This window comes from Rhipicephalus sanguineus, chromosome 8, assembly GCF_013339695.2.
Source record: "Rhipicephalus sanguineus isolate Rsan-2018 chromosome 8, BIME_Rsan_1.4, whole genome shotgun sequence".
Classification (NCBI taxonomy): domain Eukaryota; kingdom Metazoa; phylum Arthropoda; class Arachnida; order Ixodida; family Ixodidae; genus Rhipicephalus; species Rhipicephalus sanguineus.
Window position 1 is genome coordinate 115,997,919 of NC_051183.1, and position 65,651 is coordinate 116,063,569.

At 44.4% G+C, this 65,651-nt stretch overlaps 2 long non-coding RNA genes across 3 annotated transcripts; one reads left to right on the forward strand and one right to left on the reverse strand.

Moving 5' to 3' along the window:
* Positions 1 to 7,217: 7,217 nt before the first annotated feature.
* LOC125759593 (uncharacterized) lies at positions 7,218 to 49,509 on the forward strand. 2 transcript variants are annotated; one of them, XR_007417216.1, is made up of 3 exons: positions 7,218 to 7,450; positions 29,555 to 29,599; positions 49,285 to 49,509. It is a non-coding gene; the product is annotated as an uncharacterized LOC125759593 (long non-coding RNA). The 2 variants fall into 2 exon arrangements; XR_007417217.1 differs by lacking the exon at positions 7,218 to 7,450 and adding an exon at positions 20,623 to 20,812.
* LOC125759594 (uncharacterized) lies at positions 39,563 to 44,354 on the reverse strand. Its single transcript, XR_007417218.1, has 3 exons — positions 44,187 to 44,354; positions 40,288 to 40,587; positions 39,563 to 39,836 (listed from the first exon to the last, which is right to left on the reverse strand). It is a non-coding gene; the product is annotated as an uncharacterized LOC125759594 (long non-coding RNA).
* Positions 49,510 to 65,651: the final 16,142 nt, after the last annotated feature.

Sequence of the window (65,651 nt, forward strand, 5' to 3'; positions counted from 1 at the left end):
CATTGGAAAAATCCCACTTCTCTTCTTGGAAATGTTCCGAATGGGATGGCCGTAGCAGCGGCACGCTGTCGCGCCATTTGCGGAGGTCACGGCCCCGCACACAATTATGTGATTGCTAGGGTTAAAATGTAGTGAAATCTACACATATTATGACTTAGAAGGATATGTAGAATATAAAAACTCGTTAGGTGAGAAGACATTAAAGGTGGCTTCACCATGAGGATTTCTTCTGAAGTCGTATTTCTCAGTCCATACCTTAAGTAATAGTATCATACCATATTTTAACTCAGACCTCAGTAACCAAACGAAGTTGAGCTAGTCTCATATTTGGAGTGCAGATTCTCACAACATTGTGTGTTATGACAAACAATTACATGTATTTACAATAAATATATTTCATGTCATGTCTTTGCCTGGTTTCTCACCGCAAGATCTTAATATGTGTGACATTTCTTTACACAAAAAATGCTCCAATGAACATACTCGAACACAACAAAAATATATGTTACTGTGTACAAAGGAAAGTACAATCAAAACTGCTATTAATCCACAAGGACAACGACAAAGAGCGGGAGAGAAAGGAAATACAGGGATGTTAACCAGTCTTGAGGGACTTGCATGCTACCCTACACTGGGCTAGGGTAGTGCAACGTCACACACATCATAACATCAGTGCAAGCAATGAGGCTGAACGAACCAAAGTATCTGCCAAATAAAGACCCTAAAAACACGAAATGATGCAATAAATAAACGACAAAATTAAAAAGCAAGCACGTACGAGTATCAAATAACCTTATTCCATAAATTTCTTTTTCAATTAGTGCAAATAAAAGTACTTAATGCTTGTAATCAAAGCCCATGCAAGCGTTAGTATTTCAACTACACTAAGCGTGCCTATGGCAAATGAATTATCATCAAACTAGCTCGAACATGCATGTGAATCTACTAGAATTTAGGAAAGGAACAAACATATGGGCCTAATAAAAGAAATGTCAATCAAATCAAACTTCATTGAAAATGCCGAAACTGGTGAAAAATCCCGTCACAAAAATATGGAGGAAATGATGTAATCAAAATAAGGAATGCGGCAGGCACTCAAGTACTATCTTTTCCATCCAATAATGGCATCCGATTCCATTGACACTTTTCAACTTGCACCTAAAGAAAGAAAAATGAAAAACAATTATTAACAATGAACAGAGAAGCAGTTATCAGCCCCAAGAACATTGCTACCTGCCATACAGTTTTGATAAACATTTTAAGTTAAAGCCAGCTACAATCTGTTTTAATTGTGGTCCATTGTTCTGTGAGCCAATTAATGATTCAAAAGTGAGATAAACTAAACTCCTATTTGTAGCATATTCGTCCAGACATTGCACCAATATTAGAGTAATTTCCCGGAAGCACATTCTATGTACAAGGTAAAACATCCCACAAATTTTGAACAAATTGGAAAAATTAATTCTGGCACTGACTCAGTGAAACACACTTTTATCACCACACAGGTTGTGCAATCCCACTTACTAGAAACGGCAAAGCATCGAGATTTCTGGCACTTGTCGATAAATGGCACAAGAAATTAAGGGCCACCTTGTGAACTGCACAAACAAGAAAGTGAAAGCATTTAGTACTATTGCATGCAATTTAAAGCAATCTTTCAGGCTTCCAGTTTGGTAATGCCTCATCAGTGCTTCTTCCACTGTTTCAATAACGACAGATGTTTTGAAATAGAAATTACCATTGTTTCCGCAGCAAAAAGATGGCAGTCATATAAAAGAGTGGAAATTAGTATCACCGAGAAAAGACACCGCTGTTCAGTCAATGAATTATACGAGCAAAAGGCATTTCAAGCTACATTGTGTGAGAATAGATGCTAGCACACTCTAGTATGCATCATGCATGATATTAGAAAACACTAGGCTTGTGCGAATGTTACAGCACTTTGAAAATTTGAACTTGCTTCGATTCGAATCTAAATTATTGGAAATTTCGACGTATTTGATATGAACGAATAGGTTTATATTAGTCCACATGTAACCTCCCTATAAAGGTGGTTTCACTGCAGCAGAGCGGTGCTATATAGTGAATACACTTTTCCAGGAAAAATTTGCACTGCCGCGAAGCACCGTTTTAAGGTTAAATGGACATACTACCCTCACAACGATTCATCGTTTATTATGCCTGTGTGAACACTCGAGCACTTCAATATTCGAAGGAATATTACAGTATTTGAATTCGTATTGAAATTACAGTATTGAAATTAATGGAAATTTCGAAGTATTCGATGTCAACGAATAGGTGTATATTAGTCCGCATGTAAACCCGCTGTAAAGGTCGCTTCACTGCAGTAGAGGGGCGCTATACCGTGATTGCGCCTACACAAGGATAATCCGCACTGCTGCGAAGCCCCATTTCAAGGTAAATGAACATATTACCCTGACATCGATTCCTCATTTTTTTATGTTTAAAAGATTGTTATACCGCCTTATATGCTCTAAGTATAGTAAATTTTAAAATGTTACATATTTTACAGGTTATCACTTCCATCCTACCGCAAGCCAAATCCTGCTGCTATTCAAAGTTGCCTCCACTTCCATTGAACCAAAAGAAAAATGACAGTTGCAGATGCCTTGTTTCAATTAAAAAGAAATGTTGCAGTGGCTTAGCTCGGCTATGGCAGAATAACGCAGCGTTAATGGTTCAGCTGATTATTCTTAGCTTTCCTGATTGTCTAGGATTAGCTTGATTATGCTTACTGCTGCTCCAATGACACACACACGGTATACGTATTATGTGACACATGTATATTTATTTTGCCACTACTCTGGAAAGCGCAGACCAGCGGCGGCGAAGTGCGCGGGATGTGCCAGCTCCGGTGCGTGACATCACTGATCCTCGCGCATGCGCAGCACGGCTCTTGGGGAGGCACGCGAAACTGGCTTGGTTAGGCCAGTGTAGCTAACGCTACAAAAATATATTGTGCGGGTTAGTTGGGTCAAGCAAATATGCTCATTTTTCTTTATAGTATGTGATATATACTATTCGAATTCGATTCGAATTTGCTTCGAACCTAAAATTTACTATTCGCACAAGCCTAGTAAACACACTTGGAATGAATGCTCCCACTTCCTTTGTCAATATCTTAGCCTGTGCAGTAGTGCGGTGCCTATAATGAAAATAACAATAGTTGCAGAAGCTTTAGTTGCTGGCAATAGGATGTTTATGTGCCATGCCATAGTGCTAGACTCCACATTAACTTTGACCACCTTGGATAATTTATTGCGCACTAAAAGCTAGGCACCTAGATTTTATTGCACTTCACCCCCACTGAAATGTAACAGTCGTGGCTGTGTATTCAATTCGCACCTTCGAGCTTAGCGGCGCGAAATTTTAACTGCGAGTTGCCAAAGCGGGTGCAATGCTTAGGAAGCTTCGATGCAGAGCTTAGGCTTGCACGTTTGCTCATGACCACAGCAGTTGCATTTTGACAGGGGCACGAGGTCTAAAGATTCTCAGGTATATAAACTTGTGCTCATTACAAAGGCCTCAGATCGTGAAAATGAATCCGCAAATGTCCACAGTGGCTTCATAACTACCATGATTTTTAGAAGTAAGCACCCATAATTAGTATTGGCCCACAGCTTGCCATTCATTTCCCATTAAGCAGAGCAGCTCGCTTGTGTTATGGATAAGCTGTCTTCAGATTTATCATAGTGCAAATGTTTTTTCACTCTTTTCAAGCAGAATTCTCTGTCCACAAGAACTACAGTTTATCAAGTGAAAGCTCGCAACCATTCGCTATACACATCATGTCTACAGTACTCTCCAAGCCATAGTTGGACAAATGTAGGGATCAGAAAATCACATTATTCTCAGCAATATGAATAATAAAGTTTGTCATAAGAATTACACTGAATGGCAACAATAAACTAGTGCACTAAAAACCATCACTCAGCTTGCCTTGGAACATTAAACACAATAAAATTGAAATCAATTCACATATTATCACTCTAGTTATTGAAATAGCACGAGCTACCAATGCACGAACACGAAATGGAATTTTATTTAGGGCACTAAAAATATTGGCACAACTTCTTTTGTAATAATATCGTTCAACAGTTGATCACAGCAAACAAGCACTTGTATTAAAGAACACTGTAAGAATACTAGGACGTAGGATAATTAAAAAGCTATAAGAAATGCTTGCATTACAGGATCCAGATGCCGCAAAAACCTCGGATCTCACAAGAAAACAGCAGATTTTAAGGGGGCCCTTTGACACTTTTCAAGCCCGATATTTATGTGCAGGTAATACAGGCTGGCAGTGGGAGATGCCTATAGCACTAGATGAAAACATCAACATCAACATATTTAATACTTTAATCACTCAAAAATATCATAACACTGTAAACCGCCTAAGCGCATAGCAGTGCTCACAAGAAGCATTTCTGGCGGGTGTAACGTCCCCATGTGCTCATCCGTCATTGGTCAAGAACAAAGGTTGCAGATAATCACTTTACTGTCGCAAAACCATGGCCGACACTTGTTTTGTTTCCTTTACTTTTTATGTTAATACACAGAGATAAGGTTCACCATTCGGTCAACACAGTTCATGAATAAGAAACTATCAGTTTGAAAAGTGTTACAGGACTTCCGTTAACGTGCACCAAACAAGACTACTGATGGTGCTAGCCATATCGGTGGACAATATGTAACAGAGGCACGGTGAAAAACAATCGGTAAAATCACGAAGGCCGTAAAATTCAAAGGTATTCGAGGGTCTCAATTACGTTTACACACCTGAAAAATGCACTATGCGAATAATGACAGAAGAGTACAAGAACTGTCGCTTGAATTTTGCAGCATATATATTTCTCAACATACAACACAAGAATGAACAGTACGCCTCAAAACAGACAATTTCTCATAGCTCCGAGACACTCATTCTTCTGAGGGAATCATTTCTTTCGACAAAGGCCACACATCGAAACATTTTGTAATTGCAAACAATATTACTGTAATGTTTACATACAGCCACAGTGTTGCCATGTGCTCCCTTGAAAATAAGAACATAAACGTGAACAGCTTCCAAGGACATGTAAGTGAACCGGTGTAATCTCAAGCTATAAATCAGTCAACACCACAAATGTGTTTCAAAATATTTGTCAGTGAATGAGCTAGAGCCGCAGGAAGTTCGCAGGAGCCTAGGATCAGTCTAGAATCACATATTGAGTGCAAAAAATGAGATTAACTTCTCAAGACAACACAAGCCTACTCTCAAAACTATACCGAATAAGCTGGCGTGAGTGTTACCAAAAAACTTAAGCATGGAAAAAGCATTTACACAATTAAGGTGCACTATGGTTCTGAAATGAGAATACCAAACTTATTTAGCTTTCAACTGCATCTGAACCTTATTAGAATAGCGTAATTTAACTTTAAACAGTACAATACTTTTTTTCCTTAAGGAGACATAGGAGAAACCTTTGGTGAATAAGTGCTATGTAATTGCATGAATGTGTTGCTTGAGAAAAACCATACGTACATGGCAAAATGATATAAACTGGCAGGAGGCACGTACTCCACTAGAAAAATATTTTAAGAGAGGAGTCAAGCAACAAGACAAAAATCTAAATGACATAATGAAACAGGTACGTGCATTTCTTGATCTACACTGTTTATGTTCTTAATAATTATATTTAATTACTGCGGGGGTTTTACGTGCTCAAACAATATGATTATGAGGCACACCTTAGTAGGGACTCCACATTAAACTTTACCACCTGGGTTTTTCTTAAAGGGACACTAAAGGCAAATATTAAGTCGACGTTGATTGTTGAAATAGCGGTCCAGAAACCTCGTAGTGCTACTTTTATGCCAAAGAAGTGCTTATTTTGAAATAAAAGCACGTTTTAGTGGTCCGCATCGCGTTAGCGCACTTCAAATCACCCGCCTGAAATAAGACTTTTATACGTCACTGCTGCCGTGCCCAACGTTGCCCGCCTTTACTGCGCGGCCGCCGACACTAATATCAGCGAGCGAAAGTAGCGGGACCTACAGCACCAACAACGGCCATCGAAGCTTGCCGCCACTTCCTCCGTGATTGCCGCAATCGCCGCAATGGATGTGGACGGAGAACTTGACAACGAGACATTGGATCGCGACGCTGGGCTCCAATTCAACGATTTGAGCCCCGATGAACGCGGTATGCTGCTCAGGGCTCGTAGTGCCGGCGTCGTTGCATGCGGCATTTTGTCGAACTTTCTGTCAGAGCGACTTTCACGATCGCGCAAAACACACGCGGCAGTACGCGATCCTGAAACTACCACTGAGACGCGACCACGTGAGCGAAGCAGGGCGCACGGCGAAGCGCAGTTTGGCGAAAACGGAACCTTTGAACCACGCGCGCCGTTCCCCATGGCAACGCCACAGAGGTTCATTTTTCCATGAATCAAACGGAAACAAACAGCATTTTATTACGTCTTTTCATGTACGGCAGGTTCTTTTTCTATTACTGCTAGTTTGATTACTAGTGATTCATTGTAGGCAGACTCTCATACGTCATCGGGATCACTTCGAAAATGTCCCACTCTTGTCGCTCATCCTGTGATACATTTAGCTTAATTTCTCGGTAAGTAGGACACTGCTGTTGATATTATTGCCGTTTTAGAAGTTGTCATACATTGAGCCTTCACTCTGACATAAATTGTTATTTGTCTTTAGTGTCCCTTTAACATGCATCTAAATCTAAGTACACTCAAGTTCTTGCATTTAGCACCTTTAAAGCTGTGGCTGCTGTGGCCGGCAATCGAACCGGTGTCATCTAGCTTACCAGACCAACACTGGTTGTCCTTCAAACATGTCAATGGTTACATAAGAATGCTGTAAAGAAACACAGGAAAATGGAAACAAATGTAATCATAATATCCGGGGTTGTAAGTGCCAAAACAGACATATGATTATGAGGCACACTGTGACGGAGGGCTCTGTCAATTTCGACTGTCTGGTGTTCTCCAATTTGCACTGACATCGTACAGTACGCAGGCCTTTAGCATTTCACCGCCATTGAAATGTGACCACCATGGCCACGACCGAACCCGTGGCTTTCGGGTCAGCACCGCAACCACTGCACCACTGAGGTGGACTGCAATCAAATGTATTAGATAAATTTTACGTTCTGTAGCACAAACTTTAAGTGGCAATGATGAAGTCGCACTGTCACTAACAGAGTTATGCCTTTGGTTTTCACATAAAACTTAGCACTGTCAGAGTGCTGTAACAGACCCAGTTGAATGTGTCTTTCTAAAAAAAAGAGGAGTTAGCAGAAGTCCCACTGAAATGTTCACTTGTGTTTGTGTGTGTGCAAGTGCCTGTTTAAGTTGCTTTTCCAACCAAACGTCTCAGGACATAAGGGGCACTTATGCGGTTGATCGCATTCGTGCATGTGCAGGTGATCTCTCAACGTGGACCTTCGAGGGAAGCTCTGGGAACACAGGTGGCACTTGTGTGGCCGCTCACGTCTGTGGGCACGTAGGTGAACTATCATATTTACGTGAGAAGCTCTGAGGACACAGGTGACACTGAAATGGCCGCTCGCCTATGTGAACCCTGATGTGCTTTTTCATATGGGACGAATTCTCAGTTGCATATTCACAGAAGTTACAGCGGTGGCGGCGTCCATGATGCGACTTCTCACCATCCTTAGTTGCTGGATGGCTGGACCACCCCAGCGCTGCACAAAGAAAATAACACGGGTAAATTTTCAATCACCTTTCATGGAAGAAAGGTAACAATAATCGAATTAAATCATGCATTACTACAGGCAAAAACAATCGTCCGATTAGGAGGCATGCCATAGTGGAAGCTTCAAAATTATCTTCGATCACTTGAGTTTTCTGTCTTTACCACACACCAAAACCTAAGTATACAAGGATTTCTCTTTTCACGCTTATCAATATGCAGCTGTAATGGCCACATTATTAAAATACAAGAAAAATTATTTAACAGATACTAGTGCTAATAAGACACTTTTTCTTCACTCATAAAAGGGCCCCAGACCACCCAGAGGTCGAAATGTAGTTCTAAGGTTGCAGTTGTGAACGAGTCTTCAAGAACATGTCCCGTGAGAATTTTTGAAATGGTGCCATAATAGCAGAGTTAGAAATGTTTGATGATCGAAAAAAGGCCCTCACTCGTTTCACTCTTTCCTTTGCTATGCTCCGTTCGTCGGTTCATCTCTCCTCCTGGCTGAGTGTTCCTCCTCACCGTGCGAGCCGGAAGAGTGGCGAGTGCGCATACCTGGGAGCGAAGCCCATAGCCAGAAATTTTTTCGGGGGGGGGGGGGGGGGCACATGGTGAAGGCCTTGACTATATAAGAAAAAAAAAAGTCACAGTTTCGCCGCAAGGCCGAAGCAATGAATGCGATAGCAAGAAACTAATGCTATACGAAGTGAGGCTCGCCAATGGATAATCTGATTTTGAACAGCGCTCCTGTTGCAAAGGCGGCCGAAGCAGCGAAGGAAACTAGCGTGCTTCAAGTGTCGAGCTGTGACACTTGATAGTTCGCGCTCATCTTCTGTTTGTTCGTTTAGCGGCGTCCCTTGAGCTCGAGTGACTTTCGTATGCTCCGTAACACGAGCGCGGACATCACGGTGAAAGCTCTAAACATCCCTCTTCCCCTCACCACGAGAAAAGCGCGCAAGCAGTCAGCGGAAGGGCAAGGTTCTCCCTGCTAAATATAAGAAGAAGCGAGCGAGCTCGCCGACGACTTTTAAATCCGCCCGTCCCACTCCTCGCGCCATGTCGCTGGTAATGAAATACGCTTATAAGCGCCTGCCGTCTCCGAGTCCTGCCAGCGGTAAAGGGTCTATATAACGCTCGCCGTTAGCTACCCGAAGGATCTGCGCTTTCTGGCGTATTGGTTAGCGTAATGCGCTGCGGTTTGGGAGGTCACTGGTTCGATTCCGCGCTTCGGAAGCATTTTTCTGAATTATTTTTCTTTGGGAATTTGATAGATATATACACATTTATACATATACGATGCATGACGGCGGCGACGGCGCCGGCAAAATTCAGCCGAGACTGTCCATATAATTGTTATCGCAATAAAACTTATGTTCATTATTCATTTTCAGTAAAACAACCTCCTCCATCAAGATTTCGAGGTCTGGGCCCCTAGGGCATCCGCCCTGGCTATGGGCCTGCTGCGAGCAAGCAAGCAGGTTCTTTTTGTTGCTGAGATGGCCAGACGCGAGTGGTGATGTCACGGCCACCGCTGGCGATACCGAATGTCCCGGAGAGGACAATGGATTGTTTATATTTTTTATTTAATTTTGTTGCGATAGCAATCATACGGACAGTCTAGACGGGTTTTTGCCGTCGCCGTTGCCGTCATGTCCCTGCCGTATGAAGTCCAAATTGATAAGATCCCCCCGCGCATCGTATGTTCTACCGCGGGTAAAAGCGCGCGAGCGCAGGCGACGAATGCGGCCGAAGCAGTGATCAAACGAGTCTGCTCATTTCCGTCGCTCGGAGGGTGCATGCGATAACATTGCCCCGCTCGGGAGGCGTGCCGTCGAAGCAAACAGGAAACGCCACGCCCTTCGTTAACGAGCATGAAAACAAAAGGCGCATGCACCCTCCGTCGCTCGTAGCGGGGAGGGGGGGGTGTTCGCGCGAGCAGCGCAACTTTGAACTTTGAATCTAAGGGCGCGGTCGGGATCGCTGGCGCGCGCGAGCTATCTTGACAGCCATCACAGCGGGCGGCTCGTATACCCTTCTACGTGCTGCGCTCTCAACGCGAAGTGACTATGCGGAGAGCATCTCTCCCTGGAGCGGCCGGATTCTCTTACACCAGCGTTTTGTAGTTACGCGGGATCGGATACAAAACAGTTAGCTGCCAGCCTCACTTCGTATAACACAATCTGTTGCTATCGCATTCATCGCTTCGCCCTTGCGGTGAAACTGTGACATTTTATTGCGTGCGATGCACCTGCAGCTCGTAGAGCTGCCGCTTTGAGCACTGTTGATTGAAACAGCATCCTGAACTCGATGCGCGCGTTTAATTGAAGTGTTAAAAAATTATCAAAGGTGGTTTAGGGCGCTTTAGGTCTTGAGGACAATTTTCAGAAACAAAGCACAGTACGTCAAGTTTGAAGATTTTTCCAGTGCGCAAGTATGGTATTGCCAAGATTTGGGACGTAGTGAAATCTACACATATTATCTGACAAGGTTTTGTAGAATATAAAGATTGATTACGTTAAAAGACATTAAGGGTGGCTGTGTCATGAGCGGCTCCTGTAGCCAAGTTTGTCAACCCATACCTTAAGTAATAATGTCATGGCATACTCTGACCTCAGTACCCAAATGAAGTTGAGCCAGTTTCATAACTGGAGCATACATTCTCAATACATTGCGTGTTGTGATAGAGAACTATATACTGTAAAGAAGAAGAATGGCCTCAGCGGCATTGCTCTGCGCCTCATCGGCATCACCATCGACATGAGCTCGTGGTTGCTGCGCTTGGCCGAACGCTGCTGACCGCTGCTTGTTCTTGCCATATTCTTTGCTAATAAACCTCTTAGCAATACAAGTATTACAATAAAATTATTTCATGTCACGTCTTTTCCTGGTTCCTCACTGCAAGATCTTATTATATGTGACATTTCTTTATACAAACATGCTAGGCTAAAAATACCGGGACACCCAAAGCTTTTGCTTTTGCTCATGCTGTGTACAAAAGGAAGTACAATAAAAACTGTCTTCAATTCTAAATTGCATTCTAAACGATCAGGATAAATCAAGCAGGATCTGTCAGATAAAGATACGAAAAAACACCAAGTGAAGCAAAGAATAAAAGACAAAATTAAAAAAGCAAGTTCCTACCAGTATAAAAGAACCTCGTTCAGTAAACTTTAGTTTAATCAGCTTCACTAACAATACCTAATGCTTATAATCAAAGCATGTGCATGTGTTAGTACTAGAACCACACTAAACATGCCTATATAGCAAATAAATATCAATCAAAATTGCTTGAAGATCCGTGTGAATCTACTAGAACCTAGGAAAAGAACAAACATGTCAGCTTAGTAAAATATCAGTCAAATCAAACTTCATACAAAATGCAGAGACTGCTCAACGAAACAGTCATAAGAATGCAGAGAGAATGACACAACAGAAATAAGGAATGCAGCGGGAGTTCCTAGTATAATCTTTCCCATTCAACAGTGACATCAGATTCCGCTGATGTTTGGCGACTTGCATCTAAAGAGAGAAGAACAATGCATTACTAACAATGGACAAAAAGAGAAGCAGTTATCTACCCCAGGAACATTGCTACATGGAATGCAGTTTTGATACGCAATTTAAGTTTTACTTAGCACCTATATACGGTTATAATTGTGATTCGTTGTTCTATCAGCCGTTTAATCCTTAAGATTGAGTAAACTGAAATTCCTGTTTGTTGCATATTGGCTAGAACATTGCACCATTCATAGAGTGATTTCCAGGAAGCTGATTCTATTGTACATGGTACAACATGCCACAAAGCTTCATCAAACCTGAAGAATCAATGGTGGCATGTGGCAATCGCATTGTTCACGCACATTTTGATATTTTGAACGGACTCGGTGGAATACACTAAGCTTCTTTTTTCACCACACATGTTGTTGATAATCAAATGCACACATAAAAATGTAAAATGAAGAAGATGATGACACCTTCTGAAAGGAGATAAATAATATATGTTGACTTGCAAAGTACGTCACTACAGTCAGTCACTGCGTTTAGTGAGCTCTGGAGAATTTGTCTGAAGGTCCACCATAATACTTAACTGACCATAGCACATGCACGCACGCACAAAAATACAAGACAACAGTCCTGTAAACAATACACTTGGTTGTGCGTGAGGTGTCTGTCCTGGTAATTGATGGTGAACATAATTAGAATTAGAACACAGTGATTATTGAGTGCAGATGCAGATTATTTCTTGAATTTTGATACCACAAATACGTTTGAACATTCCCTTTCGATATCCAAGATAGTGAAGCCCTTCTAATGGGGCACGAAGAATGCAAAGGCTGCAAAGACTTCAACATTGATAACTTCCTCCTGGCTTCGCTATGCAATAGAATGTGCACTGCCACTTTATAGAATACAGCAAAAATTGGGGGACCCTTAAGCTTCGCCTTTAAGAGTTGAACGCAATAGCGAAATCCGGCCCCTAGTGCGCACTTCAACCACTAAGTGCATACTTATTAATGTGTATTGTTACACACACACGCACACAGACAGACACACACGCGCGCGCGCGCGAGAATGGTACATACAGGTTTTTGATCTAAAGGAAGAGTCGCATGACCTCCAAGATACACGCCGCGCGCTTGCCATCTCGGAGGCCATGAAGAGTCTCACAATGCCTCACAGATGGCAGCACATTATCTAGCGTTTGCTGTTTGCTTGATCAACGCCTTCTCTGGAAAGGCGGCATTGGCTTGATATGTTTTCCGCTAGATGGACATAGTTGTCCATTTTTAGAGGTCTTTGAAAGTTCGTGTGTGTTTTTAGCGGCGATGGCTGCACTATCCCGGCCTTTTTAGACGTAGACTGATGGCCTCCCAAATCCGCCTACAAATCGCCGAATGGGCTCGTTTTTGTCGTGACACCTGTTGAACAAAATGCGTTAAGGAGACTCCCTCCGCTACATGGCATTTATGTAGTGTTTGTTTCCATAGCAGCTGCAAGTAACATCGTCGCTTTGTGGTAGAACACCTGCTTGCAACGCGAACGGCCCGGGCTCGATCCTCAATGGGACCGAAAATTTTATTCTTTATTTAATTGCTTCTTTCTCGATATTGCGCTCACGGACGATTTTTCGCTGACAACCAACGGTCCCGACGCCGACGGCGGAATATCTGCGACACGAGCTCTCTACGCTATCGCGTTAAAACTTCGAGGTTTCGGTACTTGTCGATAAATGGCACAAGAAATTCAAGTCTGCCTTCTTAACTGCATGAACAAGGACATGAAAGCATTTAGTCATATTGTGTGCAATTTAGCAGCAAGCTTCTGGGCTTTAAGCTCCATAATGAGTAATCAATTCTTTTTCAACTTTTCCAATAAGGACAGATATTTCTAGGACAGATATTTCTACAACAGAATTTATTGCTGTTTCCCAAGCAAAAAAGATCATGGTCATATGAAACAGTGGAAGTATGCATTACTGAGAAAGGACACCACTGTTCAGCCTATGCTTTATGTCAGCAAAAAACATTTCGAGTAGGAATGTGCGGGAATACGCACTAGTACACTCTTGATATGCATCACATGTGATAATAGTAAACATATTTAGAATGAGCGTTCGCACTCTGCCAGTCGACATCCTAGTGCAGTGTCTATGATAAACCATTTGCAATATGGCATCCTCATTTGGAGACGCGACTTTTGCCATTCCTGTGCACTGCTGGCATGGATAAGACTGCAAACACTGAGCTAATGGTAAATTAAGTATTCTTGGTGCCTAAAGTTCCATTATACAGTGAAACCTCGGTGATACGAATCTCACGGGACCACCAAAAATATTCGTATCATCCGAAATTTGATTCACCACAAAGCATGGAAAATGAGCATGTCACAAAAAGAAAGCTGGCGTACATTTTCATTTATTGTTTTTCAGGGCTGCAGCACCGTCAGGAAAAACCCTGCATGATTGTCAGTTAAGTTTTTAGATGTCGGCAATATACCAGCACTCGTAAGTATACGGCCCGTACGCGCGCATTTAATTAATGAACCAGGTGCATTGCAACCCACGACATCAGTAGCCCCTTCCACATTTTAGTATGCTTTTTTGCATGACACCGGAGTACTGCAGCGAAAGTAACAAAAGAAGCGCTTTGACGCAATGGATCAAGGCCACAACATCCGCCTCTTCCATGTTCCTGTGCTGCCCTCTGCCATTTTAAAAGGGGTTTGGTAGGGGCTGGGAGAATCGGTACTGCCAGAAGCAAGGCCTCCGAGATGAGGAGACGTCTCGCGACTTTTCCGCTGGGGTAGAGCGCATGCGCCAGGCCGTCGTGATAAAGGCGGATTACAGGACCACGGTCCTGTGTTATGATGCTGTTATCGCGGAGGTGTTGATGGTTTTTGGCAGATATACGGCCATGGCCGCACAAGCGCGACCTGGACGGTCGCGCATGTTGACGTTGTAAGGCTTGACTCCTTTGCCAACATCGTCCTCGCCTTCTTTCGTTCCTCGTCCACCTTTCATAGGATGTCTGATGCACGAGGCAGGCACGTGTACACACAATACAACGACAGCAGCCCGCGTAGACGCGTTAGAAAAAAAGAAACACGGCGTTAAAGGGGCCCTGCAACACTTTTCGAGCATGCTCAAAAAGCGCTGCCGATCGGTAGTCGAGGCTCTCGAGAACACGCGAGCCAAATATTATAGCGATGCGCACGGCCTGGAATTTACAATAAATTCTCAAAGTCAACTGAAAATCGCTCCCTCTTCTCTCGACAAATGATGTATTAGTCGCAAAATATGACGCGATTCTCGGCAGTTCCACCATTGGCTGATGTTATAATCACGATAACACCCTCATTATTACTTTCGTTGTTAATTTTGAGTTCAATAAGTAGATAATATGTACGTTTATATTATGTTATCGCGTTAAAAACACCGAACAAACATTAATATTAGCACTTCCGGTCTCACCGACAGCTCGTCTGCTCGTAGTTGCGTGGTTCCGTTTTCTTCGCCATGCGCAGTGCCGAAAACGTGAATATTTCTGTGCTTTTGACCATCGCCGGTTGCCGTTGAGAGTGGCAGCCATTCGAGTGTTGCCTCGTCAGCTGAGAACTGCATCGTCGGCACGTTCTCACGACCGACCGAGGCACGGGCGCAGCGTGTCTCCGATAACAATGCTGGCGTCCGGTAATGGCGGCGCTTCGGGGTCGTCTGCCAGTGCCGTCTTACGAGGCGGTGTATCGGAGTATGGGCCGAAACCGATCTCAGCTGTCATTCGTTCCAAACGAGCGCGCACGTTTGCTTCCATGGTTGGCAGAGTGATGAAAACACTACGGCGTTCGAGGTGCACACCCAACATTACCAAACCGACGCGCAGTTTTCAAGCACGCACGATACACAGCGCGATCGACTCCGCTCGACGAGAACGACGCAAGCCGACCGGAAGTGGCGGCACAGACCACGTGGTTGCGCCGAGACGCCAGAGAGAAAAAAATGAAAAAAATGCCGCCGGCGCTGACGTCGCCTCCTCTCACCTCCGCCCTCCCTCCCTCCCCTCACGCCGCGCGCAGCTTTCCGCGCGCTCGCTGCGTTGAGTTGAGAGAGAAAGCTGCGGAACGTGATCTCTATAATTTGGTAACACCACTTAGACTTGACGGATTCGAAAAATTTTTGCGGCATATGACTCGTGAAGAGTCATACGTCAATAATGAGACTATTCCAATGTAATTAAGAAAGGTGTTGCAGGGCCCCTTTAATGTCCTCTGTAATCTAAACGCGAAGGCGCACGGAGGCACATAAGAGCCTCAAAGATTCGCGCACACAATCTCGGAGGCCGTGACGCGTCTCTGAAAGTTTATTCTGACCGCAAGAAAAGTGTTTTTCTTACACCGTGATTCTGACGATTTGGCGATGCGGCGCTCATGCCCATGCTTGCGTCCCCGCGCTCGCACGTGCTTGGCGCGTCTTCCACGACAGCGCGGACAGCACCTCTTCGTATCTGCAGGCGGTAGCATACGTTCGTATCAAACGTCGCTGGGTGGAAATCGGTTCACAACAACGTACTCCATTACACTGCAGGCCAATGGGCCTTGGCAGGGACCAACAAAAAATTCGTATCAAACCTGAAATTCGTATGACCGGTGATCGTATCACCGAGGTTTCACTGTATTAACTTTTGGTTGAAATATTTTGCTAGACACAATCACTTTGGTGGAGGCAATATAGTGTTTAACGAGACAGTGGACACGGGGTGTTTCAGCAGGAATTTCCAAATAGTTTTTTTTACCTTTTGAGGAATGGTTATTGCGAGCAGATACATATCACATGTAATTTGAGATGGTAGTTGAAATTACTTTGTGAAGAAATATAGCATGACTCACTGTACAATCATTACATAAATATTTATGTAGTACAGTAAAAGCTCCTTAATTCGAACTCGAAGGGGACTACAAAATTGTTCGAATTAAGCGGAGTTCGAATTAGACGGTGGACGCTAGATGAACGGACGTCGCACCACACAGCGCGGGTAGAATCCAAAGAAGCCACCTCTGGACTCGTTATTGCGAACTAGGGGCAACTACACAAGTTTGTGGCAGGCGATTTCACAAATTTAGTTCGTGGAGCTCTAAGAGCAAACAGAATTAATTGATCAGTCAGTGATACGCCAGAAACAAGCACCAACATGCATTCATGTGAGCAGTGAGCCTTAATGTGATATATATGACACTATTTATTTTCCAAACCACGTTTATTAACATGGCAGAGTTAACGCAATCAAAACGAAAAGTAATCAGTAATTTGGATTTGCTTCCGTTCCTTCTGTCGCGACTGCATGAGCATCGTTTGCAGCTTCCCCAACAGCTCCAGCACAGCGTCCGAATTCTGATCTGCTGATAAATGCTGCAGTTTTACATCTCTAGTAAGTTTGGTTTGTTTTGCAACACATTGAGATCACTTTGGATCCACTTCTGTGAGGCGCAATGAAAGCCAGAGATTTCCAGTTCGAATTAACCGCTGTGGATACCGACACATTCGAATTATTGGGAGTTTTCCCCCCTAGAAATACAAAGAGCTGGGCCAGGACCAGGGCGTCAGTTCGAATTAACGAGCTTTTACTGTAATTACAATCAGTTGCAATAAAATACACTATAATTTATTCTAACTCCTCCACTTGCCTTAAATTTGGTCTACAGAACCTTTCCATCAAATTATATAAATTTCACGCATTTATTGACCGTCGATCATAAAGCGTGTCGAAAAGTGTTATTTTTGTTTAGATTTACAGAGTTTCACTCAACAAGCTCAACCAATCAGCCTGGCGGGTTTTTATTTTGATATAAACAAGCTTCTTGATAAAGCTTTCTCCAAATTTGCAATGGTGCAAATATTTTCTCACTCTTAAAGCAGAATTGCCTGTCCACAAGTACTACAAATGATCAAGTGAAAAGCTAGCTACATTTAGCAATACACACCACAACCGCAGTTCTGCCAAAAGCGTTGTGAGACAAACGTGGGGATCAGAAAGGCACATTCTCAGCAATATGACTAAAATTTCCCATGAAATTCCATTCCATGGCAACAATAAATGAGCATACAGAAGCCCTCACTCATCTTCCTTTGGAGCATTCAACACCATAAAATATAAATGGGATCACACACTATCACGGCACATATTGATGTGTCAAGGAACACCAATGCACAATTACAACACGGTATTTTATTTAGGGCGCTAACAACACTTACATAAATTCTGTTGTAACGCTGTGTTTAAACAATCGATTGCAGCAGACAAGCTCTTATATTAAAAACGTTCAAAGGCAACACAATTAAAAGCTCAAACAAATACAAACATTGCAGAACACTTATGCAGTAAGAACCTCAGATCTCACCAGAAAACCAAGCATTTTAAAGGGGCCCTGCAACACTTTTCGAGCATGCTCAAAAAGCGCTGCCGATCGGTAGTCGAGGCTCCCGAGAACACGCGAGCCAAATATTATAGCGATGCGCACGGCCTGGAATTTACAATAAATTCTCAAAGTCAGCTGAAAATCGCTCCCTCTTCTCTCGACAAATGATGTATTAGTCCGCAAAATATGACGCGATTGTCGGCAGTTCCACCATTGGCTGATGTTATAATCACGATAACACCCTCATTATTACTTTCGTTGTTAATTTTGAGTTCAATAAGTAGATAATATGTATGTTTATATTCTGTTATCGCGTTAAAAACACCGAACAAACATTAATAGTAGCACTGCCGGTCTCACCGACAGCTCGTCTACTCGTAGTTGTGTGGTTCCGTTTTCTTCGCCATGCGCAGTGCCGAAAACGTGAATATTTCTGTGCTTTTGACCATCGCCGGTTGCCGTTGAGAGTGGCAGCCGTTCGAGTGTTGCCTCGTCAGCTGGGAACTGCATCGTCGGCACGTTCTCACGACCGACCGAGGCAGCCGTGCAGCATGTCTCCGATAACAATGCTGGCGTCCGGTAATGGCGGCGCTTCGGGGTCGTCTGCCAGTGCCGTCTTACGAGGCGGTGTATCGGAGTATGGGCCGAAACCGATCTCAGCTGTCATTCGTTCCAAACGAGCGCGCAGGTTTGCTTCCATGGTTGGCAAAGCGATGAAAACACTACGGCGTTCGAGGTGCACACCCAACATTACCAAACCGACGCACAGTTTTCAAGCACGCGCGACACACAGTGCGATCGACTCCGCTCGACGAGAACGACGCAAGCCGACCGGAAGTGGCGGCACAGACCACGTGGTTGCGCCCAGACGTCAGAGAGAAAAAAATGAAGAAAAAATTTCCGCCGGCGCTCTTGGGCGGAGCCTCGCTCGTCTGCGCTCCCTCCCTCGAGTCGCTGCCTAGCTCTCCGCGCGCTCGCGGCGTTGAGTTGAGGGAGAAAGCTGCGGAACGTGATCTCTATATTTTGGTAACACCACTTAGACCTGACGGATTCGAAAAATTTTTGCGGCATATGACTCGTGAAGAGTCATACGTCAATAATGAGACTATTCCAATATAACTAAGAAAGGTGTTGCAGGGCCCCTCTAAAGGGGCCCTCTAACACCTTTCTAGCCTGACATTTATTTGCAAGTCATGCAAACTGACAGGCGGACATGCCTTTAGTCTAGGTAAAAACATCGCTGTCAATAAATTTAATATTTTAATCGTAAAAAAATCACAGCACTGCTGACCACCTAAGCGCGTGGCAGTGCTCGCAAGAAGCATTTCTGGGGGACGCAACGTCACCATGCGCTCATCCGTAATTGGTCAAGAAAGAAGGTGGCAGATAATCACTTTACTGTCGCAAAACCTTGCTCGACATTTGTCTTGTGTACTCTATTTTTATATCGACACATACAGATACGGTCGATCTTTATATCGACCCTACAGATATGGTTGCAAAAAAAAGAAGCTTTGCAGCCACAAGACACCGAAGGGACGCTGCCTGCTCTTTAACCTGTGGCTTCGGCGCATAAATCAATCCGCACAGGAGGTTTGTCTCCATGTGAAAGCTTCTTTTCTCACTTATACACTTGTGTACCTTCATAAACAGACATCTGTACTGTACATTCGTGCGTTTAATTAATTTCCTCCAACCATTTTCCTCATGGTGCATAGCCACAGTGCTTGTCACTATGGCAACTGCAGGATTGGCACACTGGATGGAACGAGGAACCATGTCCCACTAGGCAGGTGTTTCAAGCTCTGCCATTAAAGGGACACTAAAGAGAAACAATAAATTGGTTTATATCGATAAACTGTGCTCTGAGAACTCAAATGTCGTTAATTTCGTCATCATAGGTTTATTAATAGAGGAGAAAATCAAGTTCAAAGTTTCATTTTTAAATTTCGCGCCAAAATCTCCCCGCGTGACGTCACGGATTTCAAAGAGTATTTATCGTATTTAGGCGCCATTGGCTCAACAAAATTACTTCAAACTTGGTATGTTACGTCTATGGCCCCCTCAGAGGACAATGTACGTCATTTTTACTGATTAGGAACTACATAGTCCCAGTAGGTGCCGTCAAAACATGTGACATCACGGCGAATGGTGCGGAAACTTCTAGGTAGCGTCGCCACACACATTTTGTTTTTGCGCGTTTTCTCGCTTGCTGAGCCTCTTTCCGCAGTAAAAAAAAACCCGTGCATGCCGCTGCTCACCCGCGTGGTCTGTCGAACCGGAAGCGGCCGCATCCCACAGTTCATTACGATTGCTTATTTGGGGGGAGGGGGTGTAAAATAAAGTCGGAGCCTGTTTACTGGCCCTTTAACAAACATATGAAACATGGAAAAATCATTCAAAAAACATGGCGCAATGTGGTTCTGATAATGAGAAGTCCAAATTTATTTACCTTTTATCCGGTTTGATCCTCAATAGAATTGTGAAGTGCAAGTTTGAAGAGAACAATACTTTTGTTCAATAAGAAGACAAGAAAAGTGTTTGTTGATCAAGTGCTATGTAAGTGCTTTCATGTGTCCCTAGAGAACGACAAAATAATATAAAAGGAAAAAAGGACAAGAAACACCTATTGCACGGAAAATTATTTGAAACACAACAGTTAAGTAAGAAGACAGCAATCCGAATGACATAATGAAATAGGCTCCTGCATTTGTGGTTCCACTCTGTTTAAACAAAGTTCTTCACAATAATATTTAATTAACTGCTGGGGTTCTACATGCTCAAACAATGATGTTATTACGAGGCCGCCTAAATGAGGGACTGCATTAGATTTCACCACCTAGGGTTTTTTTAAAATCTGACCTGAATCTAACTACATGGGCAATGCTCCATTTAGCCCCCCTTGTAATGCAGCTGCCACAGCCAGAATTCGGTCCCGTAGGGTCAATAATAGAGTTATGCCTTAACTGAGCACTGTCAGAGTGCTGTACAATACCCAGTCGGATATGCCTTTATACAAAACGAAGAGGTAGTGCAACACCCATTTAAATGTTCACTTGCGTTTGTGCTCACGCAAGTGCGTACAGAAGTGGCTTTTCCACGCAAACGTCTGAGGTCATAAGGGGCACTTATACGGCTGGTTGCCTATGTGCGTTTTCAGGTGATCTCTCAATGTGTCCCTTCGAGGGAAGCTCTGGGGACACAGGTGGCACTTGTGTGGTCGCTCATGCGTGCGGCCACGCAGGTGAACTACCAAATGGGGTTTTTGTGAAAAGCTCCGAAGACACAGGTGACACTGAAATGGCCGCTCGCCTGTATGAACGCTGATGTGCTTCTTCATATGGGACAAGTTCCCAGTCTCATAGCCACGGTAGTTACAGCGGAGGCGGTGTTGCGTCTTCTCAGCGTACTTAGTTACTGGATGGCTGGACCACCCCATTGCTGCACAAAGAAAATAACAAAGGTAAATTTTGCATCACTTTTAACAGTGGAGCTCCTTGAAATTTTCGTTACGCCAGTTTGCATGACCAGCTCCAAAAATAGCGGGTACGTGCCAAGCAGCTTCTAGCATAGCATAGTCATAGATAGTATAGTTTAGCAAGGCGATGGGAAAAGGAAGTGAAAGTAAGGACAGATGTTAGGGTGAGGAGGAGGGAAAAGAGGAGGTGAGAGGGTAAACCATAGCATAACCATGTGCAGCCGTCAGCACTGCTAACTCGAACACTCCACCACGTGCCCTCAACCGGGCTTCAATTGATACCAGTGCTACCAAGCGTTGGACACAGCATGTTTGCAACCGCTAAGGATACATGGAGCATGGGTCGATTTCCCTGGTAAATTTTGGTTTCTCTTCTGTCTGACCAGCGGGTAGCACACCTTGACATGGTAGGTTCTTAATAATTACGCATTAATAATACGTAATGCTTGTAATTGAAGCATATGCAAGTGTTAGTATTTCAAGCACGGAAAGCAAGCCTATAGCAAATGAATAATCATCAAAACTGCTTACAGATCCACGCGAGTCTACTAGAACCAAGGAAAACAACAAACAGAAGAGTGTAATAAAAAAACCAATGAATCAAATCAAACTTCACACAAAATGCAGACACTAGTGAAAGAACCAATCGCAAGAATGTGGAGAGAATGACACAATGAAAATAAAGAATGCGCAGCACGAGGTCAAGTAGAATCTTTCCCATTCAGCAGTGCCATCAGATTATGTTCATGCTTCGCAACATTAACTTAAAAAGAGAAAAACAACAAATAATTATTAGCAATGAGCTAAAAGAGAAGCAGTTACCAGCCACAAGAGCATACCTACATGGAATGCAGTTTTGATACAATATTTAAGTTTGAGCAAGCTGAATTTTTCATGTATATTCTCTTTCAATTGTGGTTCATTGTGGTATCGCCCAATTTATTATCAAAATTGAGTTAAGCAAAATTACTATTTTTAGCAAACATTCTACCAAATAAATATTTCAATTTATAGCGTGATTTTCTGGAGCAGATTCTAATGTACGTGGTACAACATGCCAGAAAAACCTAAAATACACAGAAAAGATCAATAGTTATGAAAACATTTATGAAATAAACGTTCACGTGTGTCAATCACATTGTTCACATACATTGAACTGACTCAGCAGAACCCTCTAATCCCCTTGTAACACCACACATGTTGCTAATGACTTCATCAAATGCCGTGATAAAAATGTAAAGTGAAAAAGATGATGCCGCAGTCTGACAGGAGCTAGATAATATATCTTGCCTTGCAAGGTACATGGCTACACTCACTGTGTTTAGTCAACTCTAGAGACTTCAAGTGAAAATCTGCCATAGTACGTCACTACCACCATTACATAAGTGCCAAGAAAGGACACCACTGTTCACTCGATGCATAATGTCAAGCAAAATACATCTCGAGCTTGAATGTGCGAGAATGGACACTAGCACAAACTGATATCCATCGCGTGAGAGCAAAATAGTAGACATGCTTAGGACGAGCGTTCGTGTTTTGCCTGTGAACACCTTAATCTTTGCAATAGTGCAGTGCCTATAAGAAAAATAACAATAGTTGATGGTGTTTTACATGCCAACATCATCAAATGGTTATGAGACATGCCTAAGCAAGCGATTCCGGATTATCCTTGACCCCCTTGAATACTTTACCGTGCACGAAAAGCAAAGTGCCTGCATTTTGTTGCCTGTCACCACCACCGAAATGTGACAGTCGTAGCTGGGTATTGAACGCACATCTTTGAGCTTAGCAGCACATTTCACCTGCTGGTTACCATGGCGACTGCGATGCTTAAGAAGCTTTGCCGCTGAGCTTGAAGGGACACTAAAGTGAAACAACGAATTGATTTAGATTGATAAATTACCTCTGAGACCTCTAATGTCGTTGATTACACCATCATACGTGTACATGAGAAGAAATGCAAGGTAAGAGTCTCACTTTTAAATTTCTCGCCGACATCTCCGCAAGTTTCGTTCCGAATTTCAAAGTGTACTTTTCATATTTTGGCAGTATTGGCTTAACAAGATTTCCTGAAACGTGATATGGTAAGTCTCTGGTCCTCTCAGAGGACGATTTACTTCATTTTCACCAATTAGGAACTACTTATGACCCAGTAGATCCCATCAAAATATATGACGTCATGGGGTTTGGCGCTAGAATTTCAAGGTGGCGTCCCCAACCACATTTTCTCTTCGCATGTTTTCTTGCCTGCCAAGCATACTCTCGTGGTAAGAAATTTGTTTTCAGTAGTGTGAAATTGTAATTTATTAACACGCGAAAAATGATTTTTCTCTTAGGCGTCCCTTTAAGGTTACATGTTCTCTCATGGACACAACAGTTGCATTTCAACCGTTCAACCAGGGCACGGGGCGGAAAATACTGATCTAGAATTTCGATTTGTGTGCAATACAAGAACCTCGGGTTGCGAAAATAAATCCCAAGTTGTCCACAGTAGTTTCGTCACAATGAAATTAACATTTTTAAAAGTAAGCACCCATAATTGAACTCGATCTACATCTTATCATTAATTTGCCACACGGCAGAAAACTTATTTGTGTTATTTGATATAAGCAAATTTCTTCATAAAGCTTTCTCCAGATTTATCACTCAACACATATATTTAACACGAAAGTATTTTATGCCGGGGTCCACCAAGACTTCAGTGACGTATTTCCGTCACGGAAATGACGTCGAAAAAATATACGCGATCAGATGGCAAAGAAAAAAAAGGTACCGTCAACGGGAATCGAACGCACGACCGCTCGGTCCGCAACTACAGATGCCGGGCACGCTATCCACTGCGCCACAATCGCAGACTCCGGAGGGTTTACAAACGCGCCTTTTATATCTACCACTCTCCCGGTCAGCTGGGTGGTGTTGGCCTCTGGGAGTGGAAAGGTAAAGTAATTCGTCATTGCTGCGGCCTCCACGACTAGCACCTGCAACGCGTTACGTGTCCGTCCCGTTCGGCGCGTTTTCAATAGAAGTTTAAATTTGTCAATGTCTTAACACACCGCGAGGTGGCGACCTTTGCCCAAGCGTAGTAAAAGCGTCGGCCTCGGTCATAGCATCACCGTAATACAAACCAAAAATAGCTCTGCACGCGCGCCTGCCTCACCTGGCTGTAACACCGCGTTCCACGCTAACGCGCTCGCCCCGAGAAAAATCGTGGCCGGGGTACCGAGGCGGCACGACGCGCTTTGCGTTTCCCTCTAGTACGGCCATGGTGTTCAATCCCATTTTAACATGCCGCGGGATGGCGACCAAGTTCTGCGTCCAATATGCGACGCTCTTCGGGCTATCCCACCTCGTTCTCTGATTACGCTTTCATCGTTAACAGCTACCACAAGGGTTTGTTTAATCATTTAACATGGACGTTAGTCGTCGGGATGGAGATGTACCACCAGTCATCAAAGTGGGTGCAAACACGTTAAACGGTGCCATTAGCTGCCACACATCAATATACATTGAGCAACCTCTCTTATATCAATGTACAGTAAGCATTCAGTTACTTCTGTAAGGGCACCCTTTACTTTCGTGTTATTCCGATTTCTATGACGGAGGGATCAACCATGTTGTTTTTTACTTCTTTAAAGCAGAGCGGCCTGTCCACCACCAAGCGAAAAGCCAGCTGCATTTAGCCACACAAAACCCGTTGGCAGTACTGCCAAAACCATAGTGACACAATGTAGGAATCGCAAGAGCACATTATTCTCAGCAATCTGACTAAAGATTGTCATAACAATTGCATTCAATGGCAACAATAAACGAGCGCACTAAAGCCACCACTCAGCTTTCCTTGGAGCATTTAATGCATTAAATGCGAATGAGTCCACACACTATAACTGCACATATTGAAATATCAAGAATTAGCAATGCATTATCACAACACATCATTTTATTTAGGTGACTAAAACACCTAAACAACTTATTTTGTAGCATCGATGTTAAACAATTCATTGCAGCTAAAAAGCACTTATATTAAAAATACTGGAAGGTAACATAATAAAAGTTAGAAGTACAAACATTACAGAACATGGACGCAGCGAAAATATCAGATCTCACAAGAAAGCAGTACATTTTCTAGGGGCCCTCTAACACTTTCCAAGCCCGAGATTTATTTGCAAGTAATGCAGATGACATGGAGAAATGCCTTTCGCATAGGAGTTATTTTCGGGGGCAGATTCTCCGGCGCAGGTGAACCATGGCTCATCGGCAGACGGTGCCCGATGGAAAGGGGACGGCATTATGAAAAGTGGTGGCTCAGACGGGCCATTAAGCCGTTCAGCCCTGCACGTGCCTTTGTCGCCGAGCTCCACGAACTTTTGTTCACCACTCGTTTCGCTGGTGAATCGCCAAGCGGTCTCACAGAGAGGCAGACTGACAAACAACTTGTCCCTGCCGCGACGCCCCTCCCGACAGGACGATGCGATGGCGTGTAACAATTCTACAGTCGTTGTAAACAGGCAGGGGCACCTTGTCTCAGACAAAACTCGAGACAGGTGATCGGCTCACTAGAATAGGCATGTTGGTCCTGCTGCGGTATATTTCAGTCGTACCTTGACACAATGGCTGATTGCTTCTTTAGCTGATTTCCTGCATGATAAGGGCAGCAAAGTGTGAGAATGTGGAGGCGGAGACACCGTCTCTGCGAGGGTGAAAGGTCTTCGCTTCATTGGTGGAGCACAGAAAGGGGTCGGTCCCGCAAGGTGGTCTCAGAGCAGACAGGAGATATTTAAAGGAGAAAACAGGGGAGGAGAGGAGCTTGGAGCCCAAGGGAGAGATGTGGAAGAGTGGACAGAGGTCGTGTTTGGCACCGCCTCTGATCGAGGGATCAGAAAAGACTGCGAGAACTGAGTGTTGATTTACGTAGAGAGAAAACTCTTAGGGGTTTGGAAGGAAACGTCTAGTGCGGATCCAGCCCAATTGTCGTTGGTGCGAGGTCTGTTTAGTAGCCGCCCCGGCCTTTGTTTGTAAGCAAGTGTCAGTGTGCGTAAATAAACGAAAGTTTGCCAGAAACGGAGCAATCAGGCCTGTCCAATCTTTCAATCTGTTACCGCAATCATCCAAATCATCGGGATCACCTCCATCACCCAATCTTAACTATAGGTAAAAACATCGCTGCGAAAATATTTAATATTTTATACACTCAAAAAATCATACAGCTTCCGACCACTTAAGCGTGTTACATTGCGCGAAAGAAGCATTTCTGGTTGATCCAACATCACCACGTGGCCATTCTAATTGGTCAAGAACAAAAGTTTCAAATAATCACTTTGCTGCCACAAAAACCTTGCTCGACATTTGTTTTGTTTCTATTTTTTGTATAGGTGTATACAGATACGGTCACAAAAAAGAAAAAAGAAGTTCTGCAACTACAAGGCACAGAAGGGAACTTCTAGCTTCGGCGCATAGATCAATCAGCACACGTGGTTTGTCTTCGTGCGAAAGCTTCTCTTCTCGCATGTGTACCCTCGTGAACAACCTCATTATATACGTGCTCTACATTCGTGACTTTAATTGATGACGTGAATGTTTCTCACCTTGGCTAACTGCTTTCCTCTCACCCTTTTCCTTGAGGTGCAGAGCCACAATGCTTGTAACTATGGCAACGGTATGATTGGCACAATGATGAACAAGCAACCATGTCCCGCTATGCAGGTGTTTCAGGCTCTGCCATTAAGCGTGCCATCTTACAGATCGGGCAAGAGAGTGAGTACGTGTGAGTGCACAGACTTCGAGTTGAGGGCATTCATTTCTTGTCTTGCATATTGATCTTTCAATGCTCAATAACTATGAATTACGTGCCCCTATCAGTGAAATTTTTAACGCATTTACATGTCTAGCCTCCAGTAAACACAATCCATAAATAAGAACTATTGGCTTGAAAAATGTTAAAAGGCCCCATTGACGTCTAGTAAACAAGACGACTGACGATGCCAGCAATACCGGAGTACAAAATCTAACTGAAGCATAGCAGAAAACAAACAGTAAGATACCAGTCTAAAAATTTACAATTCAAGGGTATTCAAAGATTTCAATGATCTATTCACACCTTGCAAGTTGTGCCAATTGAAAAATGCACTACATGAATGCTGGCAGGTGAATATAAAAAATGCCGTTGAAATTTCACAGCATTGGCATTGCCGAACATACAAAACAGGAACAAACAGTACGTGCCAAAAATCATAGCTTTTTGTTCACTACAATTTTTCAGAAGTCGCAAACACTCATTTCTGATGCCATCATTTCTTTTCACACAGGCGCGCATTAAAACATTCTGTAACTGCAAACAATTTTACGCAAATGTATACATACAACCACAGTGTCACCGTATGTTCCCCCGAAAATAAGCACACAAACATGGACAGCTTGCAACGACATGTAATTGAGCCGGTGTAAGCTGAAGCGCCACAAAGGTGTTTCGGAATATTTGTCAATGAATGAGCTAGAGATGCAGGAAGTTCACAGGAGCCTGGGATCAGTCTATAACCTCATATTGAGTGCAAAAAATGAAACTTCTCAAGGTAACAGAAGCCTACTATAAAAAAATAGGCCGTGCGAAATGGCGTGAGATGGGTTAGCAAACATAGAAAACATGGAAAAAGCACTGATGCAAACATGGCGCAATGTAGTTCTGATTTTGAGAACTCCAAATTTATTTAGCTTTTAATTCCGTTTGATCCTCAATAGAATAGTATAGTGTAGGTTTCAACAGAACAATGATTTTGTTCCTTACGGAGACATAAGAGAAATCTTTGGTGAACAGGTACTACGCAAGTGCTTTGATGTGTTGCTTGAGAAGAACCGTAAGTAAATGACAAAATGATATAAAGGACAGGAGGCATCTGTTGAGCTAGAAAATTAGATAGAAAGAAACAGTCCAGCAGGAAGACAAAAATCCCAGTCACATAATGAAACAGATGAATGAAACACATTTGTGGATCCACACTGTTTATATTCTTAATAATGATGTTTAATTAAATGCGACATGATTATGAAGCGCCTCTTAGTAGGGGATTCCGCATTAAATTTCACCACCTGGGCTTCTTTTAACATGCATCTAAATGTAAGTACACTGATGTTCTTCTATTTAGCCTTTCTCGAAATGTGGCTGCCGTGGCCGGCAAGCAAACCCACGCCCTCTCTCTAGCTTAGCAGAGTGACACTGATTGTATTTTAAAAATTTCAATGCTGCTTAGGTCCCATAAGGCAAGGTATCAAAATATCCCTGCCACTTCAGCCATAAAGGACATTCCCGTAGTTTACCAAGCTAACACAATAGAAAAAAAAACATAATAAGCTTTTCTTATGCTCTCACTGACATCTCTTAATGCGAAGCTATAGTTACAATAGGTGGGATAGTTGATGTATTTTATGCTATGCATCACAACGCTCTAGTGGCAATGTTGAAGCTGCACTGTCACTAATACAGTTATGCCTTAAGGTTTCACACCAAACTTAGCATTGTGAGAGTGCTGTAAAAGACCAGTCCGATGTAAAGTCCTCGAAAAGTATAAAGTAGCGCCAACTGCGTCCCTTCGCCTCAGCTTCCTCTCCTAGCAGCTGCAGCAGTGCCTCTGTGGTGTCCACCAGGAAACTACAGATTTTTCTCGCAGTAGTGAAAAAAGCTTCTTTCTGCTGTTGTATCTGTTTTTGCTATCGTTGGCATAGCAAGTCGGCGTATCGAAGCATGCCGAACCACCGTACAAGCATACCACACACCGTGCAATGATCCAGCAACCACACCAGACAAAGACAAGCAATATGGCGCTTGCACGACCTTCTAAAAAGCTAGACTATCACACTTGGAAGTATAGTCTAATGCAATTGTTGAAAGCGAGCGATTTCTTAGCGCCGTCGACTTTGCAGTGGCCATGCCATAAGGAGCGAGCACTTGCGTGTTCTCATTGATTACGAAGAGTACAATTTTACTTTTGGATGCCACGAAAATACGCCACTTCCTTCTGTGTACATTGCATTGTTGTACTGATCGTCAATCTTTCCATTTTATTTCGCAGACTTTCCCACTGAGCCGCTTAGAAACCCAGCACCCTCGTGCGCTCTAGTGGAAAAATTGCACAAGCCCCTCTTCCAGCCAAGAGCTATGATTCGCGAGCTTCACACTCTCAACTGACTTCATTTAAAATCTGCAACATGCACACGAGAGGGCGTGCCTCTACAACAGTGACATGAATGGTGCGACTTTAGCAGCTATTTTTCGGGGACTTTAGGCGAATGTGCCTCTAAAAACAGGAGTTAGCAGAAGTCCCACTGAAATGTTCACTTGCGCTTGTGTGTGCGCAAGTGCCTGTTTAAGCTGTTTTTCCATGCAAACGTCTGAGGGGGACACTTATGCGACTGGTCGCCTATGTGCGTGTTCAGGTGATCTCTCAATGTGGACCTTCGAGGGAAGCTCTGGGAACACAGGTGGCACTTGTGTGGCCGCTCACGTCTGTGGGCACGCAGGTGACGTATCAAATTGGATCTCTCTGAAAAGCGCTGAGGACAGAGGTGACAATGAAATGGCCGCTCGCCTGTATGGACCCTGATGTGCTTTTTCATATGGCACAAGTACCGAGTCCCACAGTCACAGGAGTTACAGCGGTGGCGATGCCCATGCTGGGACTTCTCACCATCCTCAGTTGCTGGATGGCTGGATCATCCCAGTACTGCACAAAGAGAATAACACAAGTAAATTTTGTATCCCTTTTTGTAAACAAAAATTACATGATCAAGATTAGGAGGCACACCATAGTGGAGCCTTGTAAATTATTTTCAGCCATTTGAGTTATTTGTTATCGCGAACCAAAAACTAGGTATACAAGGATTTTTGCTGTCACCCTTATCAAAATGAAACTGTGGTGGCCATAATATTGAAATGTCAAAAAAAGCTAATGAAACAGACACTAGTGCTAAGACGAAAGACGAAACCTTTTCTTCACTGAATAATGCCCGTGTCACGTGGGCTTTTGGAAGGCCTTCCAACCGATAAACCTTTGACGCAATGGTCAAGTTCGAGCTAGCACACGGGTGGTTTCGAAAGCCGCCATGTTTATAGTCTATTGAGTCGACGAAGCACCCTGCAACTCTTTAAAACCACAATAACCATTGAGTGATAGAAGCGTAAACGGCACAAACGTGCCCTCTCGTTCATAGTGCACTCGGTCGACTCATGCTTACAAAAAAAAAAACTCGAACCAGTGTGCTCTCATAATACGTAGTTTGTTCAAGTGGTATTAGTTGTTTACTAAAGTATTTTTTTCAGAAATAGAGCACAGCACGCCCAGTGCTGTGCTCTGTTTGCCCAGTGCACAAGTATATGATTGCTAATGGTTGGAACATAGTGAAATCTACGCAGATGAAAACTTACGAGGATTTGTAGAATGTAAAAAACTTATTAGGTTAGAAGACACTTAAAGGGCCAGCAAACAACTGCGAGGTCCAAAATATGTAATGAAGCTATAACTGCACACGTGTACGGTGTGAACATGTTGCCGCAAGAATTTTACGCATAAGTGCCATAATAAGGAAGTTACAGGTTATAGAACAACCCGCTTTGGATAGTTTTAGTTTCTCGCTCAGCCTTTCTACCCTTCTCGGCAGCCAAGAGGGGTAGGCGTAGCCCGCTGTCGTGACTACGCCCACTTTGATGACTAACAAGACTTAAGTGATTACGTCATGGGCACGCAGCCAATGACCGAGCAAGGCTTCCCCCACGCGCCGCTCATGTCAGAGTGGCGCTAGGGTCACCCTAGGGGCGCGGTGAAGAAACACGGTAAATGCACGGCCAAAACCGCATCACCGCAGAACCGAGGCACTGTTTTGTAGTGCAGAGAACCAATCGACAAAGACGGTAATAGGTAAAGTTTCACATGGGTAAGCTTACGTCACTGCAAGTACGAGGAGGATTGGACAGGCGCTGGAGAGGGTCATGAGAAGAGTTTTTCGAAATGGAGCGTCCCCGCGGCGTGCAGCGCTGTGGTATTCGCAGAATGTGCTCGCCGTGACCTTCTGCACGAATTAGCGGGCTTGTTTGGGAGGGGTAAAAAAAAAGTCAGAGCCTGTTTACTGGCCCTTAAGGGACACTTAAGAGAAAATCATTTTTTTTTTCATCTTATTATATTGCTCTTTCACAGTGCCAAATCACCACGCCTACCGCAAGAAGACGCTTCGTAAGCGAGAAAAAGCGCAAACGTAAAATGCAGGTGGCGACACCACCTTGACGTTCCCGCACCAATCGCCGCGAAGCCACAGATTTTGAAGACGTCTGCTAGAGCTACGCAGTTCCTAATCGGTAAAAATTAAGTACAATATCCTCTGAGGGGGCCAGAGACGTGGCATACCAAGTTTCAGGAAATTTCGTTGAGCCAATGTCGCCAAAATACGACAAATGCACTTTGAAATCCATGAGATCACATGCGGAGATTTCAGTGCTAAATTTTTGAAATGAGACATTGACTTAAATTTCATCCGCTATTATTAAAGATACAATGGCAAAATTAGCGACATCAAAGTTTTCAAAGTCTAGTTTATCAATCTAAAACTATTCATTCTAACACTTTAGCGTCCCTTTAAGGTTGGTTTTGCCATGAGTGGCTTCCCAAGTTGAGTCTGTCAGCCCATACCTAAAGTAATATAGTCATAGCATATTTCAACTCTGACCTCAGTAACCGAACAAGGTCGAGTCAGTTTTACATCTTATGCTCAACACTGCTCAACATACAAGACAAGAACACAAACAGTACACTGCAATACTCTCATCTTTGCAGTAAATGCGGTTTTTTTAGAACACTCATTCTTGTTATGGCATCATTCCTTTTAACGAAAACTATACATCAAGATGTTTTGTAACTGCACACAATTCTACTAAAACACATACAAGCTACCACAGTGTTACCATATGTTCCCGACAATAACATCACAGACATGAACAGCATGAAACAATATGTAAGCGGACCAACGTAAATCAATTAACTATCCAAAACAATTTCAGAGAACTCGTCACAGAATGAGCTGGAGCTGCAAGAAGTCCGCGTGCGTCTGGGATCAGTCTTCAACGTCATTACAGAACTGAAACTTAGGCAAGTTGGTTCATATTCATCGCGAAATTTCAGTAGCACACGAAAGAGAAGGACACAGTGCACAACCTCATATTGAGAGCAAAAAATTGCACTTAATTCTTAAAGGGGCCCTGCAACACTTTTCGAGCATGCTCAAAAAGCGCTGCCGATCGGTAGCCGAGGCTCCCGAGAACACGCGAGCCAAATATTATAGCGATGCGCACGGCCTGGAATTTACAAAAATTCTCAAAGTCAGCTGAAAATCGCTCCCTCTTCTCTCGACAAATGATGTATTAGTCCGCAAAATATGACGCGATTGTCGGCAGTTCCACCATTGGCTGATGTTATAATCACGGTAACACCCTCATTATTACTTTCGTTGTTAATTTTGAGTTCAATAAGTAGATAATATGTATGCTTATATTCTGTTATCGCGTTAAAAACACCGAACAAACATTAATATTAGCACTTCCGGTCTCACCGACAGCTCGTCTGCTCGTAGTTGCGTGGTTCCGTTTTCTTCGCCATGCGCAGTGCCGAAAACGTGAATATCTCTGTGCTTTTGACCATCGCCGGTTGCCGTTGAGAGTGGCAGCCGTTCGAGTGTTGCCTCGTCAGCTGGGAACTGCATCGTCGGCACGTTCTCACGACCGACCGAGGCAGCCGTGCAGCATGTCTCCGATAACAATGCTGGCGTCCGGTAATGGAGGCGTTTCGGGGTCGTCTGCCAGTGCCGTCTTACGAGGTGGTGTATCGGAGTATGGGCCGAAACCGATCTCAGCTGTCATTCGTTCCAAACGAGCGCGCAGGTTTGCTTCCATGGTTGGCAAAGCGATGAAAACACTACGGCGTTCGAGGTGCACACCCAACATTACCAAACCGACGCGCAGTTTTCAAGCACGCGCGATACACTCGACGAGAACGACGCAAGCCCAAGGGTCGGTTTCTTCGTATACCTCCCATAGGACGCGAAATTCAAACGCTCCGCCGACGCAAGCGCCGACAGCGCCGAGAGCGCTATTGAGTTACGCTCCTTGCAGAAGGCCGCCAAGCTCAAAGGGCGATGACGTACCGCTCGCCTCCACCCCCTCTTCCTCCCTCTCCGCGCGCCGTTTTCTTTCTATTTTATTTTTGTGCGCTTGCTTTTCCTCCTCTCTCATGCCGCGCACCGTTTTTTATTTTGTACGCTTGCTTTTTCTCCTCTCCTATGCCCCGCGCCGGGATTTTTTTTTTTTTTTTTTTTTTGCGTGCGCTCGCGCGCGTGCTGTGCTTGGCCGCGCATTCGCGTTTGCCCGCAGCCAGCAGGTGCTAGAGCATAAACGATGAATCCACCTACAACATTTCTGTTACCTCTTTTTATTGTTCTGTTTCCGAAACTCAAGATTTGCATGTAATGGGGCGCGATACAAGTTCAGGAGAACAGATGGGAAGAATTCACAGTGTGTGCATGACTAAACACAAAAGTTCATTGTAAATTCAGAAATTAAAAAATCGAACACATTGAAAAGTGTAGGCCCTTTCACGTACACACATATAAGACACACGATTTTCATTTGATGCAATACCGAGCAAAGTGCAGAGGAGCCTCTGATGAGAGGTAATCATGTAGTTTAAAGAAATGTCAGTGCATGACAAAAACATGCCGAAGCGCAAAATATGTAAATATGAAATAATATTGCAATGATTTACTTATTAACCGTTGAAATGATACGAAACACAAAACAACCAGCTTACATATTTGCTCAGATTTTGCAAATATACATGAAATGCTGGACACCTTCACCAGATAAACAAAACGAAAAAGATAAGATTAGCACAGTAAGTAGTACATTGCGCTAAAATGAGCAAGACACAATATATAGTACTTGAACACTACTTGAAAGTTAGTTGGTGGCAACGGGATGCAGGCCATGGTCAGTTTATGCAGCAGCACATGACATTCGAAGAAAAGCGTATTACTCAACGACCAGGTGAAATAAGCCTATACGCAGCTTTTCTTTCACAGCGAATACAATGCCTAGCTGAATATAACGCCACTGAAGAGAGGACGTCATGTCGGGTACACTGAGCACTTCATTGTGATAAACACAAACATGCAAAATTCTGCATATAGCACTTGTCTCATGCCTACACATGAATCCTTAGTGCTGGTTTTTCCATAGGTAATAACAGAGACAATATATAAACACACAGAGTACTTCTTCAACCGTGAGTATATAGCATATTCACGCACCGAGAAGAAGCACTGGGGGCAGGGTAGAAAGCTGGTCCACTTGAGTTGCGGATCGAGACTTCGCAGAGCGCTGATTCTACAGCTGTTAACCCCTCCTTGGGACAAACGCATCAGTTCTTGCCTTCTCGAATACTCCGAAAGCGTTTCCGTCCTGAAATAAAGCAACTTGAAAACTGTTAATTCCAACGATACAAATTACGCAGTCGCATGAGGCAAACGTAGTTTCGTCGTCTCGGCTCAGTGCAAGCTGCGATACATTAGGCAGTTTTAGAATAGCGTACGCTATTTTAGCGTTTGCGCGTCACTACGGGAGCCCGCAAGCGGTTAGCGTACGACGTATGACAGTTGCGCGAAAAGCCAACGCAAAGCTTTTCGTACGCTATTCTAAAACTGCCTATTGAGTCTCAGGAACGCGTATTTAAACGATAGCGAGTGATAAACAGGCAAAAAAAAGCAAAACGCACTTCCATCACGCAGTTCTGTCATAGACGCAAAAGTTAAACTATGAGTCTCAAGTTCTTTATTTCATTCCTTCTAGGAACAGCGATATTAACTGCAACATCGTGCTTTTCACGATTCAGCCGTAATTAAAAAAACAATAACTGTGTTGTCCAACTGCAATTCGTAAATGTGTGGCTGCGAACGCAAGCCGCATGCTCACCTTTAGTTTTTCGGAACCTCGAAGAATCTTGCGGAACTCGGCCGGTCTTGAAGTATCCGTGCACCGTTCCATGATGTACGAATGGTGCGTGCCGTTAACCACCACGGCGGCAAGAGCGCACAACACGCAAACACCACAAAAACTCCACACGCCGGCCAAAGCTCGCTTCATGTAACGGAACATCACGAACCTTCATATCAAGGCCGGCGACTAGGACGGGCTCCTGTATGGCGGCGACGGAGCACGGCTGACATAACGACCACTCCGACAAGTCTCAAGAGCGAACAATGACCCGCTAACCACAACGGGAGACTTGCAGGTGTCCGCCAAGCATAGCCTCCCTGCACGGCCGCGTGTATCCGAAACATATCCCCTAGGATGGCTGGGACCCATACTGCGCCGCTATTGGCTGGAGATGGTCACGTGACCTACGTGCGCTTCCGGTATTTTCTTTGTTTATTTTTGTTTGTTTTCAATCAACATGGCGGCGTCCACGTTCGCGTTTTGTTTTGCGCTGAAGCCGTGCCCGCCGTAGAGATGACGCTGAAATGTTTGAGCCTTTTGCTGACAAGCGCCCATACGCCGATCGTTTTACGATGGATGAAGTGGTAATCAACATTAATCCGGGAGCGTGTACACGGCGTCGCCCCCTTTGGCGTGCTTTATAACGCGATCGTGTGCTATTTCTCGTGGGGTTGTCCCTCATGTGCTACTGGACCTACTGGATACCTACGCATGTGGGTATTGATGACAATGAAGACGCCAATCACCTAGCTTCAAGTTGTGCCCACAACGAATGTGACTGCCGAGAAATTTCATGCCTGTTTGACAACGCTCGTCTGTTCATCCGCTGACATCTTCTGAAGCAGCACCCTGACCAGCGTGTAGCAAGCGGATTGTTCCCTCCCCGTATTCGTGGTCGTGGACTTGCCTCGTCGTGACAGAGCCCTCTTATATAAGTTGGCTCTGTATGAGTGCGTGGGATATTATTCCGTCAAGAACGTGTAGACAGTCCGTCATGTGGGTCATGTGAGACACTAAGCACAATTTTTAGTGTCCCGCATTCGTTATGCAGCGAGCACGTGCTAATTTGTGTTTACGTCTGTGTTATTTGTTTTTTTTCTCCTCTTTCTTTCCCCCCTATCTTCATTTCCTCTGTTCCCCCTGCCCGTTCAAGGAGCAGGCAGGCATTGTGCCCCTTTAGGTGGCAGTTGTCAGCCTGTACCCTCTCTGTTTCCTCTGTGCCTTCGTGTTCTCTATGTATTAAAACCTAATAATAATAACAATAACAATTGACACGACGCAAGAAACCCTATAACTTAATTTTGCTGGCGTATGAGTACATTCTTATTCAGCTACGGTGAAAAAAAAAGAGAAAGAAAAGACAGGAGGCACTTTGTGGATATTTGTTCATTCTTCACAACACAGCTCGATGCCGTTAAAATTAAAATTTAGCGCACGCAAATGTAAAAAAAAAAAAACATGCTTCGGGAATTGCGTTTTCTAAATGATAAACTTCCAAGCTTCTGGTAAGTGTAGTACCTCATTTTGAAAAAGGCAGGGAGCAAAGCATACTCTTTTATGTGAACTAATGTAATTTTAATGGGTGCTCTGCTGCATTGAACTACTACTTCAACATGTAATGGGACATGTTATGTACATGTCAGCATGCTATGCACCCATCACAGTGAATTGGACATGCAGAACCAAGTAGTAATGCCAATTGATTGCCCATAGGGCCCAAATATCGAAACCAAAACAGGACATACATTGAAATGAAGGACGGTTAACAAACTTAACGACATGATCAGAAAAAAAAAGAAGCACGAACAGAAGAAAGCAGAAGTCGATTCAAGAAATGATGTACTTGGAGAATATATACCTATATTTTGCAAACTCTCAACGTGGTACATTATAGTAGGAACATGTTTACTGTAAGAAATATGCAAAGACAAAATATACAGCACCCCTAGAACTACCCCCCACCCCCTGCCCTCCAGTAATTACTCCAGTAAATGGATGCACATACCACTTGAATATGAAGTACAGAAATAACGACATATGTCGTGAAATTGGAGCACAGACTCTTCTTTATTAATGTGATGTTCAAGGTTCACTAATGACATTAAAATAGCAAGCAAAATCCCATCTCATCCTTAAAAAGTGTTTGTTTTCCCTTTCCGCTTGTCTAACAGAACAGTGCACTGTTTATTCTGATGTATACATCATTACCTGCCCAACAGCACATATATTTCTTAACGAGAAACCAAATGCCAGCTGGAACCTCTTCAACTTGTAAACCATGCTGCTATTTTTCTGTATATTATCATTTTACACTGACTGCGACTTTCCATTCAATTGTATATTGTGTCTAGTTTTTTATCAGGCTTGCTTATCACATCAGTAAGTAGATTGCTAGTACAATACATTGTTTGCTAAGGCTCAATACTTCGTTAACGATTTGCTGTTTTATTAGCAAAAGTATAATATATAGCAGGTTCTTGATGCAAGCAAAAGTATCTGTGAAAGTGCTTCAATGAACTATTACCGACTCTTCATTCTAAAAAGACAGGGCGTGCAAACACAGACACAAGAAAGAAGTCAGGACACCACAAATGCCGTTTGTGCTTTGTGGTGTCCTGACTCCTTTCTTGTGTCCGTGTTTGCACGCCCTGTCTTTTTAGAATGAAAACGTACCAACTAGCTCAGCTCTCTGTTATTCTAAAATACCGACTCTTGTTACAAAATAGGTGTGTGTTTTCAAAGTAGGTTACAAGTTATATGGACGCTATAGTACTTTTTCTGGGAAAAAGCGTGACAAATTTTGAATGAAATGGACAAGGATGGTTAACAGGTCAAGTAAGCTCTTAATTGAATAAATTATAAGACATTTGGCATTATTTGGCACTAGTGTATTTATTAGACATATATATGAACGGGGGTTTGAAACAGGGCCGTAACTAAGGAGAAGTTGAGGGGGTTCTGACACCCCCCAAAATTTTTTCGTGCTTTAACTTTTCGTGTGACACTAAAATAGTTCCATGCCTTCACAGTGACCACCAGTTGCCGCAGTTAGCCGTTCTACACACGAACACCCTTCGAAAAAAATTCCTGCGTACGGTCCTGGTTTAAAATATGCATTACTCATGTTACGCTTCCTAAAAGGCCCTTGTGTTTTTTATTATGGATAACAAGGCGCTTTATAATTGTCATGACATGACAGGCGTGAAATACAGATTAAGAATGCTTCCAGATTTGATGCTTTTATGTTACTTATAATGAATTGGATGACATTCATTCAGGAAGAGACAAATCGGCATGAGCACTACAATAAGAGAGAGCTGAGCTAGTTCGCATTCATGTTAAAAGACAGGGCGTGCAAACACGGGCACGAGAGAGATATCAAGACACCACAAACGCCGACTAACAACTGAAAGGACACATAGCGGCGGAAAAGAAAGTAAACATAAAAACTTGCCTGCGCAGGCCCAGGCAAGAGGTGATACCTATCGATAACTGTTCAGGATTTTTATTTCTGCTTTATGCAAGTTAATGATGCATGCATCTATCTTGACATTGTCGAGAGTGTAAATGCACGACAAAATTCGATGAATGCGCAGTTTTCTACAGGCACAGGAATGAAGCAACACGTCTGATAGTTCAGGCATGGCGTGTAAATAATAATGGTAGTGCACGCGTGAGCCAGCCGTCAGTTAACGCGCATAAAGAAATTAAATGCCTGAACGGTTATCTCTCACGTGTACCACCACGTGTGTGGACTGATAGGTATCACATCTTGCCTGGGCATGCGCAGATAAGTTTCGTGTCTAGGTACTTTCTTTTCGGCCACTGTGTGCCTTTTCAGTTGTTAGGCGGTGATTGCAATGTCTTCTCTCGTGTGTCTATGTTTGCACGTCACGTCTTTCAACTAGAGCACTACCTTGTGGTAGAGGTTCTAATCTGCACATCTTCAGTTCGATTCAAGCACTTTGTTATATCTGCATTAGTTCATTGCCAAAATACTGTTAAAGTCCTTTTTTCTCATGACATATGGAAGCATCTCTTATGAAACATTTGCAGAGAATTACAAGGAATCCACGACTTTCTACCTTTCTTGGGAGCCCTTACCATGTGAAATGTAAAGCATTATACTAAGCATATTTTAATAAAGGAACAAAGCTCTCATAAGCCTCATTTGTATTTGTACTGCTAGATTCACATACAGAATGAATTTACTCACGGAATCTTGTAACTAAGTTGTCCCATGTCTCATTCTAGATTGGGCCACAGACACTACTTACTTTTCAGTGACTCCAAGGTCAGATAGTGTATTTTCAATTGCATGTACTGTGTCCTTTCGTAAACCCTGTGCTCTAATTACAAAAGTATATCTTTTGTGGTTGCTAAATAGCTATGACATTTTCATGGGTGGGACCAGTCCATCTGGTAGTTAGTATCCTGGCTGTGAATAATGGTGGGTGTTGGGGAAGCAACATAAATGAGTCACAAAACAAATTAGACTTTGAAGAAGTTTATTTGCTGTAAGCGCACGACAACTGCATTTATTCTAGTAGAGTGTGTGTGATCTCATCATTTATTGCAATAGTGGGAACAATGTCAGAAAATACTCGGGGGCCTTGGGGTCACATCACTGTATGTTCTGCAATATGGTGTTGAATGGAGTTTCCAGTGCAGTCTTCTGGCTCTCTGCTGAAAGTAAAAATAGGAGCAAGACAAAGGCAATTAAAAAAAACTGCGTACAGCAGACTGCAGGGTCGTTCTATGCTTTCCCAGTACCAAAAACTTTCTAAGGTCTTCCTCTTCAAACATTTTTACACAAAAGCAAAATTATTAGGTCGTGAGAGCAATTGTTGAGCACTGTAAATAATCGGGATCATGGTGGCCGGCAATGCTTATTCAACCTGTACACATCCCAGTGACGGCAACAGTTCCACCATCGGTGACGTGTGCGGCTTTAGTTATAGCAGACATGAGTACTTTTTTGAGTCGGCGACAGAGAGAGCACTCATTATGGACACCTGAGCTCCAGTATCGACTAATGCTGTGAAAGAAATACTGACAACATGCACTTCTATTAGGTTCTTGTTCGTAGGGAGTGTCAACAGAGGATTGGGATCAGTCGAAAATGATGCAGCACTACCTCTAGGAGCTGCATGATCTCGTTTTCCGTCCGAGATGATACTTAGTTGGTCAGCATGGAATAGCGGCGTGGTTGGGGTGACGTTGAACGAGCAGTAGGGCGGCTGTTAGCAAAGTACGTACGGCTGGGCGAACACCAACGAGGGTCTGCATATGTATTAAATTGAGTTAATGGTGATGAGCAAGTAAATTGCAGCAATAATGTTCATACCTACCCGTCATTTGTGCTACAACTTTGCCCATTGTGACGACCTTGAGCAGCAAAGACATGAACACAGTGCTTGCCGCCATCTCATGCAACCTGGAAGGTTGTATGAGAGTTTGTTGTACTGACCCAGACCGCAACACTGGGAAGGGGGAGGTGGAAGCTGAAGTTGCTATGTATCATGGGTAAGCAGTGTAGAAATTTGGGCTAGTTGGTGAGCGTTCATCTTGGTTGAATTGACTGCTGGGGCAGGAGACTAAGAAGGAAGTGAGACAAACAAGCACAGACTTACAAGTTTTTGTGTGACTCCAGTCTTTTATGTGAGGACTGACTGTATTAACTACAGTAAGAAGTATGCACATGTGATTAAAACATGGTGTTCGAGTTCGGTAATTTTAGAAAAAAATTTGATTTTGATTGCTATTTCTTCTGACTTCTAACGGATTTATGCAGGTCACTGAAGTTTTAATATCATACAATGGACAGAATTTATAAACAATGTCAGCCCACTGCCGTGGGCGGCGGGATTTTGCTGGGATAGCACGGTGAAATACAATACAAATACTTTTCAGCAAAAGCGCAAGTTAAGAAAACCTGTTTAAATAAAATGCGAAACCTTTCATTCTAGCAAATTTCATGTTGCTCATTGTTTGAATTTACAATATACCAATTATTTATTAACTGCAAAAGAACCAAAAGCCTAACGAGTCTGGCCATAAAGTGCGACAGCATGTACTTCTCCACTTAACTCAAATCCCTAGGCTGCATTGAAAGCACAGGCGTCATCACAAGGCTGGTTCTTTCTGATAGTAAACAGTATATGAGTGGAAAACTTATGCATCTTGAAGCATCAGGGAAAGCCTTACTGATTAGCAAATGAGATGTGTATCACAAGGAAATGTCGGGCAGCCTGATGTCATGGATATATAGAAATCTAGGGCTGTCAGCAGAAAGTTGAGATGCTGTGGGTTAATTTCACCTTTTGGGACATCATAGACAAGTATACATGCATGTGTGCATACATTTATTTTGTTAAACATGGTGAACTACTCGTGTTTAGCGACAAAATGTGTGTTAGAAAATGCGTGACTGGCAACTGCACCGAAAGGCTGCTTTCCTGCTCAAAAGTGAGGTTTTAGTTGCTCCAGAAGCTGCAGAAAATTGGTTACAATTGATCACATCCCTAAGTACACATTAGACCACGCCATTTGAAAGGACCTCGTGCTGGGCATGTCCCTGTTGGTAATTCCATTTTTAATGACAAGCAATAAAAAGAATTATATTATACTGCAGATCCTGCCTAATCTTTTTGAAATTTTAGTCCCTAGCCTACTGAAATCCAGAGTTATAATGGTTGACATAGATAGTAGGAATAGATCAACAGAACTAGGAGCAGATAAGAAACAGTGCTTTCCAACAGTACAGAAGTGGCAAACGTGGGCCTTTCATCCAATGAAGGTCAGCGAATATCGGCACAAAACATGTTCATTCGCAGTAGTACCCATATTTCAAAGGATCTGCCTGCCGAGGTGTCTCAATGCCGAATTAGTTGGTTTTTCTTGAGTGCATTCTATTGTTCCCGTTAATAGTTTTCACGGCCTTCCTTACACTTGTCATACACCTTTGATATGCGGTAATTCTTTTTTGTTTGTTTTAAGTAGCTGTGTTTTTTACTCCTTACTTGTCATACGCGACGACATTAAGATGCTGTGTATGTTATTTTTTCAGATACAATCTCGTACTGCTTGCTGTGATTTCTCCTCTCATATCTCTTTTTCTTGTTTCTGATCAACTAGGTGTGTAATAGTATTCTTTGCTTGCTTTTGATCAACTAGCTATGCCATTTAACATTTACTTTGTCGTGTGCAGTGCCGAGTGCTGTCACATGCAGCAGTAAGGTTCCGTACACGACAATTTCTCTTATGTATTCTCGTGTTGTTTCATTTATTCTTGCATCGTTTTGTATTCACTCCTGCCCAAGACCGACAGTACGTACGAGATAACTAAAACAAACAAACAAATAAATCAATAAATAAATCAGATTTTCAGGTTCAAATCTGTGCTTACCAAGCTGTATTGTATGCCTATTGCTACCTCCAAGGCAAGACTGATGTTCAAAAACATTTTCTTGGGGGAGTTGATACTTGCTGAACATACCACGCAGAAAATTACTAGAACGATTAAGACTAACTATAAGCTGCAGACAGACCATAAAGAAAGCTACATCGGGTGGACCATGCATTTGCATCAACCGGACGAGGGAACACACTATTTAAGAAAAGGGTAAGAGCACATGTCTTTCTGTGAATGGTGTTCTGGTGCAATTTTACGGCATCTCTTCAAGGTATTAGAACACACAGTTTGTTCCAAAATTTAACACCGCTTCACGTATTGTGGTGTTCTAATCCTGCTTCAAGTAAAAGATCTTCAGCCTTGTCGTCTAACATAGTATTTTAAACAGGGTCCCGGAAGTGTCCTTTCAATGTGGTCATGACATTATGTCTTGGCTAACATGCACTGTGAAGTACTCTACTCTCACAGTCATTTCTTTCAAAACATGTCACAGTCTAGGAAAGCTTCCTGCAGTTAATGCTTGTTTGTAGGCTAGTTGGTTTTGAAGCACAGCGAAATGATAAACGGCGCGAAATGGCACAGACAGAAGGAGACAGACGTGTGCACTGACTCGCAAATTATTTCATTTTCAGAAGTGCATGAAATATAGAGCGTTTCTTTTTTTTTTATGAGTGCACATGTCTGTCTCCTTTTGTCTTTGTCTTTTCATACTGTCTGTCATTTCACTATGCTTCCTCGCAGTTCTTTTTTTCATGCAAAACATATTTGCAGTTCATTTCTCATATCTGTATCAGCAGCACTCATGTGTAATATGTTCAGTGACAGTAATAAAAGGAATGTGTACAATATTTCTAATAACTGTGTCTGCAAATATAATGCGTGTCTGTACTGTCCAATTATGTTTTTGAATTCAATAACCAACTTTTGTTTCACAATAATACACTTTTTTTTCTCAATATCCATGTTGCATGGGCAACAGTGGACACTACTACTTGCGCTGCATGTCTGATTCAACATGACAGAGATATGCATTGAAGCTGGCATGTACCGTTTACTGCTTCTTATTTCAATTTTTCAAAACAGCACAAAACTTTTTTGGACGTTAGTTTAACCATCAGTCTATGAGAAGGAGAACTGCGCTCCCTACTTTTATTGTGATAGAGTGATCAAAGGCTTTGAAATTTTACGGATTGGCGAAGAGATAATCGGACAGGCTAAGTTACTATTTTCGAAAGACGATTTATCTTCACCGTGTATTTTTTACTGCTAAATGTTGACAGCATCCCACTAGTCTGTGTTAAAAAAAAAGGGATGGGGGGGGGGGGGGGAGCACCCGCTATGCGCATTTCAGTGTCCTTCCTAAATGAGTATACTTGTATCTAGAGAACGCCAAGGCTCCAACCGCTACTATGCGTTTCATAAGCAGTGGTACTATACAGCGCGAAAGCTGGAAGGCGGTGCATCGCGTCATAAGAAAAAGATGACAAAGGACTCTTGGGTGAACGTGCGGTATAGCAAGAAGCAGCACCCCGTCACAAAAGACTGCAACTTTGAAACACGCGTAGATTACGCGCGGAACAGAAGACCGCAGCGTAAATACCACAGGTAAGACAACTACTTACCTTAAAACAGCTAACATCCGAAGGCGTACAAGTGCCGCGTCTTCCACGCCCGCCGACAGCGGACATAAACGCCGCCGTCCCAAAAGCCCAAACATATCGGCGTCATCTCTACGGCGGGCGCGGCTTCGCTTATGGACGCCGCCATGTTGGCGTAAAACAAACAAAAACAAAAAAAAATCCAGGAAGTGCGTGTAGGTCACGTGACCATCTCCGGCCAATAGCGGCGCAGTATGGGCCCCAGCCATCCTAGGGGATATGTTTCGGATACACGCTGCACGGCCAGCCTGGTGCCCACTCTCAGCACTCGCTTCATGCTACAACGGAACTTTCGAGGAATTCAAAACTAGCGTCGCGGCCTCCGCGGCCGGCGCGGGGTGCACGGCTTTGCCGGCACGGCGGCAGGCTGCCATTGGCTGCTTTAATTTTTGAATCTCCATGAACACTAGCGCCAATTTCACCTTCAGTTACGGCACCTTTTAAAAGGCCGCCGAACTAGCAAATTATTCAAGATGGTGTCGGTGACGTCATCATGACGTAATTCTTTGGGACGCCGGAGCGGCAGTGTTTCCGGGTATTGGCAAGCCGACCGGAAGTGGCGGCACAGACCACGTGGTTGCGCCCAGACGTCAGAGAGAAAAAAATGAAGAAAAAATTTCCACCGGCGCTCTTGGGCGCTCCCTCCCTCGACTGGCTGCCTAGCTCTCCGCGCGCTCGCGGCGTTGGGTTGAGGGAGAAAGCTGCGGAACGTGGTCTCTATTAGAGTGACCTAGAATAGGGGGAGTGTCCAAAGCGCCGGCTCCCGCGTGGGCCTTTTGCCGTGAACTCCCGCGCCGCGCCGCTGCTGCGCCGAACCCGTGGGCTTTCCGCGCTCGGGAAGCGCGCGGAAAGCGAGGGGCGTCTGCTACGCGCTGTAGTTTTTTGCGCCGCCTTTCGACGCAGGGCACATGAAGTCTACTTAACTTTAGTAATGCGGTGCGGAATGAAGCTTATCCATCTTTAAGCGTTGTGTTAGTGCTGAGGCAACAACAGAATGCAAAAAATCATGTGTCAAGCGGCATCAGCGTGGCCTAGTTCCGGTCACATAGTTCGAGAACGTTGGTGCGTGTGTAAAAACGCGCAAAACGGACACGCACAAGCAAAGAACGAAAAAAAAAAATAACCCTATTCACACGAGTAATCGGGCAATAGCATCAAGCATGCACGAATTCAGAGTAATAAAAAAAGTAAACTGCACGCGCAGTCAATTGAAATACTTGGGCGCAGTGACTTCACGAGCTTTTTACTCATAGTCGCCACTGGTTTGCTAGCCATACGCACACCGCTTTATTTGACAATTCATTAGCCTCCACAAGCTCTTTATTATGTACGGAGCACACCGGGAAGACGCAAGGGAAACAAAAAAAAGGTAAAAAAGAGTAGAGACGGCCATACGACCGCAATGCTGTTGGCTTATTTTTATTTCTGAGGTAGCGTTCAAGGCTCACCGTGCGCAAACATTTGAAAGAAAAGCAATGCCAGGTAAACTGGCCTTATTCCACAATTTTTTGCATAAAAGGCGTAATATAGAAAATGCTTTAAAAATATCCAGATATCATGAAACAAAGTTGCAAATGCCCCCATTCTTGCTGTACAAGCTGCCTGCACGAAAGTATGGTAAGAATATATATATATATATATATATATATATATATATATATATATATATATATATATATATATATATATAGGGCACAGAGACTTTACGAAAAGATGTGGACGAGTAGTTACATAAAATGCAATTGTTTCTGCGGCAGTTGAGTGGGCGCCAACAGGGCACCCGACCGCAATTTCCCGCTTTTTCCTGATGACCTCAATATAGCGTCCGCCACAATTTCGTGCTGAAGCTCCGAGAGTACATAAATAGCGAGTCTGCTCGTCTCTTGAATAAATATAAAGAGATGACCAGACGGGTAAAGCAAGCCTCTTTTGTCCCGCAGACGGGAACTGAGAATCACGTTTGTTTTCGGGCGATCGCTCGTAACATGAAGTGAGGCATACACGATGTTGCACTGTTATCGTTTCATTTTCTTTGGTTTGTCTTTTTTTTTAACGCTAAAGCCTTAGATGCCTCATCAAACACCAAAATTGACCGCCGGCGTCCCGCGTGGCTAGCACGAGTGATGCACAAACTCATCACGCGATGAAGTCGACAGAACTTGTGACGTCACTATGACGTCATTCAACGTGACGTAATATGATGACGCCATCACATGACATGGTCGCTTTACATTGCCTCCGTGATGGGCCCCCGATGTAGGCAATGTAAAAGCAGGTGAGGTGCAGAAAGCTTGCAATGCCTTCGATCCTGTGGGCAGTCCGAAACCACGTTACGTGCAGAAAGCTTTCGGAGAGGAGCGAGGGAGGTTCAATGCATCGACTGACGAAAAAGATGGCTTTCGTTTTCGAGTCATCTCCCGCGAATGCATAAGAAACCATGTTTTTTTTTTCATGTAATTTTTTCGCATACATTTTACCTACGCGGTCAGTTCTTCAATATGTATGGGTAAGTCTAACATGTTGACATCGATATTGGTGACCACCACGTTTTTTATAACCTGACGGAAACAAATCGTCAGACCACACATCGTCAGAATTATTTCTGGCTAAAGAAAGCGGGTTTGCGCGCCATACACCATATTATTATTGTTAGTCGTTACGCAAATGGCAAGCATGTCAAGTTAGTGATGTCATGACCTATCGGTCGTGTTGGGCATACGTACATTCGTGCCCCTCCGTGCCAATTTTCGTGTATACCAAGTGAACGAGACGCGAGTTACGCGAGTAATTTTTTACTTTCGGTACCGCGGCCACGCAGACTGACACATTCGGCTTCGCATGAAATGGCTTGAAACAGCAGAGCGCCGGAGGCAGCCTTGTAAAACAAATCGAATGCACGAAATAAAAGATAGGATATGAAGGGTGCAAACGCGTTAGCATGCATGATCTATAGTTACTACGTGCATATGTGCTACGTTCTCCTGGTTATCTCAAGGTTATTCTCTCCTGCAGCAAGGTTACGCTCGTCATTCCACACGAAAGTAAGCTAAGCGCCTTTTCTCACGATGAAGTGTGCGCAGGATGCGTTCCTCAAACAGCCGCGGAAGTGTGGACCAATGCTGTGACAAACCAGCTGCAAGGATATATACAAAAACCCCGTTTCAAAACACACAAACGCGTTGTCTGTGTGATGAGTCGCTGCAATATTATGTTACAGTGATGCAGTATTAAATTTTGCCCAAATTTCCACAATTTTAGCTAATAGCGGCCAAAATATCACGCGCGTAGCAGACGCTCGCAGCTTTGACGCGGCTTCCGCCGCGGAGAAAGCCCACGGGTCCGGCACAGCAGCGCCGCGGCGCGGAAGTTCACCGCAAAAGGCCCTCGCTCCTCCCATGTATTCGCGCGGCGCTTTGGACACTCCCCCTATTCTAGGTCACTCTAGTCTCTATAATTTGGTAACACCACTTAGACTTGACGGATTCAAAAAATTTTTGCGGCATATGACTAGTGAAGAGTCATACGTCAATAATGAGACTATTCCAATATAACTAAGAAAGGTGTTGCAGGGCCCCTTTAAGGCAGCACAAGCCTACTATCAGAAACTAGGTTGAGTGAACTGGTATGAGTGTAATAGGAAAATAAAGCATGGAATAAGCATTTACACAATCGTTGTACAATATGGTTCTCATAATGAGAAGTCCAATTTTAGCTTTTTATTGGGTTTGATCCTCAGGATAATGGTATGGAGAAAGTTTGAACAGAACATTGCTTTTGTTCAAAAATGAGACAAGAGAAATCTTTAGTCAAAACGTGCTATGTCAGTGCTTTGGTATGTTCCTTAAGAAAAACAGCATAAGAAAATTTCAAGCTCCAAATGATATGAAAGCACAGGAGGCACCCGTTACACTTGAAGATTATTTTGGGAGGAATGGTCCAGTAGGTAGGGAAAAGATCTCAATGACATAATGAAATAGGTGCATGCATTTCTGAGTCCACATTGTCTATGTTCTTAATCACAAAACTATTATTGGCTGGAGTTTCACATGCCAAAATGATGATGTGTTACGCCTTAGCGTGGGACTCTGCATTGATATGCACTGCCTGAGGTTCTTTACGTGTGTGTACATAAATCCAGATACACTGATGTTCTTGCATTTCGCCTCCGTTGAAATCTGGTCACCATAATTAACCAGCAATCGAACGCATGCCACTGAGCTTAGCAGAGCAGCACTGTGTTCTTAAAACTTTTAAATTGTGCTTAGCTCCCACACACCAAGGCATCAAAGTGTTCCCTCTACATCAGCCACACAGGAATTTCCTACAAATCAGAAAAGAACAACTTAAAGAAACAGCACATAACAAGACTTTACTGTTCTGATGCTGACCTGTCTTAATGCAAAGCAATACTAAAATAGGTGGCAGTAATTCTGGATAATACCAAAGTGACCTACAGACTTCAAACATTTAGAACCAGGAAGCCACATAACATATTGCACGTGCAAGCAGACTTCCAATTCAGACATGACCGCTGACCAACTTGGTATTGTAAGGGTACTGCGCCTTCATCGTGGCTCAGGTAAGCAGCTTGTGCAAAACGTTAGGTGTTGAAAATGCAGAGGTGTGTTCACACATTAGAATCAACACGTTTTCACTTGAACATAGAACGCATGGCATATTCAACTGGTTACACAACAACACTATAATCAAACACAGAAAAAAAGTAACCGAATGTGCTTCACACATTTCATCCTATGCATATAAACGCTCTAGTGGCAATCATGAAGTCACGCTGTCACTGATAAAGCTACGCCTTTAAATTTTCTTACAAACGTTAGTACTGTAAGAGCACTGTAAAAGACAGTCCAATGTGCCTTTCTAAAAAAAGAATTAGCAGAATTCTCATTGAAACGTTCACTTGAGTTTGTGCATGTGCAAGTGCTTATACAAGCTGCTTTTCCACCCAAGCGTCTGTGGACATAAGGGCACTTATGTGGCTGGTTGCCCGCGTGGGCGTGCAGAAGATCTCTCAATACTTTCGAGAGAAGCTCTGGTAACACAGGTGGCACTTGTGTGGCCGCTCCTGTCTATGGGCACGCAGGTGACGTACCAAAATGGATCTTTGTGAAAAGCTCTGAGGGCAGAGGTGGCACTTAAAAGACCGCTCGCCTGTATGAATGTTGACGTGTTCTTTCAGATTGTACACTTTCTTAAATTCTTTGTTACAGAAACTGCAGTGGTAGCGGTGCTCGTGCTGCGACTTGGCACCATCCTTTGCTGCAGGTTAGATGGAGGACTCCAACGCTGCATAAAGAAGACGAAACGGATCACTGGAGTGTTGCTCTTCACAGGAAAAATGAAAACGGATAATGATAAAATTAAACTAAGGCTTATTACAAGAATGATTCTACGATTACGAGGCATGCGCTATGGGGGCCTGCTAATTAACTCTGGCCCCCTGTGTTTTCTTATCAAACGCCATGTATAAAACGCCATGTATAGGAACGCAAGATAAAAATGCAGCTGTAATTGCGGAAAAAGTACTGAAATATCAAAGAAACCAAGACCAACACCAATGCAAAGAATAAGCCGTAACTGAATAAATTTCAAGGGCACTTTCAGAAAGAAAGCACATGATGTTAACCTATTACATTTTACCAGCAGATTTCTACTTGACTGCTAAAGGGTTAAAAGTTAATAGTAAGTTTATGAAATGCACACACATTTTCACGGAAAAGGTTTCGTGCAATATTAGCCCTGAGAAGTTGTAGTGGCGCCGCCTGGCGGTTGGCCGGGATGGCGTCACTGCACGGACTCCAACGCTTGCTGTGGCGCGCCTACATAACACGCGCTCGCTTCGTACGCTGTTATGCTGCTAGCGTTCACTTTTTCATTGTCTTGTGTTTAGTAAATAACGAAAACCACACCGATAATATTTCTGGCAAAGCAATGAGAAACTACAGATTTTTTCTGCACAATCGTCAAACGGTGCCCGCGCTCCGTCGTGCACATTTTGAAAGGGGTGATCAGGTTTGTTGTTGTGCTGCGCTGTTAACTTTGAGGATGGGTTCAATCTCCGGCCACGGCAGCCGCATTTCGACGGGGGGTGAACCGCAAGAACATATACATACATATGATCCGAGTACACAGACATCTCAGCATTTCCGAAAGCGCTGTGTGTGGCAGTATTATTTTGTTCAAGTTTGCGAATATGATAAGAGATTATGTATGACAGACATTTACATAAAGTCTCCTGTAGCGGAATGGGGAATTCTATCAAATCACCTATATTAGAATAACAGAGAGCTGAGCTAGATGGTCTGTCTTTTTAGAATGAACACCTATATTATTTGCGGAGGCAGATATATAACTTGCTTGGTAAACCGCAATTTAGTTAGTAAATTGAAAACGTCCTAATTTGTAATACTTCAGCCCACGCGTTTCAAGTGCAGAGTCTATGCCAAGTTGTGATGAACTTAGAACCATTTAGCATAAGTATTTTCTTAGCATCGATTTCTTGGAATACGCGGTAAAACCAACTAATGCCTCACTGTCCTGCATCTACATTTTAACAAGGGGAGAAGTTCGGCTTTGTTGATAACACATGAAGCTACATTTAGCGCAAAGTACCACAAGAACGACAAGGGAGGACACAACACGAGCGCTAACTTTCAACAAAATGGTTCATTGCGACCGAAGCACGAATATATACAGTGATGATGCTGACACACTGCACCCAGACGTTATGCACTGAGAAGTGCACTTTTCCTGTAACAGAGACGGGGTGCCCTCTGAATGACAGGTTACGAGAGCAGTACAACCTTGTACCGAAGGGCAATGGTGGGTGGCTCGCGATTCATTGCAGAGCTTGTGGGTGCGCCCCGTTTCTTTAGAACACCAGCGATTCAACCGGCTGATTGAAAAAAGGGGGTTAAAGTGGATGCAGCTGCACACGCGGCATCGAAAAGTGGGTGTCGGTGAGCACTGTTGACGCGGCGTATTGCCCTTTTGGACAATGCGGAAAGAGTCTTGTCTACCGTCTCACTTGCCGAGCCTGCTCGTTTGTCTGATAAACGATGCCCGCTTCTAAAGCGAGAACGAACAGGTTGAGTGACATTAGCGACTTCCGGTGAAGGAGCCACTGAAGGAAGGGGAAAAAAAGAATAAGGTAGGGGCGAGAAAGGAAGGAAGAGGGAGGGCGTGGCTTCCGCTTAGAGCGATCGATTGCTCTCTCCAAGAGCTGCACAGTACAACGCCGGGGAAGGTAAAAGGCGGCACACATGAAAGTGTGAAAAACACTGCAGGTACGATCACCGACGGCATTGGCTTACACATGCATCTTTGCTGCGTATTTTGTTGGGTTGATGTTAGTTTCATTTAAAGTACTATTTGCGCTTTAAGGCACGTAAAACAGGAAGAGCACCCGGATGTTGATTTATTCCATATTCAACGGTGTTGAATTTGTGTATTAAGTACGATTCATGCTGTTGACGTTCTCTCTGAGAGCGGAAAGTTCCTTGGAGTAGTGTTATTTTAATGGAATCGAAACTGTGACCTCCTGATTTAATATGTTTAGAAAGGGGAAGGTTCGGTAGTGTGTTCACATGCGAGTGGTGGTTGTTGAATCTGATTCGAAAAGGTGTATCAGTTTGTCCAATGTATTGTTTAGCGCAGATTCCACATTCCAATAGGTAGACAACGTTTGAGGAGTCGCAATTAAGGTCGCCATATATGGTGTGTGTAAAATTACCACGCGTACTTTCAGCTATCGTGATTGTTTGCATGTGTTTGCACACCTGACATCTACTTTTCCCGCAGGGATGACAACCTTGTCCTGTTCTGTTTGTTTTAGAGTATACTACATAGTCCCTAACATTTTTCGGGCGCCTGTATACCACCCGCGGCGGGATACTGAAGCGCTTTTTAAGGTGGCCGCTTTGTTCGATGATATTGAAATGCTTTTTTAGAATTTTGTTAACATTCGGCGCGTTTCTAGTGAATGTAAGAATTAGATTGCTCCGTTCCCCATTACTTTCTTTGTTCTGATTGTGTAGGATTTGGTGGCGGTTCAGATTCTCTGCTTTTTGTATTGGGTCGTCGGTGATTGGAGGTGGATAATAATGCTTTATAAGGACGTTACGTAGGCGGTCCGTGTTCTCTTTGAAGTCCTTTGTTTCAGAGCATATTCTCCTAAATCGGTGTGCCGGGGAGTATGGTATGCTGGTTTTGCAATGCCGCGGATGACAGCTCTTGCAGTGGAGGTATTGTTGCGCGTCTGTAGGCTTCCTGAAACACTAGTTATCAGTTTAACCACTTCCACCTTTACGTTAACATCAAGAAACTTAATTTCAGTTCTAGAATAAGTATAAGTGAAATAAATGTTTTTATGAAAGTTGTTAAATGCACCGATAAATTTAATTAGTTGTTCTTCAGTGCCCGTCCAAATAAGAAAGATGTAATCCAGGTACCGCTTATTGAAGGCAGGGCTCGTGGGATATGTTGACAGAAAACTCGATTCGATCTCGTGCATAAATATATTGGCACAGTTCGGCGCCATCCTCGTTCCCATCGCCGTTCCATTTATTTGAAGAAAATATTGGTTGTCGAATTCGAGGCTGTTTATTCGAGGACGATCCTAGCTAGAGTTTCAAGGACAATTTAGTGTGGAGAAGAGGCTGGTGCATTTTCCCTGTAGGACTTCACAAGAGCCTGAATGCCATCATCATGTGGTATGTTTGTGTATAGTGACGTGACGTGTAATGTGACGAGAAAAGCACCTTCCATTACAGTAAGATTTTCAATTTCTCTCAAGAAGAGGTTTGTGTCAAGCAGGTACGATGGATGCCGAAGCGGAAAGTCCCTAATCAAGAAATCAATGTAGCTAGGTATTGGTTGAGTATGTTTCCCCGTTCCTGATATTATTGGTCTTCCAGGGTTGCCTTTTTTGTGTATTTTTGGTAGCATGTAGAAACGTCCAGGTGTGGCGCGAGCGGGAATGAGTGGTTGGCAGAGCTTGATGTCTATTGCACCCTGTTTTGCGAGGTCCTGGAGGGTCGCAGTAATCAATCCTTTGTGCTGTTTTGTTGGGTCAGAATCAAGGGGTTTATAAAATTTCCTGTCCTGCAATTGCCGTACGCCTTCTTTGATGTAGTCCTCCTTGTTGAGAGCGACTATTCCACCGCCCTTATCAGCTGGCTTTATAACAATGTCCTCACGACTGCCTAGCGCTAAAAGTGATTCATGCTCCTTTCTAGATACGTTAGAGGTGCCGGGTTTACTAGCCTTATAAGCTTCTATAATATCCCTTTGTACCGCTTGAATATATATATATATATATATATATATATATATATATATATATATATATATATATATATATATATATATATATATATATATAAGTGTTTGTCTCTCTGGGCGTCCGGAGTCCACTGTCTCCCTGTGGAGTGATGGAATTCTGGTTTTCTATTCTGCAATTGGTTGGAGAAGAATTCTGCTAAGCGTAAATTTCGTGCAAAATTGTCAAGGTCCCTTAATAGCGCAAATTCTGCGTATCTTCCATTATTTGGGCAGAATGTAAGTCCGCGAGACAATACTGAGCGCTCATCTGTGGTGAGCTCGGTGTCAGATAAGTTGATGTATTCGCCCGCATTATTATGATCTTTTCGATGCCTGGGCAAGCTTATTGAATTTGTTTTTTTTTTATCGTGGCAGCCTAATGCTGGTAGAGGTGGCGTGCCTGTGTGAGTTGATGCCCTGTGTGATGTAATGCCATCGCGAGTTAGTTTTCTAGATTTCATAGCGGCTACATTATCAGTTAGATTTCTCTCGAAAATAACAAGTTCAGTGGCCTGTGATGCGGAAAGGATACCCATGTCCCTAGTCCGACGTTCCTCGACCCTCGGCAACAGCAGCGTTTTCTCACAATGTTCAGCTAATGATTTGGTTAGATCCAGTGAGGCCGAATCCAGAATGTTTTTCCATGTTATGATTTCAGTCGGGGATAGATCATGCATAGCTGGAGTCAGCGATACGCGCAAGCCTCTCGGTGGAACAGCAGCTTTCTATATGTTTTGAGCGTCTTGACATGAAGGTCATGCCGTACCCGCTTATCTGCCAATTTTCTAATTTTGAGAAAGCTTAACGAATTTTCATGTGAAGAGGTCGGTGTACAGTCTGAGGGCGAGGGCATCGGATGGATCGCATGGCCATTATCTCAATCCGCGGGTACGCGACCAGCAGAGCCACAATGCCTCCGGAGATCATACTGTTAGTAAATGGAGTTGTGCAGGCGTTAATCTTCGGTCTCAGCATCCATAAGGTGCAGACATTGGTCCTTGGTCCCTGCATCGATGGGGTGGTTTCCAGGTGTTCTGTAGCCTGTGGACAGGCGGTAGTATTGAGCTCGGTAGTGTCGTCTGGCGTGCACCGGTATTTGGATGTTGGTTCCTCGGCCAATGGTTCAGGTCCCGGAGAGGCTTCACTGCTTCGTTCATTGCGGTAATGGGAAGCAGGCGCTGCTGGGAGTCGAGTTGTTGTCCTCGGGTGGAGTTCCGCATTGCTATGTGTCGCCGATAGGTCGCCGAGAGTTACCCTGATGGAATCCGACTGTGCCTCAGGGGAATGTGTCGTAGGCGGCTTTGCGGGAGGTGTTGCTGCAGTCCCTGCTCGGATTTTAGGCCTTGCGCCAGTCGACCGGTAGGCTTCGGTGTCGTTGCCCTGGGATCGCTGGCAGGCTGCCTGTGCGTAGCTAGCAGTAACTGGCTGATCAGTACATTCCGTGGGTGCACACACACGCACGCACGCACACACACACACACACACACACACACACACACACACACACACACACATATATATATATATATATATATATTGTAGCGAAGCGCTCCTACTCAGTAATGGGTCGTCCTCTCGAGCGCCTTCCAGTGGGTCGTTCTCTTCTCTGAGAGCACGCCCCTCGTGCAGAGAGTCGGCCCCGCTTTGACTGTCACTGCCGTGCGCCGTCGCTGAGTGCCCGTTAATAAACGTCTTGACAATATATATATATATATATATATATATATATATATATATATATATATATGTATATATATATATGTATATATATATATATATATATATATATATATATATATACATATATATATATATATATATATATATATATATATATATATATATATATATCACATGGTGTTCTTCATCACCTTCGCTTGTGGGAACAAATCTGGAGATTGTTCTATGCCTCGAATGTGTTCGGTTCGCCAAGTCTCGAAGGCGTGTCAACTGCGACGTCACAAGTGGTGGAGGGTGCTCTTCGGTTCCCCGACCTCTACTCGCTCGCTTTACCTCCTGGAGCTTCGTTCAGGTCGCCGTTTGTGCCAGTTCTCCACCAGCATGCCGCAGGACGAACCCTCAGGCACTTCTTCATCTACCTCTTCCGCTACGGCTGCCGCGGCTTCTCCACCTTGGATCGTCAGCGGGCCCCATCGCGATCCCCATTTATTCGCTGGACTTCGCAATGAAGATGTGGAGGATTGGCTCGACCAATACGACATAGTGAGTTCGGCGAACCATCGGGACGATCCGCACAAGCTCCGCCACGTTTCCTTCTACCTCACAGGCGTGGCGAAGACTTGGTCTTTCAACCATCAGATCGACTTTCCCGACTGCAGCACTTTCAAACAGCGTCTAGTGTTTGGTACTCCAGCGGTTCGATCCACCCTTGCGAAAAGAACACTGGACACTCGCAAAGAACTGGGCGAGTCTTATACCTCGTATACAGAGGATGTCCTTTCTCTTTGTCGTCGCGTCAACGCTTCCACGGGAGAGTCAGACAAAGTGCGTCATCTCCTGAAAGGCATCGCGACCGTCGCCTTCAATGCTTTGGCAATAAAGGACCCGGCTACCGTCGCTAATATTGTAGCTACGTGCCAGCACCTGGACGAGCTCGAATCCGCACGGTTGCAGCCGGACACCCCTTATAACAACCCTACTGCCGATCCCTCGTTGCGCGATGGTCCGCGCCATCATACGTGAAGAACTGCAGTCGCTCGGCTTTTCAACGGGTGCGGTCCCATCTCCCACCTCCAGTACCAGTTTGCGTGACGTTGTAAAGGAGGAGTTGGCGGCTATGACTGGTGTTGCGTATACAGACCCTCTCGTCCCTAGGCCACAACCAACATATGCGCAAGTCGCCGCAGTTACCCCGGCCACCGTTCCATCAATGACACCGAAGCCGACGCCAGCCCACCTGGCTTCAATATCCCCCAGCGCACAAAACCAGCCCTACTATCCACCATGGCGCCCAACTCGACCTACCAGCTACTACTGCGGCTATTGTGGACACATCGCACGCTTGTGTCGCAAGCGTCAGCAAGACGAGCGTCGCGGGTTTGACACTTACGAACGGGAGCCACTGGGTCCACTTTCCAGCGCCGTCCTTCTGCTACGCTTCCCGGCCGCTCTCCCTCTCCACCTGCAGCGTTCAAGACAGCTCCGAGCTACCGTCCTGCCAGGCGCCGCTCGCCGGTACCCCTTCGTGGCTCGACGTCACCACTTCGACCAGCCTCTCAGTTCGCCGACCGTCGCCCGGAAAACTAAATTATGCAGATTTTGGGGGAAAAGCTGCATCAAGCGAAATGAGAGAAATTCCTCCAGCACGTCCCCATAATATGATCTCTGTTTTGGTAGAAGGCATAGAAGTTGAAGCTTTAATAGACACTGGTGCTAGTTTATCAGTTATTCACGGTGGTTTGTGTTCGCGTCTCCGGAAAGCTACTACTACCTACAATGTACCTACGCTGCTCGCTGCTCAAGGGCACGTCATTCGACCTTCCGCCATGTGTACTGTTCGTGTCTATATTGATGGAGTCCTGCATTATATACAATTCGCAGTGCTTAGTTCGTGTGCCCAGCAGCTCATATTAGGATGGGATTTTCTGTCAACGGCGTCCGCTACCATCTGCTGCCAGCAACGTGTTCTCCACAAGACTGATACCGCCTATTTGCTTCATGCGGATGACACACCATTTCGCTTTCTTGCTGCTGAAGACACCGAGCTACCTCCCCGCAGTCAGCGAATTGTTGCCATCACGTCTGATGCCATTTACCATGGTGACCTGCTCGTACAACCATCTGCACGCTGTCTCACCAGAGGGATAGCCTTTCCATCGGGGCTGGTGCGTTTCGACGATGGCTCCGCATTCCTTTGTGCAACAAACCCGACATCCGAAAACAATCTGATTCCTAAGGAGATAACGTTGGCTTGCGTCGCTATATCAGAGCCTTTTTCTGTTGTTCCTCTTCAAGCGGCTTCCCCTGAAGATCCCTCTGTTGGACGATCCATATCTATCTCCACCCTTGAAGCTACCGTCAGCTCCGAGCTGATCCCTTCGCCGTTACAAGAGTTGATCGCCTTGCTAACTAAGCATCAAGCTTCGTTTGACGCGCATTCCCCTGTATTAGGACAGACATGCGTCACCACGCATCGGATCGAGACTGATGGTAGGTCCATCATTCGTCGCCGACCATACCGCGTATCTCTAGCCGAGCGAAAGGTCATCGAATAAAACCTTGACGACAAGTTGCGACGGAAGATGATACGCCCCTCGGCTAGTCCTTGGTCGTCTCCCGACGTCCTAGTTCGAAAAAAAAGATGGTTCTGTACGATTCTGCGTGGATTACGGGGCGCTAAATAAGATCACGCGCAAGGACGTATACCCTATGCCACCTATAGACGACGCATTGGATTCGCTACAGGGGGCCGAGTACTTCTAGAGTCTCGATCTACGTTTGGGTTACTGGCAGATACCGATGCATGAGGTCGATAAAGAAAAAACGGCGTTTTCGACCCCAAATGGACTGCAATGCTCCCGCAACATTCCAGCGCATGATCGACACCGTTCTGCGTGGCCTCAAGTGGAAGACTTGTCTGTGCTATTTGGACGATATTGTTTTCTCGCCAACGTTCTCTCAACACCTACAACGTTCGGAGGAAGTGCTGACGTGCCTTGCTAACGCTGGCCTTCAGCTGAACACGAAAAAGTGTCACTTTGCCAGCAAGACCATTAAGGTCTTAGGCCACATTGTGAGTAAGGACGGCATTCGTCCTGATCCCGATAAGGTTTCGGCGGTTCTTCACTTCCCTCGTCCCGAAAGGAGCAAATATTTACGCAGTTTCCTTGGCCTCGCTTCCTACTTCCGTCGATTCATACGAGACTTTGCTTCAAAATAGCGGCACCTTTGCACAAATTACTCGGTTCTGGTGTTCCCTTTGACTGATTTCCCGAATGTGAACCGGCGTTTAGCCATCTGAAAAACGCCCTCACGTCCGAACCAGTACTTCGCCATTTTGATGAAACAGCACCCACACTCCTGCATACTGACGCTAGTGGTCACGGCATCGGTGGTATTCTCCTGCAGCGAGATCAGTCATCACGTGAGAGGGTCGTCGCGTTTGCAAGCCGCGTACTGACCAACGCTGAGAAGAATTACACCATCACTGAACAGGAGTGCCTAGCTGTCGTTTGGTCGGTGCAGAAGTTTCGACCTTATCTACATGGCCGTCATTTTACCATCGTTACAGACCACCGTGCTCTATGCTGGCTTTCAACACTCAAGAACTTATCAGGACGCCTTGGTCGCTGGATTATACGTCTGCAAGAATACCATTTCACTATTATCTACAAGTGGGGTAAAAAGCACCAGGACGCAGATGCGTTTTCTCGCTGCCCACTTCCTACGGCACCGTGCACTGGTTCTGCTACTAACTTCAGCGATGAATGCTCGGACGGTCCTTCCACGTATGTCTCTTCCTTAGCCGCTCTTGACCAGATCTTTCCTGACGACCATGGTTCTCTCATCAACTCGCTGACTCTTACTGTCGACGCATCATAGACCGCCTTCAGGGAAATTCGCGGCCGCCTAATGCCCGCCTTCGTCGACAGCTGACGCAGTTCAAGCTTGATAACCACTTCCTTTACTGTCATATCTGTCACCCAGACGGTCAACGCTGGGTGCCCGTTCTGCTTCCCTCTCTTAGATCTGAGATTCTTAAGGCCTGTCACGACGACATGACTGCTGGTCACCTTGGTTTCCAGGAAACGTACGACCGCATTAAAGATCGCTTCTATTGGCCTGGCCTATCCACCAGTGTAGCGAAGTAGTCACTTCCTGCAACCTTTGTCAGCGCCGAAAGCTCCCGACATCACCTCAAAGTGGTGAGCTGCAACCACTTTCGTGTCCGTCGGCACCATTCGAAGTCGTTGGCATTGATCTGTATGGTCCTCTCCCCACGACTCCCACTGGTCATCGCTGCATAGTGACAGCTGTCGACCACTTGACACGTTACGCCGAAATAACCTGCGTAACTTCGGCGTCGGCTTCTGAAGTGGCTGCATTTATGCTTAAAGCCTTAATCCTGCGTCACGGTGCTCTTCGTGTCATTCTGAGCGACCGTGGCAAAACTTTCCTTTCACAAATTGTTGAGGAATTGCTCAAAGCCTCCGGTACCACGCACAAGACAACCTCCAGCTATCACCCCCAAACCAACGGGCTAACTGAGCGATTTCATCGCGCACTCTCCGACATGATAGCCATGTACATTGAGCCATACCACACAAACTCCGACGCAATTTTGCCATTTGTTACTCTTGCATATTGTAACACCGGTCTCCACAAGGATTTGGTATTTACACTATTTATTGAGGGGCGAACTTGTGCCCAAAGCCAAAAGGAAACACAGAAAATTCGGAAGGAACCGAAAGTCCGCAGCTCTCACGAGCCTCTCATTCGAACGCCGTCTTTCTCTTCTTCACGCGCGTTGGCTGCTCGGCCGAAGCTCGTGCGCATGCAGGGCCGGCCGGCGCATTGTGGCTGGCTTCATCTGTCGTAGCGGTGACGTCTTCGTTTCGCTTCGTTTGCGACGCTTGCGTTGTACGGACTGATGGCAGTTTTCCGTGGCATTATTCCCCCTCTCAAGACGCATCGCCCCGATGCGTGCGATGAGGCTGTATGCAGAGTTCCATTTGTGGGCGGGTTTCGAGGAACGAGGTGGTAGTACAGTGGGCGACTGGGGTGGCTAATCTTCGTGTCGGTCGTGGTATGGCTTCATGCGCACAACGTGTACGCGCTCAGTGGGATTGCGTCGTCGCGAAGGCGCGTGTCCTGCAGGCTTGACTTCATAAACCAGGTCACTGAGTCGCTGCACTACTTCATAGGGACCAAAATATCGGCAAATGAGTTTTTCAGACAGACCGCGTCGTCGTACTGGGGTCTATATCCACACTTTGTCGCCGACGTCATACCGCGTTTCACGTCTTCCCCGGTTGTAGCGGTCGGCGTCGATCCGGTGTTGGCGACGTATTCGGTACCTTGCTAATTGGCGGGCTTCTTCCGCTCGTTGTAGAAAGTCGTCAAGATCAGGGGGGTAGTCATCTTGGTCTATCGGTAACATAGCGTCCAGTGTTGTGGCAACTTCACGACCGTAAACTAGTTGAAACGGGGCAAACTTGGTGGTCTCTTGTACGGCGGTGTTATAGGCGAAGGTGACGTAGGGTAAAATTTCGTCCCACTTTTTGTGCTCGACATCGACATACATAGATATCATGTCGGTTAGAATTCTGTTGAGCCGTTCAGTCAGGCCATTGCTTTGGGGATGATAGGCGGTGGTTTTTCTGTGAATAGTGTGAGTCATATTCAGCAGGCACTTCATAAGTTCCGCTGTGAAGGCCGTTCCGCGATCAGTGATTACGACAGTTGGAGCGCCATGCCGGAGGACTATGCTGTTCACAAAAAACTGGGCCACTTCAGCCGCCGTTCCCCGTTGCAAGGAGTCTGTTTCGGCGTGTCTGGTCAAGTAATCCGTCGCCACAACGATCCATTTCTTGCCGAGTGAAGAGGTCGGGAAGGGTCCAAGGAGGTCCATTCCAACTTGTTGGAACGGCGCTTTCGGCGGATCTATAGGTTGGAGGAGGCCAGCCGGTTTAATACTTGATGTTTTTCGTCTTTGGCACTCACGGCATGTCTTAACATAGTGCTGTACTGAAGCTAATAGCTTGGGCCAATAATAATGCAGACTGATTCTAGCAAGCGTTCGAGTCACGCCCAAATGTCCAGATGTGGGCTCATCGTGGCACGCTCGTAGTATTTCTTGCCGCATACTTGCAGGAACGACAAGCAAGAACTTCTCACGGTTTGGCTTAAAGTTTCTCTTGTAAAGAACATTTCTTCGGAGGCAGAACGATGTGAGGCTTCGAGAAAATATACGAGGTATTCGTACGTTGGCTCCTTCCAGGCGTTTAATGAGCGGGAGCAATTCTTCGTCTGCGCGTTGACATTCGGCTATTGTAGTAGTCTCGACAACCCCTACGAATGGAAAGTCATCTTCCTCTGATAGTGCTGTGTCTGCAGGCACCCGCGACAAACAGTCGGCATCGGTATGTTTCCTCCCAGAACGGTATACCACGGTGATATCATATTCCTGCAGTCTCAGGCTCCACCTTGCTAATCGTCCAGATGGGTCCTTGAGGTTCGCCAGCCAGCAAAGGGCATGATGATCGCTGACTGCCTTGAAAGGCCTACCGTATAGATACGGCCGAAATTTACTGATGGCCCAGATGACGGCAAGGCATTCTTTTTCTGTGGCTGAATAGTTGGTTTCCGCTTTCGATAGAGTCCGGCTGGCGTAAGCTATCACTTTTCGCCATTCTGCCACTGTATTAGAATGGATCCAAGGCCGATGTTACTGGCGTCTGTGTGGATTTCTGTGTCAGCTGTCGCGTCAAAATGGGAAAGAATTGGGGGCTTTTCCAGTCGTTTTCTTAATTCGTCGAAGGCGCTTTGTTGCTCGTTTTGCCACTGGACGGGCACATCTTCTCTCGTAAGTTTCGTTAAGGGTTCTGCGATCTTCGAGAAATTTCGGACAAATCGTCTATAATAAGCGCATAGACCAAGAAACCTCCGTACTGACTTCTTATCTGTTGGCACCGGAAACTCAGCGTGACATGTAACACAATTTTCGCAGCATTTATATCCATTTCTAAGATACTTTAGGGCATGCGCAATGACAATCGGTAGTGAGGCCATATGATTATACAACGAGAATAAATACAAACAGAATGAAAATTGCAATGCGTCAAGTAACAATGTGCTCAGCGTCCACCTCTTATCATTGTGACATCAGTATGAGTGAAAGGGATTTTAAGTATAAATGGCGCATGGGTGTGAAAGTGCATTTTGACAAACAAGCGTGCAGGTGGAAAGAAATGAACAACTGAATACGTATAAGGATTACCAGATGAACTAAATTTTTGAAGCAGAGAATAAGAATGGTTGTGAAAAAAAAAGAAAACAGGAAATTTCGGAATGAGGTGACATAAAACACGTTAAGTGGTGGAAGGCAGACAAGTTAATACGCCTGCGTGTTCATTTATTCCGGACTTTAGGGTATCGAACTTTTAGATTACAAACGATTCACGGATTTCCCGCTCATGGTGTGAACGGAAACCAGATTCCAATACCGTTAATTTAATTTTGTCGAAAGAATGACCAGGCATTGTTACATATTTGAATAGAGGCAAATTCGGCAGCGTTTTGACATAAGACTTATGGTTATGACTTATGGTTAGACTTATGACTTGGCAGTGGTGACTACGCTTCTCGGAGCTCAACTAAAGATCGCTGCTTGTTTTTGCAACAGATTGCCGTTACAACCGGAGCTGCATACCGACGGAAGAAGCGATCTTCAACACGTGCCATCGCCGTCGTCAGCGAGAGCACGGAAGGCGTTTTCTTGGACCTGCTTCCACCAGGAGGCGTGGTGCCCATCATCAGCACTCGGCAATCTCTAGGCATCTTGCGATACCGCCTTGCTATAAAAGCAGACTACCAGCCGCCTGTTTCTTTCACTTGGCAGTGGTGACTACGCTTCTCGGAGCTCAACTAAAGATCGCTGCTTGTTTTTGCAACAGATTGCCGTTACAACCGGAGCTGCATACCGACGGAAGAAGCGATCTTCAACACGTGCCATCGCCGTCGTCAGCGAGAGCACGGAAGGCGTTTTCTTGGACCTGCTTCCACCAGGAGGGCGTGGTGCCCATCATCAGCACTCGGCAATCTCTAGGCATCTTGCGATACCGCCTTGCTATAAAAGCAGACTACCAGCCGCCTGTTTCTTTCACTTGGCAGTGGTGACTACGCTTCTCGGAGCTCAACTAAAGATCGCTGCTTGTTTTGCAACAGGTTAGTGCAGATTGTACACCTACATTTTGTATTTATATGTTATTGTCACCACTGCCAAGTTTTGAGTTTGTGATTGCATGCCTTATTTGCGCATCTGTTGCTGCACGGTAGAATTACTGATATGGCTAAGGAACTAGCGAAGCTGAAAGAAGAGATGAGGCTGAATTGATTAAGGAAATTAGACCAGGAATTCAAATCTTTCAAAGACTCATTGGAACGTGATCTCAGAAATGAGATACGGGAAGTGCGCAATGAGCAACGCCAGATGGGCAAGAGCATTGACTTTTCGCATGAGTCCGTTGAAGAGATTAAGCAGAAGCTGGTTTCTGAATCTTCGAAAAATGCTAGTCTGGCAAAGGAAAATGAACTACGCGCGAAATGTGCTGCGCTAGAAAAGAAAGCAGGAGAACTTGAAAGGCGGCTCACAAATTCGGAGCAGTACTCGCGAAATGCTAATCTGGAAATCCAGGGTGTTGTGAAGAAAGAAAATGAGGACCTTGCCACTATTTTGTCAGAAATAGGCAATGCAATCCATGAGCCTATCAGTTCATCTGACGTTGAGTGTTGCCATCGTGTTCCAACTCGCAACCCAGATAAAACTAACATTGTTGTTCAATTTAAATCCAGAGCTAAACGCGACGCTGCTCTGAAAAAAGCAAAGAAAACAAGAATCACGAACAGAGACTTGGGGCTAGAATCCACGGGTCCAGTTTACGTGAATGAACATCTGTGCCCAGCGCTAAAGAGGCTGCTTGGCATGGCAGTGAAAAGGAAATATGAACACAAATGGAAATCTGTGTGGACCAGCAACGGGAAAATTTATGCAAGGAAAAACGACAGCTCTGATGCTTTGCAAATATCGGAAGAACGTGATCTTGCTAGGATTACGTCTGTTGTTTCTGATGCCACTGGAAACGCTCGCTAAAAACCGTCATGGAATATCACGATTTCATCTTACCGCATCGTTTACAGTTGCAGCAAAACTCCAGTACCTCCGTTCTGCACTTGAATGCTCGATCGGCAACTAACAAACAAGAATCTATTAGCAATTTTTTAAATCTGTTCTCCTTCAAGTTCGATATAGTTATGTTAACAGAAACATGGTACCACGACAGCAGTACTCGGCTACACCTTGATGGTTATGCTGATTACGTTTTTAAATCGAACTGATAGGCGAGAGGGGGCGTCGCAATCTATGTCGCATCAGGACGAAAATGCGAACGAGTAGCACAATTTTGTAAAACAACATGTGACTATGAAATATTAACACTTAAACATTTGTCCGAGATAATTGTGGTCGTGTATCGCCCACCAATGGAAATATTTTTGCTTTTATGAATTTTCTTTGATAATTTACTGGAATATGTTTCTGCTAACGAATTTAGGCTTGCATGCGGGGGAGACACTAACATAAATTTTCTTGAAAATAGTGCTGTCACAATAGATTTTACTAATAGGCTTAGTTCTGCTGGTTTTGTCAACCTAATTAATACACCAACTCGTGTTACGATCTCTTCGTCAACATGTCTTGACATTCTATTACGAATATTGAAACTTTAGTAGAGCATACTGGAACAGTTACGTCAGACATCAGTGATCATTGTCCTGTGTTTATGACATATCGTACGAATGTTGAAAAAAATCGTTCTAAGTCAAATGTGTTTGCTATACAAGACTTAAATGATAGAAACATGCACCTATTCAAACGTGACGTTTCTAATTATGACTGGTCTTTTTATATGAAATAAGTGAAGTGAATGTCGCGTACTCCAGGTTTCTTTCTGCATTTCTACAAATTTACAAAGTACATTTCCCTTTCAAAAAGGTTAGGCAGACAAGAAAGATAAGAAACCCTGGATTACGCAGGCACTATTTAAAATGATAAACACAAGGATAAACTGTACCACAGATTTCTTGCTACACGCTTGCCTGAGGCTCTGACAATGTTTAAACAGTATAGGAACAACTAAACGCGGAACTTAGACGTGCCAAGAATGATTATCATGAGCGTCTGTTTGCAGATGCCACGGGTAAACATCCTGATACCTTGTGGAGCATATCAATAAAGTTCTTGGTCGCGAAAAGCATTCTGCCCTACCGGACAAGATAATTCACAATAACACCGACGTCTCTGGTTTAGCACTCGCTAATCATTTCAACGAGTACTTTGCAAGCCATAACCGG